Below are 63381 nucleotides of genomic sequence, written 5' to 3'. Positions count from 1 at the left end.
CGCTGAGCCAGCTCTCCAGCCCCTCCCAGAATTCTTAATATAGTCAGCAGTCTTAAATACTCGGATAGACGGGTCTATTCAGGGCCGTAGCTGGGGGGTTGGAGAGACAGGTCGGGTAGAGAGCATGGCTGGTCTTACAGAGGACCTGAGTTTACTTCCCAGTTCTCCATCTGGTGGCTTCACTGCAATCACAGCCGTCATCCCAGCAGCAAGGGCCCCTCCCCTCATGCTCTCACCTCCCCTTGGGCCTCATTTCTTGAGGAGATGGTGACAGACATCCAGTCACCCCACCAAGGGGCTGATGGCAGAGCAGCGTGTGGGTACCACCGCGGTCCAACAAGGTGAACCAATGGCTTGTGGCGGGGTTACTTACAGGAATGTGCACGGGTGAGTGAATGGTCACTTACAGGAGCAGAAATGACACAGCGGCAGCTTCGTCACCAAGCCCACCCCAGCATGTCTGACAGGTCACAAGGCTGGGAACCTGAGCCGAGCACGCAACCTTCCGGGCAGCTCGTGTATTTGTTTATTGTATACACTGTCGCTGTAAGAGGGCCTGGATCCCATTACAGACGTCGCGAGCCGCCCTGCGGTTGCTGGGAGGAATTGAACTCAGGACCCCTGGAGGAGCAGCCAGTGCTTTTAACCGCGGAGCCATCTCTCCTGCCCTGTGACCTACCTTTTAATAAGGTTTCGTCCTCTCCTCTAGCCCAGCACCCAGCGGAGGCGGCGGAAGAGAAAAGTTATTAGGACATGGGGGAAGTGGACCTGTTCGGCAACAGTTCTTTGGGGGCGAGCCTGATCTTTGGCAGCAGCTCGGTCCCGTAGTGAACACCTACTGTGACCCAGCAGCTGCAGAGCAGGCAGACACCACACCCATAATGGCGGCAAAGCGAAGACTAGCGAGGCAGAACAAACCAAACGCACGGTCAGTGCGCCTCTCCGGCCGGCTGTGGGGCCACAGCTACACTCCTCCCTCGTGCCTCCTTTCCCGTGTCTGCTTTAGCATGTGTGCTCCAGGCTAAAGTGTGTAACTAACTTTCCAGAGAAACCCCGAGTTTCCACTTTAGTCCTTCATGTGTGTGTCTTCCCGGAAGGAGGAGCCTCACGGAGCTGCCCGATTCAGGGACTTCTCTGCTCGCTTCCTGAGCTCACAGGAGGCTTCTTCTTCTTCTTCCTCTTCTTCTTCTTCTTTTCCTCGTCCTCCTCGTCCTCCTCGTCCTCCTCCTTCTCTCTGTAGCCCTGGCTGTCCTGGAACTCACTCTGTAAATCAGCCTAGCCTCGAACTCAGAAATCCTCCTGCCTCTGCCTCTTGAGTGCGGGATTACAGGCGTGCGCCACCATCACCCGGGTGACGGGTTCTTACTTCCTTTGCCCTAAGGAGCCTCTCTTCAGACCCCTGCTTCTGTCCCGGGGACTCAGAATCAACTAGACTGGACTGACACCACAGAGCTGTCACTCAAACCCTGACTGACACAACAGCGCTTCCGTAGTTATTGGGGAAGGCGGCTCTAGGCTTTCTCTCTCCCTAGGTGGGGCCGACATAGACCAGGTTGGACCAAATTAAAAATAGATAGAGTCAGGTTTATTAGGCATTGCTCCTGGAAGTCCCGAAGAACCAACAGGGCTGCGGAAGTGCCCCACCCTGGCAAGAGCGGGAAGTTTTATAGACTCTAGGCCAAGGGTGATGAAGCGTCGGCCTTAAGCTGGTCTGTGCCCAAGTATGGTCAAGACCTGAGCACCTAGGCCGGGATTTGGTGGCGGGCGACGTCGAGGAAGCAGGTTTCAAGATCTGCCAAGAATGCAGAACTGCGCTGCGGGAGCTGTTCCTCTGTTCGAAGTTTTTCAGTGGAGGTGGCTTTTGGGGAAGGAGGGCAGACCGGAATTCCCAGCTGTGCAGGGCTGAGCAGGGCTGTCAGCCTAACAAGGTAGGTAAAATAGGAAGTGCGGGCCAAAGAAGGGGCGCTGCACTGGGATCCCAACAAATTTTTTTTTAAATTTACTTTTGGGTCAGGGTCCTCCTCCTCCTCCTAAGACTGGATCTCATGTAGCCCAGGCTGACCTCGAACTCACTATGCAGCATGTATACTGGTTATGAGTTAGATACTAGCCTGGGTCACAAAGTGAGACCGTGTCTCAGAAACCCAAACCTGAAGAGACCCACACAAAATGCCACCCACAAGAGCACCATGGATTTCTGGAGGTCTGCCGCGACTTCCCCTTTTCTGGGCACACTGACAATCTAGATTTTTATTTAGAAAATAAGCAAGAACAACCTGCATACTCAGAAGAAATATTCTGTGCCCTGCTCAGCTTACAAGGCAGGGCAATACGTTTTCCGCATACCAGGACCCGCGATGGCGTCCTGTGTCTTGTGCCCACCCCAGCAGGAAACCAGGCACGTCTGTAACCATTCCGGCTTTTCTGTGCCCGCCCCAGCTCCCGAATAGAATAACGACACAGAGACATGTGTTTATTAATAAATGCTGCGGGCTTATGCTATGCTTCCTCCCCAACTTGCTCCAACCCCCTCCCCCCCAAGACAGGGTTTCTCTGTGTAGCCCTGGCTGCCCTGGAACTCACTATGTAGACCAGGCTGGCCTCGAACTCAGAAATCCACCTGCCTCTGCCTCCCAAGTGCTGGGATTAAAGGCGGGCGCCACCACCGCCTGGCTTAGCTCCAAACTTATATTAACCCACATTACTATTCTCAGTTTCCTATGTCCAACTTCTTCTCAGTCTGGGTGGCAACTCTCTCCCGCTTCTCTCTTCCCCAGAGATCCTCTCTCTCTGCCAGGTGTCCCATCTTACTATCCTGACTCTTGCTATAGGCCGTAGGCTTTTTATTTTAACCCGTCAGAAGGTGCCTTGGGCAAGGAAAGAAGGACGGACATTTCTTTACGTAGTGAACAAAGACATCAGTCCAACAGATGTCACATGTCGTCAGTAAGCCGGCTGAGTTGGTCCACTCCCGGGGACTGAAATTTTGGGATAATGCAATGAAAGAGACAGGAGAAAAGAGGGCTCAGCTGGGCGGTGGCGGCGCACGCCTGTAATCCCAGCACTTGGGAGGCAGAGGCAGGCAGATTTCTGAGTTCAAGTCCAGCCTGGTCTACAGAGTGAGTTCCAGGACAGCCAGGACTACACAGAGAAACCCTGTGTCGAAGAAACCAAAAAAAGAAAAGTGGGAGGGGGGTGTGAAGAAGCCACAGCGCCTGAATTCCTGGAGAGCAAGACTGTAAGGAAGGGAAGAAGGTGGTGGAGAGCAGGAAGAGGCGGAGCCAACGCCTGAGCTGGGCGGGCCATGTGACTTCCTCCGACCAATGGGATGGCAGCGATGGTGTTCAGTTCTGAGCCGGAGGCCCTGTCACCGGTTGGGGTTGGGCTTTCTGAGCCTGAGTGCGGGCTGTCCCCAGTGGTGCGACCCCCCAGTACCCTCTGCACCACAGATGCTGCAGCAAGCCCCACCTGCCGAGCCCCACCTACAGCCCAGGCCGCAGAGCTGCGGTCTGCGCCAATGGCTGTGCTTTCAAGCTGCTAAATTCCAGAGGCATTTCGTTAGCTCGCAGAGGCTGACGGATACAACCGTGGATTCTGGGAAATCTTCATGGCTTCTTCTCCTGAATTCTCCCTCCCGTTACCCCTCCCCTCCCTCCAGCTAAGCTCAAGTTTCTCTTGTTTGCAGTCCTTGAGGCTGAAGAAGAGAGGCAGTGTTCCTGGAGTGGGTGGGCTGTGAAGATGGGGTGTTGGCGGCCAACAGGAGAACGGAAAAGGCTTTGTTTAGCTGGGGACACCTTGGGGACAAATGGCAGGGAGGAGGGGGCTTGACAAGGACCACGTCATCGTGTCCTGGGGTCGGCTCCTGGTAGACATGCTCACGCTCATCTGCACGGTCCATATCTCTGCGGGCTCTGCAGTAGGGTCGGAAGTGGGCGGAGGAGGGAGAGACGGAGGGAGGAGGGAGAGACGGAGGGAGGAGGGAGAGAGCACATCACTGTTAGCTTTTGCTCTGTGATCCCTCCAAATTCCTAGATAGAGGCCCTAACCCTTAGTTTTTAGGCGTGCGTACTTGTGTGTGCCTGCACTGGCATCGTCTCCTCACGCCATGTTGGTTCTCGGAGATCAAACTCAGACCCTCAGGCTTGGTAGCAGGTAAATCTGCCAACCAAGCCCTCTCTGCTGCTTTATTTAGCTGTCTTCTCTCGCCACAGGATGGTTCCTCCCAGCCAGGCTTCACTGGCATCCCTCCCTCATGGCCCTCCCCCTCCCCGTGTTCTCCTCTCCCTCCCCCGTGCTCCCCTCCCTGTGCTCCCCTCTCCCCGTGCTCCCCCTCCCTGGTGCTCCCCATCCCGAATCCTCCTCTCCTCTTCCTTGTGCTCCCCTCCCCGTGCTCCCCATCCCCGATCCTCCTCTCCTCATGCTCCCCTCCCCGTGCCCCCTCTCCCCGTGCTCCCCTCTCCCCGTGCTCCCCCTCCCTGGTGCTCCCCATCCCGAATCCTCCTCTCCTCTTCCTTGTGCTCCCCTCCCCGTGCTCCCCATCCCCGGTCCTCCTCTCCTCATGCTCCCCTCCCCGTGCCCCCCTCTCCCCCCTCTCCCCGTGCTCCACCCATTCCCGATGCCCTCCATCCCCCTTCCTGACTTCCCACCCTTGATACTCATTCCTCTTCATCCCGTTTGCCTCCCTCGCGGGGCCCAGGTGGGACGGGACGAGGCTCTCACGAAGCCCACCGCTGATAGAAGGTGGTTCACACTCCTGTCGTTCTGAGGGCTGGGTGTGGTTATGACCGCCAACCTCCCCATTTTGCAGATGGGCACACTGAGCCCCAATGGGGCTCCACTTCTCCACAGCTCCCGTAAACAGGGGTGTGAACCCCAGCAGCCAAGCACGCACTCATAGCTGCTCTCGTCACTTCGGGCATTGGTGAGTCAGATGGGCGCCGCTGGGGCAAAGGCATCCGTTCTTTCCCAGGGGTCTGTTGGGTTGGTGCTTTATTTTATTTTACTTTACTTTATTTTATTTTACTTTATTTTATTTCATTTTATTTTATTGTCAAGAGTTTGAATTGTTGCTGCCCCCTGGCTGTGTGACCTGGAATTAATGTCTTGACTTGTCTGTGCCTCACCTATAATCTGGGAATAGAACTGAGCTCAGCCCACGGGACAGCGACTCCGGTGGGCGGGAGTGGGTGTCCTCGGGAGGACGGGCGGGAGACACAGGGTCTCCTTAAGTGCCAGGACTAAACAGAAGCGGACAGCTCGGATCAGGGATGGGCCTCCCGGGGTGGCCTATGGCGGTCCTCCTGTCACCTTATCGCCCAGGCGCCCTGCACAAGCCCGGCTCTTCCTCCCCGCACCCCTGTGGGTCCCCACTGTGCCACCAGACAGGAAGCTCGGGCAGGTGGAGCGGATTCAGAGAGCCCGGTGGTCCTCGTGTCTGAGGACTGAGGCCGGTTCATGTCCTCCCGACCTGGGACACTGGACCCCCGCAGCCCACGGACAGGACTGTGGCTTCACTCAGTCACCGAGGGACAACGCCCCAAGTCCTTCCACGTGCAGACGCCGCACCCCTCACGGCTCAGGCCAAGCCAATGGGAAGCGTCTGCCTCTGGATCCCACCCCCGAATGGAGAGAAGACCCCGCCCACAGGGAATTAAGAGCCTGAGTTATTTCCCCAAAGCCTGTCCGGGAGTGTGTGTCTTACGGAGCCCTAAAGCCTTGGGGACAGAGTTCTCTGCGAGGCTGGAGGCCGCTCAGGCCTATGGCACAACTTCCTGCTCGGTGGCCCGCCCCTCCCCCTCCCGTGCCCCCACCTCGGCTTCCAGCCCCCACCCCCGCTGTGCCCCGCCTGCCTGTTGCACCCCCTAGGCCTGGCAGCCTGCATGCGCTGTTCCAGCTTCCCGTCTCCCTCGGAGAGCTGCAAGGCTTTGGCCACTCAGCTAGGTCAGAGGCCTGCGGAGCCCTGCGGATAGCACCCCCTCGTTCACGGCCCGGCACACCCCCACCTCCCCATTTCTGTCCCTTTCTAGACAATCTTTATATAGGTTAGAACCGGCTCAGCTGGCACCTCCTCCAGGTGGCCCTCCCTGACTCCATGGTTCCCTCATCCCAGCCCTGCCTACTCTGGTCTCTGGATGGGGGCGGTCTGTGGGTCTCCTCGACTAGTTCCCCACACGGAGCGCTCCTGGTCACCAGGGTGTGGCCAGCTGCTCTATCCACGAATCCCTGCTTCAGAGACAGACCCTGTCTTCAAAAAGAAAAGCTGGATTCGGGGGTGCACCCTGGTAGGCTGTCGGTGTTCCAATGTGTGACGGAACTGAGTGAGTGACAGAGAGGAATCGGGGAAGGGGAAAAGCAGGGACCGAGCCGAGGACGGCGTGGGTGGACATGGTCAAAGCACACGCAGTGTCACAGTCGCAAGGAACACAGTAAAACTTTTTTGTTTTTGGTTGTCTGAGACAGGGTTTCTCTGTGTAGCTCTGGCTGTCCTGAAACTCACTCTGTAGACCAGACTGGCCTCGAACTCAGAAATCCGCCTGCCTCTGCCTCCAAGTGCTGGGATCAAAGGTGTGCACCACCACCGCCCAGCTAAAACATGTTTTTAATGGAGAGCAGTCAAATGATGCCCAGTGTCAACCTCTGGGTTTATTGTGTTAGAGTTTCCCTGGAGATGATAACTTTCCATTTTGGAGGGTAATGTCTTCTTTATTGTTATTGTTATTATTATTATTATCATCATCATCATCATTAAATTTATTTATTTGAGATATTTTCTCTGTAGCTCTGGCTGATCTGGAGTTGAGTCTGTAGACCAATCTGGCCTTGACCTCAGAGATCCACCTGCCTCTGCCTCCCACAGAGCGCTAGGATTAAAGGTATAGCTACCAACCACCTGCCCTGGAAACCTCTTTAGACACAGGATGTAAAGCAAAGTGTGACAAGAGGAAGTCCTGGGGGAGGGTGGGTGTGAAAGCCTCCATCCTGGAGATGAAGGTCCTTAAGACAGGAAGCCAGCAACTGAAAACAGCTTCGAGAGGAAGTCCCTGGACCGGCTGTAGGGTCTTGGTAAGCACACTCCAGGGGCGGCTGCGGACCAGTTTCTCAGCCAAGCCCTGCGGAGAGGGCGCGCAGGCAAACCTGAGGATTCTGGCCACAGCCCCAGCAAGGCTCGCACGGCTCTGGAAGGCCTTGCTCTTCTCCCCTAAAACTGTTAGATCGCATTCCTAAAACTAGCTACCAAAGTCTGCTCCTATATTTAGCTGCTTCCTCCCCCTGAGGCTGACATCTAGAACTGAAGGCCAGCAGTCAAAGTCTCCCTTTGTCTGCCCTAATTAACATGGCCAATTAAAATTTAACACCTCATCTTAAAGCTAGGTTTCCCCTGTACCTTTATAAATAGTCGTTTTCCCATGGGTCACCTCCGTTTCCTTTCTCCCCAGAGGCGGTCCTTTGTTCCTCTGGGATGTTTCCCTGTCCCCCTCGTTCCCCTCCCATTCTTGGCTGAGAACTTGGCCTTGGGGTGTCCTGTGCGGAAGCTGAGGCACCAGAAAAGGTACTCCTGGTGCTCCATGCTGTGCTCCAGGTCCCCAGCTCTGTGAGCTGTTACTTGTGCTGGCACTGGCTTTGGTGGTGAAGCTGTCTTTGAGCCCCCTCTGTTCCTGTTAGTAACTCCTCATTTATGTAAGTAACCCCAAGAAAACCCCTCCCTTCACCAAGTTGGGCTTTGGTGGTGATAGGGGAGGGTATCGGCTAAGGACCCCAGGACCAAGTCTGTCATATTATACAGTGGGTTAATGAAGGGCTGGGGAGATGGCGGCCTGTGGATAAAGCACTCTGAGCCGTGAGAGGACCAGTGCTGGGACCTTTTGGACGCACTGTACAAGTCAGGCAGAAGGCCTGGGAGGTGACAGGGAGTTGGCGGCGGGCCCTAGAGCACGCTGGCCAGCTAGGCGAGAATCGGGGCTTTGGGTTCACCTGAGAAACCCTGCCTCAGTGAACGAGGTGGGAAGCCATCGATGAAGATCGATCAGGGTCTGGCCTTCATATTTACATAGACACACATGCAGACAGTCATGCAGATATGCACGAGAGAAAATTAAAAAATTAAAAAAAAAGGCTAATAAGCCACAGCCTACCATGTAGAAGAAAACATGGAGTGACATTTTGGCTCTAAAGATCTGGTGTGGCTACAGGAAGTCAGCCGCAGACCCATGTGGATACAAGTGTCCTGGGGACACTTACGGCTCAGTGAGACAGTCACCGGCTCAGAGACCAGCTCTTGGCTATGCACAGGTACACGCCCAGCTGATTTGGGGACAGTCACCAGATAAATAGCTTCTCCCCAGTTCCGCATGGCTTCCCATTCAAGGTCCAGCTCAGCCAGCACTGGCTCTGGGTCCGTGATCGCCACCCACTGCAGGGTCACAGGGTAGTTAAGGTCACTGTAGATTATGCCCTTCAAAGACTCTGGGAAAGTCACCAGTGGGGTCAGACTGGGGTTGTCTGTGGGAACAAAGAGCGAGCCCTCCAGGTAACATCCCAAAGACATTGGCATCTCTTCTGACCCACACAGTTACATGCACATGCATTCATTCATTCACATATTCGTTCACTCATGCATTCATTCACCCTCTGTCATGCATGCATTGTTAGTACAGCCCCACTGGGGCTCACAAGCTCCTGTGCTCCACTGCATGTGGCCATTATAGTGTCAGTAGTCACAGAATTAATTATACTAGTAATAATAATACCAGGCTACTAAGCATTCAGTACATTTAGGCACAATTATATTAAGCTATTTCTCTAATAACTGAGGAAACTTTTGCTTGATTGCATTGTTTTGTTTTTATACTGAGTCTCACTGTAGAGCTCCGACTGTTCTGGAACTTGCTATGTGGACCAGGCTGCCTTCAAACAGACAGAGATCTGCCTGCCTCTGCCTCCTGAGTGCTGGGATTAAAGGCCACATTCACCAAACATAACTGTTTTGTTTTAAGATTTCTTTATTATACTTCTTAAAAACGTAATGCTATTTTATGTGTGTTTGTGAGGGGTTGGAGGAATCATAAAGATGTCCGAAGACAATGTGTGGGAGCCGGTTCCCTCCTCCTACCACGTGGTCCTGAGGACCGAACTCAGCCCACAGGACTTGGAGACAAGTGCTTTTTACTCACTGACACACTGGGGAATCCTGGCAGGGGCTCTACCACTGAACCACACCCCCCAGCCCCTCACTGGGGGATTCTAGGCAGGGGCTCTACCACTGAGCCACGCCCCCAGCCCCTCACTGGGGGATTCTAGGCAGGGGCTCTACCACTGAGCCACGCCCCCAGCCCCTCACTGGGGATTCTAGGCGGGGCTCTACCACTGAGCCACGCCCCCAGCCCCTCACTGGGGATTCTAGGCGGGGCTCTACCACTGAGCCACGCCCCCAGCCCCTCACTGGGGATTCTAGGCAGGGGCTCTAGCACTGAGCCACGCCCCCAGCCCCTCACTGGGGATTCTAGGAGGGGCTCTACCACTGAGCCACGCCCCCAGCCCCTCACTGGGGATTCTAGGCGGGGCTCTACCACTGAGCCACGCCCCCATCCCCTCACTGGGGATTCTAGGCGGGGCTCTACCACTGAGCCACGCCCCCAGCCCCTCACTGGGGATTCTAGGCGGGGCTCTACCACTGAGCCACGCCCCCAGCCCCTCACTGGGGATTCTAGGCGGGGGCTCTAGCACTGAGCCACGCCCCCAGCCCCTCACTGGGGGATTCTAGGCGGGGCTCTACCACTGAGCCACGCCCCCAGCCCCTCACTGGGGGATTCTAGGCGGGGCTCTACCACTGAGCCACGCCCCCAACCCCTCACTGGGGGATTCTAGGCGGGGCTCTACCACTGAGCCCTATTGTAGCCTTACTTCTGCTCTTTAAGACAGATCTCAATGAGTTAGTTTTTCAGGTGGGTGACCCTCCTGGGTCTCCCTCTTGTTGTATATTGCTAAATGAAACCATCTACTAGGTTACAGAAAATACAGGCCCCTCACCAGGTGCTAGCTAGCTCTTAACCTCTAGGACTTGCCACACAAATGTCATTTTTAAAACATAGGGTGTAGCCGGGCAGTGGTGGCACACGCCTGTAATCCCAGCACTCTGATAGGCAGAGGCAGGTTGGTTTCTGAGTTCGAGGCCAGCCTGGTCTACAGAGTGACTTCCAGGACAGCCAGGGCTACACAGAGAAACCTTGTCTCGAAAAAACCAAATAAAAAAAACCAAACCAAGCAACCAAACAAACAAAACATAGGGTGTGTGTTTGAGGCAGAATCCCATGTGTCCAAGGTTAGCCTCAAACACACAATATAGCCTGGGACTTTGATCTTCCTGCTTTGGCTTCCTAAGTGCTGAGGTTGCTGGCCTGTGTCACCATTCCCACTGTTTGGATTACTTTTTTTTTCCCTGTCACATTGACTCAAGCTAAAGTTTTTGGGAAAGTGGGAACCTCCATTTAGAAAATACCTCTAGGAGACTGGCTCATAGGCAAGTCCATGGGATCACCTCTTTCTTTTTGTCCTTGATACAGGGTTTCTCAGCGTAACCATGGCTACTCTGGAACTCTCTCTGTAGACCAGGCTGGCCTTGAACTCAGATACACCTGCCTCTGCCTCCCAAGTCCCAGACACCATTGCCTGGTGTCCTTTTCTTGATTACTGATTGAAATGAAAGGTTCCAGCTCCTAGGAGCAGCGCTGCCTCTGAGAGGGAAAGCAGGTGAGCATGGAGAACAGCTCAGTAAACACTGACCCTCCACGGTCTCTGCCTCAGGTCCGGCCTCCACGTTCCTGCCCTGACTTCCGTCTGTCATGAACAGTTACCTGCATAAAGCTTCTCTTCCCTCCCTAAGTTGCCTGGTGATTAGGTTTCATCACAGCAGTAGAAACCCTAACTGCAAGACCTGACTTTAAACTTCCATTCTTTATAAATTATCCAGTTTCAGCTAGTCTCTGACAGGAAGAGAAAGCAGTCTAACACAGGGGTGACTGACAACACCCGAGAGATGTCCCGTTGGCCCTGAGGGGAGTCTGATTTCTGAGCACTGGGGCCCTCTCCATGGGCCCCACTCACGCTTGACTTGACTGTATTCTGTCAGACTTCTGTGGGACTTGACAGCGTCCGGAACCTCGGTGTGACCCTCTGGGCTTTGAGCTGAGACATCCCTGAGGACCAAGCTATCTTCAGTGTGCGGCACCTCTCGGCTAGTGCGAGGACATCCCGGGAGGCCCTCAGGAGAGGACGCGGCTGGTGGCTGGACTTTAGACTCTCGGGACCAAGAAGTGCTGAGATCTCCCTCAAGGGCTCCAGGGACGGACAGGCGGGTGCCAGCTCCTTCCATTTGGGGCACGTTGGAGGAGGCAGGAAGGAGGAGGGACAGCGAGGGACAAGTGGCACACAGGCGGCACACTGCCTGCAAGCGAGCCAATGTTACAGATGCTGGAGAAGGTGTTAGCATGAAGGAAGTGTTTGAAGCCCTGGCCCCCACAGGGGGGCGCTGTTCGGGAGAGGTCACAGAACCTCTAGGAGAGTGATTTTCAACCTGTGGGTCGTGACCCTCTGGGTCGAACGACTCCTTCGCAGGGATCACAGATATCCTGCATATCAGATATTTACATTATTATTCATCACAGTAGTAGCAAAGCTACAGTTATGGCATATATAAAGCTATTCTGGTTGGGGTCACCACAACATGAGGAACTACATTAAAGGGCTGTAGTTTTAGGAGGGTTGAGAACAATTGATCTATGATATAGAGTCTTACAGGCGGAAGTGCATCACAGGGGCGGGCTTACAGGCGGAAGTGCATCACGGGGGCGGGCCTTCAGCGTTTATAGCATGGCCTTACTTCTTCTAGTCCTCCCCTTCTTGTGTGTGATAGGAAATGTGACTAACCAGCTCCTGACCCTAAGTCCATGATTTCCCGGACTGGCTGCCAGCCTTCCCTATGCGATGGATCCCCCATAAGCCCTTGTTGTTCCTAACGTGCTTGTTGGGCTATTTTATCACAGCAACAGAAGAGTATCAATACGAGTGATAGAAAGGCTCGGTGTGGTGGCTACAGCTGGGATCCATCCCTTGGTGGCTAGAGACAACCACAGGAGTTCAAAGGCAACCGCATACCAGACTGAGGGCAAGCCTGGGCTACATGAGGCCCCATCCCAAACAAAAGGGCATTGGTTCTTTTTGTTGATATTGTTGTTTTATAGATAGGGCTTCACTGTGTAGTCCAGGCTATCCAGGTTGACTTGAAGCTCACTTGTGGCAATCTTCCCGACAGCCTTGTGTGTGTGTGTGTGTGTGTGCGTGTGTGTGTGTGCGCGCGCGCGCTCATCAAGGCCAGAAGAGAGTATCGGATACCCTAGGTCTGGTTTTACGGGTGTTGGGTCTCAGGCAGTGAAAGGGTTAACTCAGGAACTTTAGAAAGGTCAGAGGCTAAGTTACATTCCTCAGACCACATGGGGAGGGGGAGACCGACCTAAGGGTGGGGACGCATTCTGAAGGACTGACTGTTGTCCACTTACCTCACCATCTAACAACCAATTTGTCTGAATGCAACACTGCTCTGCCAATCACCCTGTGCTCAATGGCGGTGGCCGTGAGGAGGGCATAAAGGCCCGGGCGGCACGAGGGTCGAGGTCACTCTCTCTCAGATGCATGCTAGTTTTTTAAAAACAAAACTTCCTCATGCGTTTTTCATTGATTTCCATCTCCGTGTGGTCCACTCAGGGGTCGGTAAGATAAGACCGGTCGAGTCGTACACTTGGTGCATTGGCCGGGGAACTGACCTCCTGTGGGGACACCGTGGGGTAGCGGATCGGATCGGATCGGAGGTCTTGAGCACGGTAACACTGTGGCTTGTTTCCTGTCTGTCTTGCTGTCTGTCACGCTGATTGTCTGAATCTGTAAGCATGTCTGAACTTTTGGTTTGTTTGCAAGCATCTGATAGGCTGCAGGCTCCGAGAGCCTACAGTGTAGGTGCTGTGAGCTCTACCTGCAGACGAGCCAAAGGTCGAGACCCAGGGGAGGGCCGGGCGAGCTCTGCTCCTTCTGAAAACGGCAGGGCAGTGACAGTGGGAGTAGAGTGGAGCGAGTGGTGCTCAGATCTGGTTTATCCGGTTCCTGCCCCGGGCAGGGGCTCCTGCTATCTGTAACTGGGCTCATCCCTGCTTTCTCTGCGTGAGTTAGTGTCTTGTTCTGTGTCTCTGGACCTGGATGTCCGCCTGTGGCGGGGCCAAGCTGTTTTTCTCTGTTTGTTTATTGGTATTTTGTTCTGTGTTTTTGGACTTAGACTGACGACGTTGTTTGGACGTTAGACGTAGACTTACAGAGCACCAAAATCGGTCGCATGACTCAAGCACTCCAAGTTGAAACAAAGGCGAGACAGAACACTGAGGACCCCTGGTGGGGAAAGTAAGTCTTAACAAGATACTCAAGGCAGCGCCGTGCGGGCATTCTGGGTTTAAGCTGGTACAGATGGATGAGTACATCAACTGTGTTAAGTTAGGATAAAGATCGTTCATTTAATTTGTTTTAAATTGTTTTGATTTTCATAACGGGTGTGATGTTGTGCTTTGTGGTACTATTAGTCCTCTGCGAGAGAGGTCAAAATAAAGGGTTGTTCTGGTTCCTGGCTCAAGGCTAGGCTGATTTGGAAAAAAGGATTTTGTCTTTGTGTTTTTAAAAAAGGGTGATTAGGCTCTGGACATCTTCCAGAGCTATTTAGATTAGAAATGATAGAGGGAGACCTCCAGAGGACTAGATTCCAGAATATCAAACAAAAAATCGATCTTTGTGATACTAAAATTTTGTTTACATACACACACACACACACACACATATATATATAAAACAGAAAATATAGAGCCAGATTGAGCTCCTCATCAAACGTGTCGAGTTTGAGGAGGCCTGATGCTGAATGACCTGATTTAACCCCTGTGGGCCTGGACTTCAGCTGGATCCAGACAAGACGCAGAAATCGGGGACCAACCAACTCCCCCATTCTCCCTACCCTTCCCCCACCGTCTTATTAATATGTCGGTGCCCATACTCAGCTTGAAGAAGTTACAAAGAGTTGTCAATCCAGTTCCCTGGGATTTGGGGCTGGAGAGGGTTGTTATTGTCTTTCTAGGGAATCTAGAAATAGTCAGATTTGAAACAGAGAGGAAATGAGATTGAATTATAGCCATAATTTCATTAGGTAAAATTTCATCTTGTAAAAATCCTTTTAATTGTTACTAAGTTAAAGTCAAAAGTTTTTATTGGGTACAAAATTTATTTTGATTCATTATCAAGGGTTTCACTGGTATAAATTTATTCTTTTGATACTAAATATTTAAAAGTACAGGGTTTAGACCCAGTCAGTCCTTCTTTGTGTTTTTTTTTGTTGTTGTTGTTGTTTTTTTTTTTGTAACAGATCTGAAATGTTTAAGCCTGTGAGTTTAGGGCCAAATAACAAATAAAGGCTCTGAGTTTATTGTTAGGGTATTTTCAAGATTTTAATAAAAACAGCTGAAAGTTCTCAAGACTCAACAGTTCAGAGATGCTTTTGATAGATAGTCTTCAAAGGCGTCGGAAGTCCACAGAATGTGACATTTTATGTTATATATTTTCAGTTAATATTGGTCACTCTCGGATTTCTGACAGGGTTGAAGACTTAGTCTCATAGTCAGTCCAAGCTGTTTAACTTTGAGAAATCTGATAGAGATGGTTTTCAGATGACATAAAATTTATAGCCAAGACACGAGTCAGGTGTTAATTCTTCTAGTCTTCTAAGATAGGACAGGGAACAAGGGCTCTGTTTGATTGACATCTCTAGGTCGATCCTATACTTTATAACTTACAAAATGGTAGTAGTTATGCTCAATTTACACTTAAAGAGAAAGTTTTTTAGGCTCAATTTATACTTAGAAAGTTTTTATTAAACAGAAAAGGCAAAATGCTACAAGATTTCCTGTCCATTCACACTGAGGCAGCGAGAGGCCAGTGATTGGAGGAGAGAGGAGGAGGGGCTAGGGAGAGGGAGGAGGAAGAGAGGACCACAGGAGCGAGCAGAGCAGGAGGAGACCTGAGACCCCCTCCCCTGATACCCAGGTGGCTCCCTCACTAAGGGCATATTTCCACAGAGGCTGATTAATCTCCTTGAGACTGTTTTATTTGTAATATAGGAAGTCAAAAAGAATACGCCCTCAGACTCAGGGGCACCATCAATTGACCGGGCTGCCATGAACAGTGAGCTTCCCCTGACTAGATCTGGCTGGGACTTTAAAATGACAAAAGGTAAGGGGCACCTGAAGGTCCACCACCAGACTCCGTGGGCAGGTCTCACGGGGGCCACATGGCGACCCACAAATTTGACCAAGGTATGTGAGGTTAAACAGGGAGCACAGCCTTTCTGGAGCGGACCACAGAGGCAATGTATATGCTACGACTACTGGGACAATGGTTTTTATAGACCAGGCTAGGAGAGATGTTAGAAAAAAGCTTCAGAGGCCAGAGAGAAAGAGTAAGCCATTCGGAGATTTAGTACAGTTTGCTGAGACATGGAGACAGAGGAGGAGAAGGAGCAGAGAAAAAAAGAAAAAAGAAAAAAAGTCAGAGAAAGAAGCTACAGAGTCCTGGCGGTTAGAAAAAAGACAGAGAAGAGAGAAAAGGAGCAGTGCCCGTACTGTAAGGAGAGAGGCCACTGAGGCACAGTGCGCCCTAACAAATAGAAGCCGGGAGCAGGAAGTCCCAGGCCGTGGGAAAAGTGCCCCAAATTGCAAAGGTTAGCCCTGGGTGAAGACAGTGACTCGGGGAGATGGGGTTCTGACCACCTCCCCCTACCCAGGGTAACTCCGAGAGTGGAAGAGAAATCCACTCAATTCTTGGTGGACACAGGGAGGGGCTCAACACTCGAACCCCCAAGCTGATGGCCCTGTTTCCAAAAGATTTTGGATCCAAGAAGCCACTGACACCGAAATGTATTCATGGACTACCAGAAGAACAGTGGACTTAGGCATGGATGGGTAGCCCATTCATTTAGGGTCACCCCAGACTGGCCCTACCGTCTGTTGGGGCGAAACATGCTCTCCAAAATGGGGGCCCAGATACACGTCCTCTCTGACAGGCTGCAGCTAACTGGTCCAAGAGGAGAGACTGACCCCTGCTGAAAGTCGCTACAGACAGGAGCAGTTTTCTCCATGATGGACAGAGATAAGCAGGCGCTGCTATGGTGGACGGCACAAGTGTCAGCTGGGTAGAAGAATCTTTACCCCCTGGCACGTCAACGCAGAAAGTGGAGCTCGTTGCCCTCACCAGGACCTTGGAACTTGGAACCAGCAAGAAAATTAACACCCACATGGATAGCAGGTATGCCTGTGCCACAGCCCATGTCCACAGGGATATATGCCAAGAGGACTGCTCACATCAGAGGAATCCAACAGGAAATCTCGGACTTCTTAGATGTCCTAATGAAACCAGCAACTGTGAGTATTGCTGTGAGGACGTCAAAAGGGAAGAGACTCAATGGGCAATAACCGGGCAGAGCAAGTGGCTCCGGGAGTGGCTACGCAGGAGCCTATCCCAGTTACGGGCCTGCAGGAGACGCCCACTGGGAAATGGGGCTGAGTTAGGGGATGGCCTCACTGAGAACATGCCGAGGGAGTTTGTACAGCCCCTGACTCGGCCTCACGGAGAACCTCATAAATGGCCAGAAGTTCAGAATTCCACTGTGGAGTTCATCGCTTCCCGAGACTATGCGCTCGGGCCGGCCTCCTTAGCCTGTGGTCTACTTGTTTGTGTCTCATAACGTAGTGGAAGCTGGGTATTTGACAGTTTTATGCCAGTCCTTATTAGAAAACTTAAAGAGCTTCCTGGAGACTCACGAACAAGAATAGGATTCATGACTTTTGACATCAGCACTCAATTTCTATGATTTACAAGAAGGCTTGTCCCAGCCTTGAATGTTGATCGTGTCGGATATAGACGATGCTTGTGTGACCACACCCGATAGTCTGCTTGTGAATCTGTATGAAAGTAAAAAGCTTAGAAAAGACATCACCAAATATGTCATCAATACCAGAGAAACGCACAGGGCCCGAGGACCTGCACTTCAGGCTGCCTTCAAACTAATGCCTCCCACAGGCGGCCGAGTGTCGGTATTTCAGACACAGTTACCTTCCTTAGGGGCAGGACTTCTGCAGTCCAGAAAGATCCGAATCAGAGGTCCAGTACCAAGGTGGTGTGCACCATCTTGGCCCTGCAACTGAGTTTTATTTTTTATTTATTTATTTATTTATTTATTTATTTATTTATTTATTTATTTAGGTTTTTCATGATAGGGTTTCTCTGTGTAGCCCTGGCTGTCCTGGAACTCACTCTGCAAACCAGGCTGGCCTCGAACTCAGAAATCCGCCTGCCTCTGCCTCCCAGAGTGCTGGGATTACAGGTGTGCGCCACCACTGCCCAGCCAGCCCTTGCCATTTTAACCTGGCCCCTCTTGAGATAATCTTTGATGCCCCAACTCTTTGGTGTCCACTGGGCCCTCCCAGGAGGTGTCCCACAACATGAGATTTGGCTCAAACTGCCTTAAATGCTCCAGGCATGCCAGGGACTCCTCACTGCTTCCAGACTGGTGACTGGATCTGTGTAAGACAGCTTCAGGGAACAGTCGCTGGGACCCTGATGGAAGGGACCCTTCCTGGCGTTGCTAGCCACACCCACAGGCCTCAAGGTGGACAGCACGGTGGCCTGGGTGTAGGCTTCCCATGTGAAACCCGCAGATGCCCCGCTCTCCAGACCCCTGCTGGACGGTACAGAATAAACAATCTGCTCAAGCTCACTTGACCTTGATCTTGACTGCCTGGCGGTACCCTTGGATTCTGGGAACAGGCATGCGCATGCAGGAGGGCCTTGGGAAATGACCCACATTGCCAGCATTTGGAAGGACGTGAACAGCCAAGGACTGGAGGGAGGCAGAGGCCCTCTTGGGTCAGGCCCCGTGGAAGGAAGGGCCCCTTCTTATCTTGGCGGAGAGACTTAGGGATGGTGGGAGATGGTGCTGAAGATCCAGAGAGGCCGTAGGCACCGCCCCTGCCCCCCAGGAAGATCCAGAGAGGCCGTAGGCACCGCCCCCCACCTCCCCAGGAAGATCCAGAGAGGCCGTAGGCACCGCCCCTGCCCCCCAGGAAGATCCTTGAGCACAGCCGCTCTCCCTTAGCTGCAGCAGGCACGGGCAAGCACTCGGGCCTGCCTGTCTCTCCTCTCCTTCCTCTGTTCATGCCCAGAGAGCAGCTCTGAAGGGGATGAAGCCCGACCAGAGAGAACAGGAGGGATGTGAGAGGGTCTCCATCCCCCTCACAGTGCAAGCCCTGCCCTGGGGGCAGGAAAGCTTCAAGTCGGAGGGAGCTTATTTATTATTATTATTATTATTATTATTATTATTATTATTTATGTTTTGCTGGTAACTACACAACCCTGGCTGGCCTAGAACTTGCCATCTAGACCAGGCTGGTCTCCAGATTTCCGTGAGCCGCCTGCCTTTGCCTGCTGCGTGCTGGGATGACAGTTGGGCACCACCGCGCCCTCCTCAGGTGGCTTTAGAACGGACAGAACAGAACGGACCTTTTTGTTGTTTCTTTTTGAGATCAGGTCTCAGTATGGAGCCCAGACTGGATCCAAACTTGTCATCTCCCTCCACTTCAGCCTTCCAAGGGCTGGCATCACAGGTCTGGGCCACAACCCCTGGCTCAGAACTTTGAACCAGGAGGGGCAGTTCGTTAGGAGACGCCCTCTCTGTGGTCTACTGTGCTTCAAAGCTCCACTCTCTCCTCCAGGCTGTGTGACCTGGGGAAGCTATGTAACCTCTCTGAGCTGCAGTACCCTGCCCCGCCCCCTCCCCCCTCCCATGAACTGCAGACCCGCTGTGTGGAGGTAAATGTTACTGTCTGAAAGCAGGTAGGTCTGACTGGCAGATAGAGATAAGTTTAGTCCCAGCGACCATGCACTGTGATGGTGAAAGGGTAGAAAATAATACAGCCTAACTCTAATGACCCCAAGAAATCAGGAGTTTAAAATGCTATCTTGCTTTGTTAGAAACTAGGTAAAAGGTCACGTTCCAGAGCCTGCCCTTTGTTTAGACCTAGCAGAAAGGCCTTGAATAGGTGATCCTGGCCCCTTAAGGTAACTGGAAATGAGCTAAGCTTATCTTGCTTCTGTAAACTGCTTACGCCATTACCCCTACGCAGGAGTTCACGCAGCTGTAGACATTCAAGAAAATAGGAAACTAATTGGTCCTGAGCGCGGGTTCCGATAATTTAAACTGATTGGCTTAAAAACTATGGAGTGGTACGAGTCAATTGGCTCTCATTTCACGGGCTCTCTATGCTAAGAAATGATTGGTTTGTGATTCAGGGGCTTTGTTGTAAACTTATAAAAGCTGTTGCAATTCGGCACTCGTGGTCCTCAGTCCTCTAACCCTGCGTGGTGCACGGCTGTGGAACCCAGAATTCTGGAATAAAGAAATCCTCATGCTATTGCATTGAGACCGTTTCTCATGAGAGATTTGGGTGTCGCCTTCTGGGGTGTGGGGTGCTGGGGCACCCTCGGTTTTTTGGGGGGGTCTTACAATGGCTGAAGTTCTCTTGTGATTTTTGTATTAGTGTGTGTGTGTGTGTGTGATGTGAGGGACACAGACGTCAGAAAGCAACTGTGTGAATCTGCTCTCTCCTTCATCTTTACATGGGTTTTGGGGGGATCAAACTCGGGTGCCAGACTTTCATGGCCATTGAGCTATCTCACCGCCTACCCCTAAATCCCCATTACTTTTGTTTTTGAGACAAGCTCTCAGGTAGCCCAGGGCAGCCTTGAGCTCACAGTGTAACCGGGGATGACCTGAACTGAGCCTCCTGCCTCCTCCCTGGTGCTGGGATTCCTGTGTGTACCACCACACCCTGTACAGAGCCACATCGGGTGTCTGGACGGCTGGTAGGAACGTGACATTGGTCAAGGTGAACTTAGAGGGGGATTCCAGGGCAGTCACGATCCTGCTCCACCTAGGGTGGAGTGCTCAGTGTGAAGGTGAAGTTCACTGTTCCTCCAGGTCTACGAATTCCTGAATTAAGCAGGTGACCCGCCCAGTTGCCTGAGCCTTGGAGCCAACAAACAGCCAAACCACTTCCCCAACACACTCCGGAGTGGGGGCGGGGGACGCGCCCCAAACCCATAAATTGTCCCCATTAAAACTTTGGGCCTCGATCAGCAATTGGGTTGTCCTGTCCTCTGCTCTTTTCGCCGCCCCCCATGTATCCCCAGCTTCTCTTCCAGGGACCCAGTTCGCAGTACCTGTGGCAGTTACAATACCCGGTTTCTCTGGGGATGGAAGCCAGGGCCTCCTAAGCTAGGCGAGCACTGGAGTGACTGAGACAGGTTTTCAGGACCCTGGTGTATGAATGTTCTTATTGCTAATTTGTTTGAGACAAGGTCTTGCTGTGTAGTCCTGACTAGTGTGGCCTTCAGTGAGTAGCACAGAATGGCCTCCAATTCGCAGCAATCCTCCTGTTGTAGTCTTCCAGGCTCTGAGATAATGCTGGGCTGTGATAATTTCATTAGGGTCTGGGTGCTGCTCAGGCAGAAAGGGACAGGGCCCTGGAATTCTAATTCTGATCTTTGCCAGTCCCGAGTGATTAGCAGGGGAAGGTCCCTCTCTGATTTTCTAGTTCTTCATGGTAAAAAGAACTCGAACCTCCTCTGAGGCAGGAAGGGTGTGACTGAGGGCAGCAGGTAGAGCCAGGCAGTGGTGGTGGCGGAGGCGGTGGTGGCGGCGGCCACACCTGAGGCCCCAGCGGTGAGAGAGGAGGAGCTACAGCAGGGGGAGGACCTCAGGAAATTCTGAGCTGTGCAGCCCAGTGGGCCTACCTAGCAAGACTATTTTAAAAAGATCCTTCTCCACAACAAAAAATGTTGCTGGCGGATTTGGGGAGCTCATAAGCAGGAGTTCTGTGTTCTGAGCTATGTGGGCTCTATGAGGGTGTCGCTTCTTTGTCTCTAGCCTGCGGTGAAGCCACGTTCTCTTGTGCACCTGTTAGCAGAAGCTTCTCCCAGGCAGATAAGAGTCCTGAAGACAGTTCATGTGGTCTCGTGCACTCGGACCTCTCAGGGGATGCTGGGGAGGAGAACCTCGAGGACCCGCAGGGTCTTTTATGGGGCCCCAGCCACACTCCTCCTCTGCAGACCGGGTCTCTGCCCTTGCCCCACTCCTGCTAAGAGTCCTGCCTCAGCCTCTTCCTCCAGCACCCCTATTAGTGGTGGGAGGGAAGCAGGCCAATCTGTTTTTCAGCGAGAATCCTAGGGTCTCTGCACTCCATAACCAGCTCAGACTGAATGCTGGGGAAGAAGGGTGTGGTCCCACCCCTCACCCTCCTCAGAGGGGACTGAGGCCAAAGTAGATGCCAACTCCATAGGAGGCATCTACTCCTTTTTTTTTTTTAAATTCGATATATTCTTTATTTACATTTCAAATGATATCTCCTTTTCTGGATACCCCCCTCCCGGAAAGTCCCATAAGTCCTCTTCCCTCCCCCTGTTTCCCCATCCACCCCTTCCCACTTCCCTGTCCTGGTATTCCCCTACACTGCTGCACTGAGCCTTTCCAGGACCAGAGGCCACTACTTCCTTCTTCTTGGGCATCATTTGATATGTTAATTGTTTCTTGGGTATTCCAAGCTTCTGGGCTAATATCCGCTTATCAGTGAGTGCATTCCATGTGTGTTCTTTTGTGATTGGGTTACCTCACTTATGATGATATTTTCCAGTTCCACCCATTTGCCTAAGAATTTCATGAATTTATTGTTTTTAATAGCTGAATAGTATTCCATTGTGTAAATATACCACATTTTCTGTATCCATTCCTCTGTTGAGGGACATCTAGGTTCTTTCCAGCTTCTGGCTATTATAAATAGGGCTGCTATGAATATAGTGGAGCATGTGTCCTTATTACCTGCTGGGAAATCGTCTGGGTATATGCCCAGGAGTATAGCAGGGTCCTCCTGTAGTACCATGCCCAGCTTTCTGAGGAACAACTAGACAGATTTCCAGAGTGGTTGTACCAGTTTGCAACCCCACCAGCAGTGGAGGAGTGTTCCTCTTTCTCCACATCCTGGCCAGCACCTGTTTTCTCCTGAGTTTTTTGTTTTTGTTGTTGTTTTTTTGTATTTGATTTTTTTTTTTTTTTTTTTGAGACAGGGTTTCTCTGTGTAGCCCTGGCTGTCCTGGAACTCACTCTGTAGACCAGGCTGGACTTGAACTCAGAAATCTGCCTGCCTCTGCCTCCCAAGTGCTGGGATTACAGGTGTGCGCCACCACCGCCCGGCTCTCCTGAGTTTTTCATCTTAGCCATTCTGACTGGTGTGAGGTGAAATCTCAGAGTTGTTTTGATTTGCATTTCCCTAATGACTAATGATGTTCAACATTTCTTAAGGTGCTTCTCAGTCATTTGAAATTCTTCAGGTGAAAATTCTTTGTTTAGCTCTGTACCCCATTTTTAATAGGGCTACTTGGCTCTCTTGAGTCTACCCTCTTGAAGTCTTTGTATATATTGGACATTAGCCCTCTGTGGGATTGGGGCCTACTCCTTAACTGCACTGCCAAGTTCTCTATCAGTCAGCTCTGAGCCCAGCTCTTCTCTGGAAAAGGATCTTCAGAGAGACATGGCCCCAGGGCCAGAACATTCCAGGCACTTGGTTAGGTGATGGGAGAATGGCCATGGCTGCTAAAATTGAGCTATTTTGTTTGGGATTGTCTTTAGTGGTGTGTGTGTGTGTGTGTGTGTGTGTGTGTGTGTGTGTGTCATGTCTGGGATCAAAGACTCTCAGTTGGGGACTTGCCTCCATTAGATTGGCCTGTGGGCATATCTATAGGACATTTGCTTTCTCTCCTTCACCCTTCCTTCCGGTTTTTTTTTTTCCCCCTGAGACAGGGTTCCTCTGTGTAGCCCTGGCTGGCCTGGAACTCAGAAATCTGCCTGCCTCTGCCTCCAGAGTGCTGGGACTACAGGTGCCCACCACGACTGATGGGTTCATAAAAAGAGAGAATGGAGGGTTTAGAGAATGGTACACGGTGGTGTGGGGAAGGGGGTGCCCAGGCGGGCCGTGCCCAGGCACCTCTTCCCCCTGAAGGACCACACACACAGACATGGTATAGAGTAGAGTTTATTCAGGGCAGAGGATGGGAGTTAGTGGGGTAGTGGAGGCAGAGAAGGGGGGGGGGAGAGAGAGAGAGAGAGAGAGAGAGAGAGAGAGTAGAGAAGTGGAGGCCGCTGTGACCACGTGGAGAGAGGGGGGAGGGGAGGAAAGCCCAAGGGGCAGAGAGATGAGAGAGAGAGAGAGAGAGAGAGAGAGAGAGAGAGAGAGAGAGAGAGAGAGAGAGAGAGAGAGAGAGAGAGGAGGGGCATGCAGCCCCTTTTATAGTGGGCCAGGTCTATGGGGCACGGCATACCTGGCTGTTGCCAGGTAATTATGGGGTGGAGCTTAGACAGAACACCAACAGTGACCACCTGGCCCTGCATTTTCTTGATTGATGGCTGATGGAGGAGGACCAGCCCACCTGGCAGGTGCCACCCCGGACGGGAGGACCTGGAGTATGTCAGGAACCAGGCTGTAAGGAGCAAGCTAGGGAGCAGCACCCTCCAAGGCTCCTGCTTCAGTTTCTCCCTCAGGCCCTGTCTTGAGTTCTGGTCCCGACTTCCCTCGGTGAAGGACCACGCCCTGAGACTCCTAGGCTGAAACTCACTCCTGCCCACTCAAGTTGCTTTTGGTGTTTTGTCACTGCAACAGAAATCCTAACTAAGACATGGGGTATCACCACATAGCCCTGGCCTGTCTGGAATTTGCTCTGTAGACCAGGCTGGCCTCACACTCACAGAGACCCTCCTGCCTCTGCCTCCCCAGTGCCGGGACTAAAGGCCTTCGCCACCACGGCGGGCCCATGGGCCTGCTGCTCTTGAACAGGCTCTCGTATGGCCTAAGGCAGCTTCACCTTCACACGGGCAGCCGAGGCTGGCCTCGAGGGCCTGACCATCCCGCCTCCATGTCTAAAGGGATGGAATCCAGACTGTTTGTTAGTGAATAAGAGAATCAAGAAGTGGTTGTGTCACACAGGAGGCCAGGATTTAACTCAAATCCCTGTGACTCACAGCCTCTTGCTTTTTTTCCCAGACACAGGTCCCACGGGGGTGGGGAGGGTGGGGTGGGGGGGTGCAAAGGTCACCCTGGACTCTAATAATAGCCAATATCAGATGACTTGGTTATTTATTGTCATTCACTACCCGGCAGGCTCAGTGATTTCTCTGTAGCTGGGTGTGCTGTGCAGGTTGGTTTTGTTTAATCAACTCGACCCAACTCGACTGTGGAGATCTGCCCCGCCCTTCCACGCCCCAGCATAGCTGTAGCCATATTGCTCCATGCCCACAGCTACCTCATATTGTTCCTGTGAAATGCCTGCCCGTCCCTGACACAGAAAATAGGTTGAGTCAGAGCAGGGGCGTGCTGGCCACATATCCCATATGTTCTGTGTTATGAGGGTTGTTCATCTTCAAAAGTTCCACAACTAGAAGCTTCACTTAGGACCCATCAATTACATAGGAACTGTTATGCCTAAAATGGCCTGAGCCAGGGCCAACCATCTGGCAGGGCTTCTGTCACCTGCTTATGAGCTAACTGTGGCTTTAGCTTTTATGAGCTGGCCCTGAGAAATGCCCAGTGCACAGCTCTCAGCCCCCAAGCCTGAAGGCCCTGGGCGATCAGCCCTGTGTGTTCAGTAAACCATCCCTGTCTGAGTGAGATGGATGTTGTGTGGTGTCCCAACAGGGCCATCTAGGAAGAGGGGAGTTCAGCAGAGGGAAAAAAAAAAAAGCAGCCACTGGGCGGTGGTGGCGCACACCTTTAATCCCAGCTCTTGGGGGGCAGAGGCAGGTGGATTTTTGAGTTCAAGGCCAGCCTGGTCTACAGAGTGAGTTCCAGGACAGCCAGGGCTACACAGAGAAACCTTGTCTTGAAAAGTCGATTGGGGAAAAACAAAGAAAAGAAAAGAAAGAGAAACCTCTGGGGTGTTTTTTTGATTGGTGATTGACAGGGTGTAGGTTGTGTCACTTCTGGGCAGTTAGTCCTGGAATTTTTAGATTTTGGTTTTTGGTTTTGAGACACGGTCTCACTATGTCACCTCGGCTGTCCTGGGACTCACTGTGCAGACCAGGCTGGCCTCGAACTCATAGACATCTGCCTCCTAAGTGCTGGGATTAAAGGTGCGCAAATAACCTTTTTTTGTTTGTTTGTTTTTCAAGAGAGGGTTTCTCTGTGTAGCTCTGGCTGTCCTGGAACTCACTCTGTAGACCAGGCTGGCCTTGAACTCAGAAATCCGCCTGCCTCTGCCTCCCGAGTGCTGGGATTACAGGCGTGTGCCACCTTTGCCTGGGTAATTAACCTTTACAAAAATAGAGTTTCATGCAGTGGTGCACACCTTTAATCTCAGCACGGGAAGGCAGAGGCAAGTGGACCTCTGCACACTTAACTTTGGAAAATGTGTTAGACCCAAACTTCACTTGTGGATCCTACCTGCCCAAGGACCAGGTAACTTTCTGGAATCCTGGGAGTTGTAGTTCATGGAAAATAACAAAACCACATGGGGAAATATGGTGGCCATTATGTTTTGTTCTTGAAAGGGCTCACAATAGGTATTTCACTACTACTCACCAGGAAGCCAGGGCTGGTCCTGGCCAAAGCCCACCCTGGTCAGGATTAATTCATACTTGCTTCAAATTTGGCTCAAATGTGTGGGACTCGTTTTTCTCTTGAGAATCTCGGGATTAACATGGACTATGAAACATCACCACGTGGACACACGGGGATCTTTCGGTGTATTTGGTTTCTCCACAGCTAAGAAAAGCTGAATTGTATAACAAACATTTGCTCCTAGGTCAGAGAGCCGGCTCCACAGGGAAAATGCTGCCGAGCTACTCTGCTAACCTGAGCTCAGTCCTGGAGACCCTTGTAGGGGGAGGCAGAGCACTTACTCTTCAAAGTTGTCCTCTCATGCCCAAACTCTGCATCACACACACACACACACACACACACACATGCACACGCACACGCATGCGTGTGCACACACATGCAGGCACTCATGCATGCACACATACACACACATGCACGTACACGCACGCACACACACACACATTCATGCACACACACAAACACACATACACACGCACACTCATGCATGCATGCACACACACAAACACACATACACGCACGCACTCATGCACACACACACTCATGCATGCACGCACACTCATGCATGCACGCACACACACAAACACACATGCACTCATGCATGCACACACACACACACACACACGCACACACACACATACGCACGCATATACACATGCGTTCATGCACACACACAAACACACACACGCACTCATGCACGTACGCATGCGCACACACACACACACGCATACACACACGCATTCATGCACACACAAACACACACACACGCACTCATGCACGCACACACACACGCACGCACACACAGACATACGCATGCACACACAGACATACGCATGCACGCACGCACACACGCACAGTCTTATGCACACATCTGGAAACACAAGTACATGTTGTACTTGCACAGAAGAAGGAAAAGGAAAAAAATATTTGTTTTAGTTAGGAGCGCTTGTGCTCACCGATGGTCCGGCACTTGGGCGGCACACACACAGTATGTTGACACTTACGTGGGTGCTGGGGATCTGAAATCAGGTCTCCGCCCCCTGCGCTGCAAGGCCAGCCTGGGCTACAAAGTGAATTCCAGGCCAAACTAGGTCCCAAACAAATGAAGAAGCCCAGCTCCTGGGGAGGCTAGAGGGCCACAAATCACAGGCAGTTGGTCAGTTTAATGAGATCCTGTCTGAAATAGAAAAATAAATAAAAGGTTGGAGCAGAGGTAGTGAGTGACTCACGCCTGCAATCTCAGCATTCTGCGGGCAGGAGAACCACTGTAAGCCCAAGGGTAATCTGGCTCAGATGGAGGCTTGAGTGCCAGCCAGAGCGACATAACAAGATCTTGTGTCATGAAAACAAACACTTGGTGGTTGCTTTCCAGAGCACTCGCCTGGAGGGTGCCAGTCTCTGGCTTCGTTCCTGTTCTGGATTATTTTTTAACTCTTCAACCATCAGGGTTGGCAGATATAGCAGCTAGGTTGGGAAATCGACTCTTCCGGAGGGTACTGTCAATTACCCTCTCTAGCAAAGGAAAACATCTCACGTGAGTGACTCCTAAGCTGGATACACAACATTCTCAACGTTTGTGTTCAGTGACTGGAACAAACCGGGAGGTGGTGGTGGTGGTGGTGGTGGTGTGAGGAAGAGTTGTAAATCGCAATGGCGCCACCTACTGTTCAAGAGTGGAATCGCATCTCATGAACGTGTTCCACGTCCGAGTAGCATTTTGTCGATTTAAGAATATCATTACATCATATATCCTTTATCATTTCTCCACCCAACACCTCCTCGCTTTAAAAACATATTTTTAAAATTTTTATCCGTTTATTGTATGGGTGTTTTGTCTGCATGTATGTCCGTACACCTCGTGCATGCGGGGTTCGAGGACAGGAAAAGCATCAGGTCTCTTGGGTTGCGAGCCAGCATGAGAGCACTGGGAATCGGACTGTGCTCCTCTGGAGGAGGAATCAGTGCTCTTAAGCACTCAGTCATCTCTCCAGCTCCTACTGGGTGTTTTCTAAACTGCCATGCATGTATGCATGCACACTTCCTTTCTGCCATGCCACACACACACACACACACACACATACACATGCACACGCGTGCACACACACGCACGTGCACACACACACAAGCATGCACATTTCATTCACAAGAGACTGAAGAGAGATTCGGGAGTAATTTGAACTACCCACAATTTCCACTTTATTGTGTCTTCACGTCTGAAGATTTGTTTTGTTATGATCTTGAGATTTCTTTGTGTAGCCCTGCTGTCCTTAAACTAGCTCTGTAGACCAAGCTGGTCTCGAACTCACAGAGATCCGCCTGCCTCTGCCTCCCGAGTTCTGGGATTAAAGATGAGCGCCACCATCACAGGCTATGAAGAATATTTTTTGCCAGACCCAGAATTCTTTTCTTTTTCATGTGAATGCATGTGTGGGGCACACGGGTGTGAGGCACCTCACGTGGGTGCAGGCAGATGTGTGTCTGTGAGGGTGTGGAGGCCTGAGGCTGACTGACATCATGAATTGTTCCTGATGGTTCTCCACCTTATTCATTGAGGCAGAGTCTCTCCATTAAACCCAGGTGCCAATCAGGTAGTAGCCAGCCAGCTTGTTCTGGGGATCCCTGCCTCTGCCTTCTGAGACTTGGATTTGGTGGCTCACAACCGTCTGTAATGCCTTCTTCTGGTATGTCTGTCTGAAGATAGCTACTCATGAAGTATCCTACTCATATACATACGATAAATAAATAAATACTTCAAAACAGTTGCCATGAAAAAGCATCCCTTGCTATCCACAGGGTCAAGCTGTCCTAAGATGACACCATCCCAGAGGATCCCTAATCTGAAGCATGTGACCAGGACACCCAGAGACCACTAGATAAATCTAAAGGCAGATGACACACCCATCAAAAGGAGGTGTCCCAAGAGGAGACATCTGGTAACTTGGGGAGACATCAGGACTTTGACTCATCAAGCTGAGACTTTGAGGAAAACAAGGATCACTGACACTGTTCCGTTTACTGACTGCATTGCATGCCAACCCTTACTAGAGCAGAATACAAATGTCTTTTGTCAAAGAGGACGAAGGACGTGCCTCTGATAGGAGACAATATGATATTGCTTTGTCATGCTAAGGATTGCTCATAAAGGCTTATGCAGAATAGGTTATATTGTATCTATTTTGCTCAGAGCAAAAAAATGTCAACAGAAATTCAATAGATCCCTTGTTCTGGCCTTTATTATACTTTTTTTTTTCTGTACTGACTCTTGTGGCTTTAGGATTATTCTGGCTCCTCTACATATGACTGTAATACAACGCCGATGCAACAGAGAAGATGCTCTCTTCACTGTGTGTCTGCATGACCCTCCACATGATTAAAATAGCTCAAACAAAAGGGGGACTGCAGGCAGAAATCCAGTGGAGTCATTGTATCTAGGGTAAGAGTCAGAATGAAACAGTTGTTTCCCAGGAGTACCTAGCTGTTGAAGGAAACCTTGTAGAACGCAGGGGTGGTCTTCAGTGATGTGTAGACTTCTTTCTCAGAGGGGCTTTGTGGCCTTTGCAGTTGAGTCCCACGCGATCAGTGGAAGGCAGAAGCGGTCGCTATCAGCTCATCCAGAGACCTGACAGAAGCAGCTCCGTGTGGGAAGGGTTTGCTGTGGCGGACAGTTGGAGCGTACAACTCATGGTGGCTGGAGCGCATTGTGGCAGAAGTGTGAGTGGCTGGTCACACCGCATCCACAGTCAGAGAGAGCAGAGAGAAGCCGGCTCTGCAGACTTAGCTGGCTTGCTTCTGTTAGCCCGCCTGCCGCCATCACCTGCTGCCACCTGCAGGTGGCCTGGTGTATAAACAGACACCCCAGCCCCTCCCCCCCTCCAGTGAGATGGAAGCCATGGGAGACATCTCAGCAGGCGTTTCCATAAACATAACATAACAGCTCTAAGTGTTAACGAGTCACAGAAGCGGGGAGTAAGGAGCTGGCTGGGGCAGTCCAGATGGGAGATGGCGCCATGCTGGTGGAGATGTTCAGTTGTCAGATGCAGGTCTCGGCATTGTAAGCATGATACTGGTTCTTTGGTAAATATCCTCCTTCCCTCCCTCCCTCTCTCCCTCCCTCTTCCCTCCCTTCCCTCCCTCTTCCCTCCCTCCCTCCCTCTTTCCCAGCCTCCTAGTCACTCTATAGACAGCCTTACAAATGGTAGCCTGCAGCCACCTGACAGGGAAGCCTCTGTCTTAGGGTTTCTATTGCTGTGACAAAACACCATGACCAAAAACCAAGTTGGGGAGGAAAGTGTTTTGTAACTTAGAGTTTTTAAATCCTATTTTTATAGGGGTTCTAACCTCCCTTCTAGCCCACCACCCACCAGAGGTGGTGGGAAAGAAAGGTTATTAGGATTTGGGGGAAGTGAACATGTTATGAATTGTTCTTTGGTGCAAATCCAATCTGCTTTGTCCGGAAATCAGCAGTTTAGTTCATAGGAGTTGGCAGCGGATGTTTGATCCACTTGCAAACACTTCATGAATAATATATCGACAGTCCAGTTAGGTAGTGTCAGGAGAGCAAACAGGAACCAGCAGTGGCGGCACGACCCGGCAGGGACAGCCAGGCCTCGGGCGAGTCGGCAGGAGCGACCGAGACTACTAGGGACAACCTGACCGAAAGCAATGCACCGCCTCCCTCAGACTGGCCTATGACGGATGTGGGAGGACCCAGCGAACTATGGGCGGTGCCAACCCTTAGGAAGTCCTGTAACAGAGCAGATAGTGTTAGCAATCAGGCACCTCCGCGGCCAGCCTGACGGGCCTGTGTCAGACAGCAGGACCCATCATCACTAGTCGCCAGGAGACAACACATCCCACTGTTGCCTCGTGTTTCCTGTCCTCCTCGGGCACATACGCCACATTCCCGAGGAAACACCCAGTTACTCCTTCTCCCCCTGCCTTTATCTCTCCCTACCCCATAAGCAGCCTCTTTATCCCCTGCCCTTTCCCTGAATAAACCGTCTATGTGAGACCTGTGGCACAGTGTGACTTTATGGGCCCTGCTGCTTAGATCCCACAAGCGGAGCAACGTTGTCTTAGGGTTCTTGTTGCTGTGGAGAGACACCTTATAATGGAAACCATTTAATTTGGGGTGTCTTATGGCTTCAGACTGAGAAACAAGACCAACTCCATCTTGGGTTCAGGCTCCGTCTTAGAGAACCCAACCTAAGGCTGAACTCAAGTTAACCAACGAATCTGCACCTATCGCTCGTCCGTCTGCCCAGCAAGCCTGCACCTCGTGCTAGTTTCCAAGTCACTCCCTAACAACCAGCAATCAGGAGGAAAGCAGAACTTAAGTTTACGGTTTGGCTCCCAGCACCAGCCAATCATTTTAATGGGCAACAATCAGCTCCTTGGCGGTCTTTTGGGGTTCGTGAAGTTTGGTTCGTTCTTGTCACAGCGGGAAGCATAGCGCGCACAAGCAGCGGCGGTGCTGACACGGTGCCCGTGGCTTCTGTATCTGTATCTGAAGGCCGCAGGAAGAGACGGAGACACACTAGGCATAGCTTGAGCATCTGAGACCTTAAAGCCCTCCCCCGTGATGACACACTTCCTCGAACGAGGCCTCACGGAGTCCAACAAGGCCACACTTGCTGCTGGTACCACCCCGCAGGGGCCAAGCACTCAGACACGAGTCTATTGGGGCCATTCCTAGTCTAAGCACCACAGACACTCACGAGGAAGAAGCCAGTCGGTACTGCTCCTCCATGGCCTCCGCCTCAGTCTCTGCCTCCATGTCTCCTCCTTCCCTCAGTGGACTATGACACACGAGTCCGACAGACCCAAGCTGCCTTTGATCTTGATCTTTATGGCAGCAACAGACTCCTGAGTGACGGTGAGTGGTATCTTGAGGATTAACTGATACAGGAGGGTCCAGCCCTCTCCCTTCCCAGGCACATGGTCGGGGCTGAATAAGGAAACTAGCTAAGCATGACCCTAAGAGGAGGCCAGAGAGCAGCCACCAGAACACATCCCTCCGTAGTGCCTGCCTTGATTTCTCCCAGTGAATGAACTATGACCTGGAAGTGTAAGGTAAGCAAATTCTTTTCTCCCCTAAGGTTTTTTTTTTTTTTTTTGGTTTTTTCGAGACAGGGTTTCTCTGTGTAGCCCTGGCTGTCCTGGAGCTCACTCTGTAGACCAGGCTGGCCTCGAACTCAGAAATCCACCTGCCTCTGCCTCCCAGAGTGCTGGGATTACAGGCGTGCGCCACCACCGCCCGGCGGCCTAAGTTATTTTTTGTCATGGTGCTTGTCATAGTAGCAGAAGGAAACTATGACAATATTTGAACTCTTTTTCTTCTCACTGTGACCAAATTCTAAATGAAACGCAACTTTGTAGAGTGCTATGGTGGTCCATGCCTTTAATCCCCATACTCAAGAGGCAGAGGCAGGCAGGGCTCTGAGTTCAAGGCCAGTCTGGTCTACAGAGCAAATTCCAGGACATCCAGGACAATGCACAGAGACCTTGTTTTGAAAACCAAACCAACCAAACAAAAGAAGCAACTTGGGCCGGGGATACAGCTCAGCTGGTGGCTCCGCCCACTTTCCCTGCACCAGCCATTGGTGGGCTGCGCATGCCTGCAATCCCAGCACCTGCGAGATGCTTACAGAAGGGTGGGGGTTCCTCCTGAGCCATCCTCCGCCAGAGGTGAATATGAGGTCAGAGGTCAGAACGGCTGCACAACAGCGTGCTTCCTTCCCTCCCTCCCTCCCTCCCTCCCTCCCTCCCTCCCTCCCTCCCTCCCTCCCTTACTCCCTCCCTCCCTCCCTCCCTTCCCTTCCCCTCTCTCTCTTTCTTTCTCTCTCTCTCTTTTCTTTTTCTTTTCTTGTTTTTTTTCGAGACAGGGTTTTTCTGTGTAGCCCTGGCTGTCCTGGAACTCACTCTGTAGACCAGGCTGGCCTCGAACTCAGAAATCCGCCTGCCTCTGCCTCCCAAGTGCTGGGATTACAGGCGTGCGCCACCACCGCCCGGCTCTCTCTCTTTTCTTAAGGCAAGTTGACAGGAGAGAAGTTTATTTCTGGTTACCGCCCAGAAGATGCAGTCCCTCGTGGCAGGAAGATGCACGCGGAGTGGAGCTGGGATGTTGAGGATGGCCCTGGTGGTACTTGTATTTTGATGTTAGTTCCACTTTCCCAGGAGGGGCTGTCTGGACCGAGGAATGAGTCAATACTCAGGTGCAGTCTTGTGACCTCCCCCTCCCCCAGTGAATAAAGGGACCAATCACTGGGCGAGTAGGCTGGACTTCTGGGTTGGATGGGGGAAGAGAGGTAGAGCAGAGAGTCAAGGGCTTTTTGGATGGGGGCGTGGGGGGACGAGGGGGGTGCGGATAGCGAGAGGGCAAGATATAGCTCCGATGTAGATAAGATGTGTCTCCCCGCTTATATGGTGAATCTGCCAGCATTCACCACCGGGGGATTTAGATTTAATGTTTAGGTTTACAAGATTAGCTTTTAGTTGCTGTGCCCAACAATTGAGTTACCGTTGTTTCTGAACTAAGTTTGTGTGGCATTTTCTTTCGTGTGGCGATTTGACTGGGTTCAACAGAGAAAGGCATGGCGGCAAAGCGTGGGCACCACAGAGGCCGTGGGGGTTTTGAAGCACGGACCGGGGAGGTAGTGACCCGCCAGTGGGAACTTAGCGAGCTGGGTGGAGAGATTTTGGAGCTCTGAGTCAGAGAGTCAGAGATGAGAACTGGCCAGTGAGCCCGCCAGGGCTGAGAGTAGGTGGGAGAAACGCGGGAACGTGGAGTTCTCTTTAATATTTCTCACAACAGTGGGAGCTTGCCGAATGGCTTCTCCTGGCATCTCTGAGGGCCAAGGAGCAGAGCTTGCTCGAAACACAGAAACCTTACCCTGTGGTCCCATGTCGACTAGCTATGTATGCACCACGGCTGGAAGGTCCCAGGACCTTCCGAAACAGTGCTACCATGTGGGAACTGAGTGCCCAAAGATAGACGCCTGTGGGGAACACGTCACAGATGGTAACACCCGGTAAGGATTCTACCACCGAGTTAAATCCCCAACCTCCCGCTAATAATAATTAGTACTAATAATAACTAGTAATAATAACAATTGTTATTTTAGTTTTGTGTGTGCTTATTTATGTGAGTATACACAACGTGTCTGTACAGACGTGTGTGAGTAAAGGAGTCGGTGTGTGACGTCACACACAGTGTGTGTGAGATGGTCCTAGGACAACCTCAAGTGTCTTATCCTTGCTTTCACGTCATTGGAAGTGAGGTCTCTCCTTCTTTGCTGCTGTGTACACCAGGCTGGCTTGCCCTTGAGTTCCAGCAAGTCTCCTAGCTCAGCCTCGTCTCTTAGCTAGGATTGCTGGGATTGCGGAAGCTCTCACGTCTGGCTTTACACCAGGGCAGGAGATCTCAGTTCAGGTCATCATCCTGCATGCAAACCCTTCGCCAGCCAAGCGTCTCCCCAGCTCCTGGTGTCTCCAATGGCTTATTTTATTTTATGTGTACGGGTATTCTCCTTGCATGGGTGTCTGTGCGCCGCCACCACAGTGCCTGCAGAAGTCAGAGGCAGATCCAGGAACCGAAGCTGCAGATGGTTGTGAGCCACCATGTAGGAGCTGGGAATTGAACCTACGTCCTCTGAAAAAGCAGTCAGTGCTCTTGATCACTGAGCCATCTCTCCAGCTTTTAGTTTTTATTTCTGAGACAAACAATAGAAAGAAAAGTCCCACTATGTAACCCACGCTGGTCTCCAACTGCTGACCCTCCCGCCTCGCAAGTGCTGGGGTAACAGGTGTGTACCACCTGACTCATGTTTTCTTTTCTTTCACACCAAAGACTCTCTTATGCTCCTTCCCATATCCTTCGAGGGCTCCGCTTCCGGGAAGGCTACTTGTCCTCTCGTCACCTGGCCCCAGCCTTCTTTTCTGACCAGGATCCACCCCCATGCATGCTCACCCATTTAGTTAACATTTCGTGACTGCCCGTGGCCAGCTTGGCAGCCGGCCTAGCTTCCCTCAGCTCAGAGTAGCTGCTTTCGTTGTCTGTGTTAGCCTTGCCTGAGGCCTGACGGGCTTAGTTCCTGGTCCTTGACGGTCCAGGGACAGAGAAGGACGACAGAACCTGGGGATGGGGATGGGATGGGAGAGGGCAGAGATGGGGACAAAGTTCCTTCCCTGCTCCCAGCACAGCTGTCCTCATGCTCTGGCAGCTGTCCACACTGTGCGCTGTGGGACAGGCTGTGTGTGGCAGCCGGGAGAGGGACTTCCTGTCACACTGAGGCCAGGCACCAGGACTCATGGGGAGTGTTGGCTTCCAGGGCTGCTCACGGACCGTGATCCTTCTCTCAGGTGAATCTGTTCTGCAGACAGACTGCTGGGTGGTTGGGTGGCTGGAGTTTGTGTGTGTGTGTGTGTGTGTGTGTGTGTGTGTCTGTCTGTCTGTCTGTCTATGTCTGTGTGTAAAAGAGATACACAGAAAGAGAGACAAGGCCGAAATAAACCAGACAACAAAGACGTTAAGAGAAAGAAACAAAAATGAAAAAAAAAAGACCTGAGAGAAATTATCTTTATGTCTTGAAGAAATGATAAGGGAGAGAGGGAACGATAGTGAGGGGGGGAAAGGGAAGAAGAAGGAGGAGGAGGAGGAGGAAGAGGAGGAGGAGAAGAAGAAAGAGAGAGAGAGAGACAAAGAAAGAGAGGATAGGGAGGGAGAGTAAAGGAGGAGAGAGGAGAGAGAAGGGGAGGGAGGGAGGAGGAGAGAGAGGAGGAGAGAGAGGGAGAAACAGAGGGCAGGGCAGGGAAGGAGACAGAGACAGAGATAGTGGAGTCTGTACCAGAGACAAAACCAGGGAGAGACTGAGATAGCTGAGGGGGCAGGGGAGACAAAACACGAAGAGGCAGCGAGAAAACCGAGGAAAGAGAAGGGAAAGAGAAGATGAGGCAGGGGTGGGGGAGAAAGGACCCTGATGGACAGCTGAGGGGGCGTGAGTGGGCGGGACCGTGCCGTCGCAGGGGTCCACACATCACTGTGGGGCGGGTGTGAAATCCACATCTAATGATGAAAGGGGCCCTGGCGCTAAGAGCGCCTGCGCAGCTCTGAAGACCTGAGTTCTGGTCCCAGCAACAAGCCAGACAAGGGCTCCCGCAAGCCTGTGACCCCAGCAGTGTGGGGAAAAGACGGAAGGAAGGGTTCTTTGTGGTGCTTTGGCTGCCAAAAAAGTGACCTCCAGATTCAGGGAGAGACCTTGCTTAGAAGAAATAAGGGAGGGGGGGGGGAAGAGATGGTGGTGACCTTTGGCCTCTATGCATGCACAGGCATGGGCACCCACATGTATGTGTGTGCATACACCACGCACACACATACGTATTCGCTTGCACACGCTTGTTGGGGGTTACTAGAGTATTTTAATAAGGCAAAGCGCTTGAAGGTGAAGGGCTATTTTTGTGATTTTTGCAATGTGTTCTCCCCAGAGATAAGGGCTCAGCTCAGCCTTGCTGTGTGACCCCCGAGTCTGATGTGCCCCTCTCTGGGTTAGAGCTTCATGGCTGATGTGAAGGCTGGACAGACTCCAGGTCCTCCTGAGAGGCCGTTATTGGTTGTGTGCACAGATGTCACTGTGAAGTTTGCTTCCTTCCAGTGGGGCCAAAGTCAGGACAACAGGAGGAAGCAGGGAGACAGGCTGGGACTTTCTCTGGAGGAGGTTCTTTCCCGTCAGGCAGGTCGGTGACAAGGTCCACTTTCGGTTCGTTCATCCCTGTGGCTTCCTTCAGTCCTTGGGAGGCTTAGGTGAGACAGGATCTGTCCTAACTCCCATTGACAAGAGGGGCAACTGAGACTCAGAGAGAGAGAGGGCGTCACTAGGCCGACGAGGTAATGAAGCAGGGATGGGAACCCTCTGGACCTGTGACCCTGCCCTGTAAGTGCATTGGAGTCAGAGTGGTACAGACATGAAAAGGCCAGTACATCAGCTAAGTGCTAAGGAGGGGTTGCTGCGTCTGTGTCTTTAAGAATCAAACCTAGGGTGTTGTGCGTGCTAAGAAAATGTTCCACTATCATGGTCCCAGCCCCTCCCTGGGGGATTCTAGGCAGGGTCTCTCCCACTGAGCCACGCCCCCAGACCCTCCCTGGGGGATTCTAGGCAGGGGCTCTACCACTGAGCCACGCCCCCAGCCCCTCACTGGGTGTGTTTATATATTTGTTTTTGGAAACACAGTGTTTCACTGTGTCCCTAGCTGTCCTGGAACTCGTTTTGAAGACCAGGCTGGCCTTGAACTCACAGAGATCCACTTGTCTTTGTCTCCTGAGAGCTGGGATTAAGACACGCGACATCATGCTAGGCTTCGCTTTTGTTGCTGTTTATTTCAATTTTTTGTTTTCAGACAGAGGCTCACTGTGGGTGTCAGGCTGGTTTCAAACACGCGATCCTCCTGCCTCTGACTCCTGAGTCCTGGGATTGATTGCAGGCCAGCACTGCGTGTGTGACCTTCTCCACGGTGAAGGCTATAGTCAGCCACACCGTCCCACTCCTGACTCCTCACCGTCTCTCCTCTCTCTCCTTCCAGCCTTCCTCCTGAGCACACGGGGCCCCCCAGCTGCTGCCCACGTCCCCCGCCATGCTGACCCGCTTAGTCGCTCCCAGATGGAGAAAGGTATGGTGTCTTTGGGGCCACTGGCCAGATGCCCCTGATTCATGACAGATGGAGTGATTTGTGAGCACAGAGATCACTGTCCGCGTGTCTGTCTTCACAGAGGGTGGTAGCGAGGGTTTCCGTTGCCTTGATAAAACTAGCTAGCACGATTAACCCGGTTAACTTGACGCACGAACGCGTCACTACTCCACTAGAACTTTCCCTTTTTATTCGTCCCCAAGAGGGCATATTAATTGTTAGTCTGGCGGTGTAAAGCTCAATGTCGCACTTCTGGCTCCAGAGGGCTTGGCACCGCACGCACAGCACGTCTCCTGGGCTCAGGCCGGCTCCACCCTGTGGCTGTCGCTGTACTTGGCAGTCATCCCATGGGACTCCGGCCCCGCCCTGCTGCGCGGTCGCCTCAAGTGTTCTCTACAGTGTCATCACACCTGGCCGGGTGACTCTGACCGAGGTCAGCTGCCGGGGACAGATGCAGCCTCAGACCCCTCCGGACAACAGACCCGCTATTCTGAGCTAAGGAGACGCATCCCTGAAGATGTGACCTCACTGCTGCTGCTCTCTTCTTAATCGCGGCAGCGCCCCCAGCTCCTGCTGAGCAGCCTCCATTGTCCCAGCAAAGCAAAGTCTCTTGTTTGTGGTTCTTGATTCAAAACGTGGAGTGACGCTGATAGACCCTTCCCTGTGAGACGTCACCAGTCACCAGCCAGGCTTACAGTCCTCACTGTTCTCATAATCAGCTAAGTTCCGCAAGTGGTCATTAAGCTCTGAGCACTCAATGGCGTTTCTATCCCAAAGTTCCAGAGAATTCCCACAATTCTTTACCAAAACAGGGTCAGGTTTGTCACAGCAATATCCTGAGACCTGGGGCTGGAGAGATGGCTCAGTGGTTAAGAGCACTGACTGCTCTGCTAGAGGTCCTGAGTTCAATTCCCAGCACCCACACGGTGGCTCACAACCATCTGTAATGGGATCCGATGTCCTCTGCTGGTGTGTCTGAAGATAGCTACAGTGTACTCATATACATAAGATAAATAAATCTTTACAAACACATCCCAAGACCTCCACTGGCACTAATTCCTGTCTTAGTTAGGGTTTTTATTGCTGTGGTAGAACACCATGACTAAGCAGCAGTAGTAGGTCTTGGTCATTATTCTTTTTTTAAAAAAACATTGCTCAGATCTCATTACAAATGGTTGCTCTCTTTAGCCCAAAGATTTATTATGTAAGTACACTGTAGCTGTCTTCAGACACTCCAGAAGCAGGCATCAAATCTCATTACAGATGATTGTGAGCCACCATGTGGGTGCTGGGATTTGAACTCAGGACCTTCAGAAGAACAGTTAGAGCTCTTAACCGCTGAGCCATCTCTCCAGACCTCCTTGGCCACTATTCTATCACTGTGAAGAGACACCATGACTAACTTTTTTTGTTTTCTTTTTGTTTTTGCTTTTTTGTTTTTTGTTTTGGTTTTCCAAGACTGGGTTTCTCTGTGTAGCTCTGGCTCTCCTGGAACTCATTCTGTAGACCAGGCTGGCCTTGAACTCCAAAATCTGCCTGCCTCTGCCTCTCAAATGCTGGGATTAAAGGCGTGCACCACCACTAATGCACAGGGACTAACTCTTATATTAAAAAAAAGATTTGTTTATTTGTTTGTTTGATTTTGAGACAGGGTTTCTCTGTGTAGCTCTGGCTGTCCTGGACTTGTTTTGCAGACCATGCTAGTATCACACTCACGACTCTGCTGCCTCTGTCTTCTGAGTGCTGGGATCAAAGGCGTGCACCACTACATCCAGCTACAACAAAGCATTTCCTTGGAGCTTGCTTATATGCACGTGCCCAGCTCCAGAAGAGGGCCTCAGAGCCCTGAGCGCTAGAGTTCCTTGTGCTTGCGAGCTGCCCAGGGTGGGTGCTGGGAATTGAACCCAGGTCCTCTGCAAGGGCAGCAGGCTCTCCTGACCACTGAGCCATCCCTTCAGCCTCAGTTACTTTCCTTGTGACCATAAAACAATTGGAGGGAGGAAGGATTTATTTTAGCTCATGATGTAGGGAGCTCCAGCCCAAGAAAGTCAGAAGGGTATAAGGTGGGAGTGTCGGGAGGCAGCTGCTTCTCACACCTTCGTAGAGCAGAGACAATTCTGGAACGGAAGCCAAGCTATAGCCTTTAAGATTACCGTAGCCCAGGGATTCACCTCCACTTGCCCAATCCCACAGCCGCTCAGCTAGCGCCAATGGCTGAGGTCGGCCGGCATCCATGGGCGATATCCCGATGCTCCCACTACGCCCCACACCCTCTGTGCCACTTACTCAGCCCCATTTGATGGTGCATGGAGATCTGAAGAAGGATGCGAAAGTTTACAGCAGGGTGGGGAGATGGGTCAGCACCAGGAGCGCTTGCTATTCTTGCAGAGGACATGAATTCAGTTCCTAGCGCCTGCACCGCTGCTGTTAGCTTCTCCTCCAAGGTAATCCAGTGCCCTCTCCTGGCCTCCATAGGTATTGCACACATATGTGCTTATATTCACACGAGAAAAATAACTTTTAAATAAAAATTTACATATACTTCAAGCACACGGGGTTTACATGTGTAGCACTGAGCTCAGTCCATCTCCAGAATGTCTTTTTGGTCATTCTGGTCCTTTCCAGTGTCATCAGATCCGTGTGGCTTTCTTGTTCTGTGTCTCTGTGTGCTGCCATGACTTCTTCATCTCGCTCTCTGCAGCTGCACTGGGTCCCACCCTCACAGTCAGTCAGAGTCTCGTCACGGAGCAGAGGGACACGGCAGTCTTCTACTGTAACACCAACGCTGATGATGTCACCGTCCACTGGGTCTACAACAACTCTCCACTCGCGGTGAATGAGCGCATGGTGCTGTCTGCAGATAACAAGACCCTCACCATCCTTGTTGTCCAGCGTGAGGACTGGGGGTCTTACCTGTGTGAAGTACAGCGTGACTTTTCTGAGGGTCAGAAAAGTGACATTGCCTCGCTGACGGTGAACTGTGAGTCTTCCAGGTTCATTTACCCGTTGCGGACACCCGCTTCCCTGGCACTGCATTGTCTCAGAGAGGCCCAGAGAGGATTTATGGAATGAAAGTGAAGTCGAGGATTACAGTTCTTGTCTAGCACAAATGAGCCCTGGGTTTGATCCCAAGCAAACCCTACAGCAAAGAAAACAAATGTAGGCTTCAAACAGGAAGGATTACATCCAAACATTAGGGTTCCATCTGAAATAGCCACTGTAGTGAATTAAAACCTGACTTTTAAAACAGTATGACATCTATAATAAGCCCACCTCATCAGACCCCGCCTCCATCAGACCGCACCTCCATCAGATCCCCACCTCCATCAGAGCCCGCCTCTATCAGACCCCCACCTCCATCAGACCCCGCCTCCATCAGACCACACCTCCATCAGACCACACCTCTATCAGACCCCACCTCCATCAGACCCCCACCTCCATCAGACCCCCACCTCCATCAGACCCCGCCTCCATCAGACCCCACCTCCATCAGACCCCGCCCCCATCAGACCCCACCTCCATGAGACCCCCACCTCCATCAGACCCCCACCTCCATCAGACCCCACCTCCATCAGACCGCACCTCCATGAGACCCCCACCTCCATCAGACCCCACCTCCATGAGACCCCCACCTCCATCAGACCCCACCTCCATGAGACCCCACCTCCATCAGACCCCCACCTCCATCAGACCCCACCTCCATCAGACCCCCACCTCCATCAGACCCCCACCTCCATCAGACCCCCACCTCCATCAGACCCCACCTCCACCAGACCCCACCTCCATCAGATCCTTACTGCCCTTTTAACTAAATGGAGAAGAAAGCAGCACGTAGAGCATGTCCCCATAAGCGATCTGCCCCTGATCCTAAGGCCTCTGCCATGCTTGTTCCCACCCTCTCAGATGGTCCTGACCCTGTGTCAATCAAGCTGGACTCAGAAGTAGTCACTGGGGACGTGGTTGAGGTGATGGAAGGCCAGGCTGTGAACTTCCGGGTGGAGACACAGAGTTACCCTCCCCCTGCCTATGCCTGGTATGTCCCAAGTGACTCCCTCCAGCCCTCCACCACAGAAGCATTCTCCATCCAGACTGTGTCCAGGGAACATGAGGGCTTGTACAGGTGTCTGGTGTCCAACGCTGTCACCAACTTGTCCCGCCTAGGTGTTGTCGAAGTCCAAGTGCTTGGTGAGTGTTATTTCCTGGTTTCTCTTCTGCTTCTTTAAGGGATCCGGAGCTGAGGTTTTACAAGGGGCCAGAGACTTAGTCTGGGATTTTAGGGGAACTCTTTGATTACCTGGGTGGGTCTGGAGTCATGATGGTGTTTTGAAGAGACAGTGAGTGGTAATTGTTATACTCTCAAGGAAAAGCTGAGGCCCCAGTCCCACCTCAGGTTTTGAGGAGGAACCAGAGGTCAGTTTCCCATGTGAGAGGTGTCAGGGCGTGGTTCTTATCACAGGGAAGGGCATAATGCCAGCTTGGCACATATTTAAGACCTTCTCACCTCTCTGTGGGTGCTCATTTTCGATTCTTTGAATAGGAAGGAGTCGTGTATCTATAGGTAAACTAACACAGCCCATACTCCATATACACCAGAAGACTGATTATAAATATGGGCCACTCTCACACATACAATAGGTACATATGACTTATATACAACACATACACATAGCAACACAACACACATACATAACAGGCATATGACAGTCATAGAAGATACAAATACATGAAACACACACATACTCAATACAAAATACAGAGCAAACATATCAAAGACAGACACTGAGCCATCTCACCACCCAAATTAAAACAAATATAACAAACAAACAAAAACCCAAATAACTTCAAGGCTACATAGTGAGTTCAAGGCCAGTGTGTGTAACTTAGTGAGGCCCTGTCCCAGAATACCACGGAGTTCAGTGCTCCTTGGTAGATTGCCTGTTTACAATCCTCCAGTGAGGGGGTTGGGGGCATGGCTCAGTGGTAGAGCCCCTGCCTAGAATCCTACAGTGAGGGGCTGGGGGCGTGGCTCAGTGGTAGAGCCCTGCCTAGAATCCCCCAGTGAGGGGCTGGGGGCGTGGCTCAGTGGAAAAGCACTTGTTTAGAATTTAGGAGTCTCTAGGACAAGTCCCTGATAGTACAAACAAACAAACAAAAATATATAGACCCAGGCAACATACATATATGTAACATACATATTGCAGTCTCCAGTAAAACATGTAAGGAACACTTAATATGTACCATAACATATGCAATATCACAGATATGGAATACACACTCAGAAACAAGATGTGTGTGTGTGTGTGTAAACACAGAGTGCGTGTGCATTCTGTTCATACAATTCACAGACATAACACACACACACAACACAACATATAAAGCAGGCACAAAATCAACAGTCCCCATAAACACACCCCAATCCCACAAACTCTTCTCCCACACAAAACACATAACATTCTTATGCTATTGTCACACATACCTACTCATCCACAAAAGCCACCTGTGTTCTCCACACAAGCTCCGTGGTCCAGTCCCCAACACACACATGCTCACATACACCCCTGGAGAACTCAGGGTTGTTTTTGCTTTTGTTGGTTTGACACTTGGGTTCACTATTTAGCCTAGCGGACCTGTAACTTGCTATGTAGACCACGTTGGCCTTGAACTCACAGAGCTGCGCCTACCTCCCAAGTGCTAGGCTTAAGGGCTTGTGACATCTCTGGCAGTGTAGGAATCTTAGCAATCTTTCCTTGATCCTGACCCTGTATCCACGTGTGTTTCCAGAAACATTGACTGCGCCGTCTATCGAGCTCCCAACCTCGGCCCTCGTGGAGAACGCCACCTCCGTGAATCTGACCTGCAAAACCAGCCACCAGAGGGTTGGTGTTCATTGGTTTCTGAAGGGTCAGCTTCTCAGGCCTAGTGAGCGCCTGACACTGTCATCCCAAAACAGAACCCTGACCATCCATGGCCTTCAGAGAGATGACACTGGGCCCTATGAGTGTGAGGTGTGGAACTGGGGTAGCCAGGCGCGCAGCGTCCCTCTGAAGCTCACCATCAACTGTGAGTGGCCGGGTCTGGCTCGGTGCCTCTTTTCTCCCTCCCTCCCTCTGTTCCCTATCCAGGCCTCTTTCAGGAGTCAGTTCTTTCTGGAGGCAGTGGTACACACTTATAATCCCAGCACATGGGAGGCTGAGACAGGAGGATTGCAAATTTGAGGTCAGCAGTGATCTGAAAAGGCAAACACATAAAAGCAACAACAAAGAGAGAAAGAGAAGAAAGGAAAAGAGAGGAAAAGAGAAAGCCGCACTCTTTAATTGGTGAGCGCATCACCCAGTGCTTCTCACCCTGTAGGTCTCCAGGCCTTTGGCAGCCCTCTGTCTCCTGCCCTCCTCCTGTAAATTTTTGTGAACATTTACAATATGTTTCATAATTACCATTACCACAATTACCATTAGGAAGTAGCAACGAAATGATTTTATGGAGGTGGTAGTGGTAGTGGGGTCACCACAACGTGAGGAACTGTAAGGGTTGCAGCATTGGGAAAGTTGATGACTACTGAACTTCAAGCCCTTTTGCATGCAAGGCATGGATCTGGGGGCTGGGCAGAGCTGTCTCAGCCATTACTCAACATGTAGTGTAGCAGATGGACCCTAAAGAGGTAAACAAGGGCCAGCATGATGGCTCACTGTAAAGGTGCTTGCCCCAAAGCCTGACGACTTGAGTTCAATCCTCAGGACCCACAGGGTGGAAGGAGGGAACTGTCTCCTGCAAGTCATCCTTCACGTGCACGTCATGCCACACTCATGTTCCTCGCCACAGACAAGAGGTATATATAGTCTGATGAACTAGATAAGGGGAACTGTGCTAGCCCCCCCCCCACACACGTGAACACGTGTCTACCCACAATTTCAAACAAAAGTCAAAGCTGGGAGTCGTGGCACATGCCTACCCAGCACTCTGTAAGCTGAGGCAGGTGGATCTCCCTGAGTTCCAGGACAGTCAGGGCTACACAAAGAAACCTTGTAAACAAACAAACAAGCCCAAAATAACAGAACCCAGCAAAGTCTGTGCTTTCCCTGTGAAAGCTGGAATTTCTTTAGTTCAAATTAAGGAGGAAAGCTAAGCCACTTGCTGTTGTATGTTGTATGTGGCTACAATCCCAGTATTCAAGACATGGAGGCTGGAGGATCCCGACGTTCTTGGCTAAAGAGTGAGTTTGAGAACAGCCTTTGCTATTTGAGTCTGCCGCAAAACAAGTTAAAGCCCACAAGAAACCAAAAGACTGCCAGGGAGTGGTGGTACAACCCTAACCCCAGTGCTCACCAGACAGGCAGGCAGAGCTCCCTGAGTTCAAGGCCAGCCTGGTCTACAGAGTGAGTTCCAGGACTGCTAGGGCTACACAGGGAAACCCTGTCTCAAAAAAAAAAATTCAAAAAAAAAAAAAGAAAGAAACAAAAAGAAATCCAAAAGTACCAAAATAACAATGACGACAACAGCAAAAACCCCCAAAGCAAAACACAAGCAAAAGAAACAAGAAAAGCAGAAAAGAAAAAAAAAATTGGTAATTTTGCATTGGAGACTCATGATGTGTGACTTTGCAGATGGCCCCGACCAAGTGGACATCACCCAGGGGTCAGCATCTGGAGTGGTCAGCACCATTGAGGTAACGCTCAACTCCAGCCTGACGCTGCACTGCTGGGCGGACTCCGAACCAGGTGCCAGGTATCACTGGATCCATGAGCACTCCTCTGAAGTGCTTGCTGGGGAGCAGCTGAGCATTGAGGCACTGAGGCAGGAGCATCAGGGCACTTACAGCTGCACAAGCTCCAATGATGTCACCGGCCTGTCCCGATCCGCCTCTGTCCTGGTCATGGTGGTGGGTGAGTCGCTCTATGTTCCTTCCCTCTGGAATCCACCTGATTTTCCCCACGTGTCTCTAGCCACCTGCCTCTCGTCTGTCATGGCCTGAAGTGTGGTGGTGACTTGCTAGGTTTCCAGTCCAGAGTCACAGAACCCCAACACCCCATGCTCAGGCAGCCTGTACTTTCTACTGTGTGTTCCGGTGACTTCTTTGTTGATCGGAGTCTGCCCGGCACTGCAGGGTCAGGCTGGAGTTGAGCATCACCTCAGTGGTGCCGACCACTCCAGATGTTATTTAGATCTTATCCTTTTTACCTGTAGATGGGTTTATGCTGTTACTTAAAATGTTCTTGAATTATATGGATGTGTGTCTGTGTGGGTACGTGCACATGAATGCACGTGCCCTCAGCAGCCAGAAGACGGTGTCAGACCGCCTGATGCTGGAGATAGAGGCAGCTGTGAGCTGCCAGACCTGGGTCCTGGGAAACTGAGGTTGGGACCTCTTCAAAAGCAGTATGAGCCCTTAACCACTGAGCCACTCCCACAGTCTCATGATACTATGTTTTTGTGACAGGTTCTCTTTGTGTAGCCCAGGATGGCCCTACACCTTTCTTTTCTTTTCTTTTCTTTTCTTTTCTTTTCTTTTCTTTTCCCTTCCCTTCCCTTCCCTTCCCTTCCCTTCCCTTCCCTTCCCTTCCCTTCCCTTCCCTTCCTTTCCTTTCCTTTCCTTTCCTTTCCTTTCCCCTTCCTTCCTTCCTTCCTTCCTTAGTTCCATCACTTCCTTCCTTCCTTCCTTTTTTAAGGCAATGCTGATTAAGGGCATATGCCACCACCCCAGGCCTATGGCTCCAAACTTTTGATCTTCCTGTCTCAGCCTCCTGAATACTGAAAAGCCAGCCATGCATCACTAGCCCTGCCTACGATGGCTGCATTCTAGAATTGCTTAGAGAGTGGATCTTGGATATAACCTGAGAAAAAAGGAGAGCATCCACAGTTAATAAACAGTAAAGTCATACAATATGTCTGGTAGAGAAACCTGGCCTGAGTTCTTTAATTGTGTGTGTCTCTCTCTCTGTGTGTGTGTGTCTGTGTGTGTGTGTCAGTGTGTGTGTGTGTTTGTGTGTGTGTGTGTGTAGGTTCATGAGTGTGCAGACAGATGCGTGTGTCCATGTGCAGAGGTCAGAGGTCAACCTCAGGTGTTGTTCTGCAGGCATCATCCACCTTATTTATTTATTTTTTTGAGACAGGGTCTTTCATTGTGTAGCTGATTTGAGCCCCAGAGCCACCTGGCTCTGCCTCCCTGGCTCTGAGGTTGTAAGTACACGCCACCAGGATTTTTGTAATATGGGTTCTGAGGATTAAACCCAGGTCCTTGTGCTGGGGAGGCAAGCAGTTTTCTAACCAAACCAACTTCGCAGCTTGTTCAGATCTTTTAAAAAATTAATTAAATTATTTTATGTGTCTTGGTGTCTTAATTACTGTTCTGTTGCTACGAAGTGACACCATGACCAAAGCAACTCTTATAGAAAAAGAAAGCATTCAATTGAGGGCTTGCTTACAGTTTTGGAGGGTCAGTCCATTGTCATCATGGTGGAGAGCGTGGCAGTAGGCAGGCACGGTGCTGCACAAGTCCAGCGGGTCTGCAGGACTGGGCCTACCCCCAGGGACACCCCTCCCCTAACAAGGCCACACCTTCTCCAGTAAGACCGACCTCTTCCCAGGGAGCACCACTAACTGGGGCCCACGCAGTGAAGTGCGTGAGCCTATGGTGGTCATTCTGACTTGAGCCACCACAATGGGTATTTGCTTACATATATGCATGTGTGCCACATGAATGCGTGGTACCCGTGGAGGTCAGAAAAGCAGTGGATCCCCTGGAACTGGATTCACAGACAGTTGTGAGCCACCATGTGGGATCTGGGAATTGAACTCAGGTCCTCTGGAAGAGCAGCAGCCTGTAATCTTAACCACTGAGCCATCTCTCTAGCCTCTTGTTTTGAGATCTTAACAGGAAAACCTAGTGTCACTGATTATCCGTTCAAATCCCGGCTCCAGCTCTTATTAGTGGGTCATTGGGAGAAATGTATTCAATTACTCAGGGCCTCTGAATAACTGTCTTTTTTTCTTTTTCTTTTTTATTGGATATTTTCTTTATTTACATTTCAAATGTTCTTCCTTTCCTGGTTTACACCCCCCATCTCCCAGAAAGCCCCTATCCGATGCTCCACCCCTGCTTCTATGAGGGTGCTCCCCACCCACTCACTCACTTCTGCCTCCCCACCCTGGCATTCTCCTACACTGGGGCACTGAGCCTTCACAGGTCCAAGGGCCTTACCTCCCACTGATGTCTAATAAAGCCGTCCTCTGCTACATATGCAGCAGGAGCCATGCGTCTCTCCATGTGTATTCCTGGGTTGGTGGTTTAGTCCTTGGGATCTCTGGGGAGGGGTAGGTCTGATTGGTTGTTATTGGTTTACCTATGGGGTTGCAAACCCCTTCATCTCCTTCAGTCCTTTCTCTGACTCCTCCATTGGGGCCCCCGTGCTCGGTCCAATGGTTGGCTACAAGCATCCATATCTGTATTTGTCATGCTCTAGAAGAGCCTCTCTGGAGACAGCTATGTCGGCAAGTACTTCTTGGCGCCCAAAATAATGACAGTGTATGAGATGGATCCCCAGATGGGACAGTCTCTGGATGGCCTTTTCTTCAGTCTCTGCTCTGCACTTTGTCTCTGTATTTTCTCTTATGAGTATTTTGTTCCCCCTTCTAAGAAGCATCCACAATTCTGGTCTTCCTTCTTTTTGAGCTTCATGTGGTCTGTGAATTGCATCTTGGGTATTTGGAGCTTTTGAGCTAATATCCACTCATCAGGGAGTGCATACCATGTGTGTTTTTTTGTGTCACTGGGTTACCTCACTCAGGGTGATATTTTCTAGTTCCATCCATTTGCTTAAAAATTTCATGAATTCATTGTTTTTAATAGCCAAGTAGTGCTTCATTGTGTAAATGGACCACATTTTCTGTATCCATTCCTCTGTTGAAGGACATCTGGGTTCTTTCCAGCTTCTGGCTATTATAAATAAGGCTGCTATGAACATAGTGGAGCATGTGTCCTTATTACATGTAGGAGCATCTTCTGGGTATATCTGGGTCCTCAGGTAGTACTATGTCTAATTTTCTGAGGAAATGCCAAACTGATTTCTAGAGTGGTTGTACCAGATTTCAATCCCACCAGCAGTCTCCACTGTTCCTCTTTCTCCACATCCTCTCCAGCACCAGCTGTCACCTGAGTTTTTCATCATAGCCATTCTGACTGGTGTGAGGTAGAATCTCAGGGTTGTTTTCATTTGTATTTCCCTGATGACTAAGGATGTTGAACATTTCTTTAGGTGCTTTTCAGCCATTAGAGATTTTCAGTTGAGAATTCTTTGTTTAACTCTGTACCACATTATTAATAGGGTTATTTGGTTCTCTGAAGATTTGAGTTCTTTGTATATATTGGATATTAGCTGTCTATTGTATGTATGTTTGGTAAAGATATTTTCTCAATCTGTAGGTTGCCATTTTGTCCTATTGACAGTATCCATTGCCTTACAGAAGCTTTTCAATTTTATAAGATTCCATTTGTCTAAGGTATCTTAGAGCTTGAGCCATTTTTGTTCTATTCAGGAAATTTTTGCCCGTGCCCATGTGCTCAAGGCTCTTCCCCAGTTTCTTTTCTATTAGTTTCAGTGTGTCTGGTTTTAGGTGGAGGCCCTTGATCCACTTGGACTTGAGCTTTGTACACGGGCATAAGAATGAATCAATTTGGACACACCTAGGATCACAGGTGAGGCCACAACATCTGATCCAGTGCCCAGTATAACTGTGACCCCAGGATCCAGGTACACAGGAACTCCCACACAGCCAGAGACAGGGGTTCCTCCCAGTTTCCATGGTTTGCACTGGTGCCCAGAGCAGACCCCAGGTCACTGGCTCCATACCCACCCCTGCAACACCCAGAGGCAGCTTGACTCCCAGGAGCTCTGACACACCCAGAATCTCAGGAGCTTGGTTACACTAGGATCTCTCAGGATCCCAGAGGCAGCTTGACTCTCAGGAGCTCTGACACACCCAGGATCTCAAATCACAGGATCCCAGAATCACAGATCACAGACACAACTGGACTCTGAGGAGTTCTGACACAACCAGGATTACAGGAGGAACAGGCTCTAGTCAGAGACAGCAAGGGCAGGTAGCACTAGAGATAACCAGATGGCGAGAGGCAAACACAAGACCCCAAGCAACAGAAACCAAGGCTACTTGACAACATCAGAACCCAGTTCTCCTACCACACCAAGTCCTGGCTACCCCATCACACCAGAAAAGCAAGATTCAGATCTAAAATCATATCCCATGAAGATGATAGAGGAATTTAAGAAGGACATAAATAACTCACTTAAAGAAATATAGGAGAATACAGGTAAACAAGTAGAAGTCCTTTAAGAGGAAACAAATCTCTCTCTCTCTCTCTCTCTCTCTCTCTCTCTCTCTCTCTCTCTCTCTCTCAAAGATTTATTTATTATATGTAAGTACACTGTAGCTGTTCTCAGACATCTTTTCTTCTCTCTCTAGCCCCACTGTCTCCGGCCCAAAGATTTATTTATTTATTATATGTAAGTACACTAGCTGTTTTCAGACACCCCAGAAGAAGGCATCAGGTCTTATTAAGAATGGTTGTGAGCCACCATATGGTTGCTGGGATTTGAACTCAGGACCTCTGGAAGAGCAGTCAGTGCTCTTAACCACTGAGCCATTTCTCCAGCTCCACAAATGAATCTCTTAAAGAAATACAGGAAAACACAATCAAACAGGTGAAGGAATTGAACAAAACCCTCTAGGATCTAAAAATGGAAATAGAAACATTAAAGAAAACACAAAGGGAGACAGCCTTGGAGATGGAAAACCTCGGAAAGAGATCAGGAGTCATAAATGCAAGCTTTACCATCAGAATACAAAAGATAGAAGAGGGAATCTCAGTCGTAACAGATACCCTAGAAGACATTGACATAATAGTCAAAGAAAATAGAAAAAGCATATAGCTCCTAATTCAAAACATTCAAGAAATCCAGGACACAATGAAAAGAATAATAGGTATAGAAGAAAGTGAAGATTTCCAACTCAAAGTGCCAGCAAACATCTTCAACAAAATTATAGGAGAAAACTTCCCTAACCTAAAGAAAGAGATGCACACAGATGAGAAGCCTACAGAACTCCAAACAGGTGGGACCAGAAAAGAAATTCTTCCCATCACATAATAATCCAAACAACAAATGAACAGAACAAAGAAATAATACTGAAAGCAGTAAAGGACAAGATCAAGTAACACATAAAGACATACCTACCAAAATTACGCTAGACTTTATTCGATATTAGAAGGGCTACACCTGCTTGTTTCTTGGGACCATTTGCTTGGAAAATTGTTTTCCAGCCTTTTACCCTGAGGTAGTGTCTGTCTTTGTGCCTGAGGTGAGTTTCCTGTATGCATCAAAATGTTGGGTCCTGTTTATGTATCCAGTCTGTTAGTTTATGTCTTTTTATTGGAGAATTGAGTCCACTGATATTAAGGAGAAGTGATTGTTTCTTCCTGTTATTTTTGTTATTAGAGATAGAGTTATGTTTGTGTGGCTCTCTTCTTTTTGGTTTGTTAAAAGAAGATTAATTTCTTGCTTTTTCTAGGATGTAGTTTCCCTCCTTTTGTTGGTGTTTTCTATCCATTATCATTTGAAGGGCTGGATTTGTGGAAAGATATTGTGTAAATTTGTTTTTGTCATGGAATATCTTGGTTTCTCCATCTATGGTAATTGAGAGTTTTGCTGGGTATAGTAGCCTGGGTTGGCATTTGTGTTCCCTTAGGGTCTGCATGACATCTGTCTGCCCAGGCTCTTTTGGCTTTCATAGTCTCTGGCAAGAAGTGTGGTGTAATTCTGCCCATCTGCCTTTATATGTTACTTGACCTTTTTCCTTTACTGCTTTTAATATTCTTTCTTTGTTTTGTGCATTGGTGTTTTGATTATTATATGATGGGAGGACTTTCCTTTCTGGTCCAGTCTGTTTGGAGTTTTGTAGGCTTCTTGCATGTTCATGGGCATCTCTTTCTTTAGGTTAGGGAAGTTTTCTCCTATTTTGTTGAAGATATTTACTGGCCATTTAAGTTGGGAATCTTTGCTCTCTTCTATACCTATTATCCTTAGGTTTGGTCTTCTCACTGTGTCCTGGATTTCCTGGATGTTTTGGGTTAGGAGATTTTTTTATTTTCTTTGACTTCTGCATCGATCTATGGTATCTTCTCTATTTGAGACTCTCTCTTCTATCTCTTGTGTTCTGTTGCTGATGCTTGCACCTATGACTCCTGATCTCTTTCCTAGGTTTTCTGCTTTTAGGGTTGTCTCCCTTTGTGATTTCTTTATTGTTTTTATTTCCATTTTTAGATCCTGGATGATTTTGTTTAATTCCTCCACAATATTTTGTTGTGTTTTCCTATAATTCTTTAAGTGATTTTGTGTTTCCTCTTTAAGGGTTTCTCTTTGTTTACCTTTGTTCTCCTATATTTCTTTAAGGGAGTTATTTATGCCCTTCTTAAATTCCTCTATCATATTCATGAGATATGATTTTAGATCTGAATCTTGCTTTGCAGGTGTGATAGGGTAGCCAAGACTTGGTGTGGTGGGAGAACTGAGTTCTGATGTTGTCAAGTAGCCTTGGTTTCTGTTTCTGTTGCTTGGGGTCTTGTGTTTGCCTCTCGCCATCTGGTTATCTCTAGTGCTACCTGCCCTTGCTGCCTCTGACTGGAGCCTTTCCTCCTGTAATCCTGGTTGTGTCAGAACTCCTCAGAGTCCAGCTGCCTCTGTGATCCTGTGATCTGAGATTCTGGGTGTGTCAAAGCTCCTGGGAGTCAAACTGCCTCTGGGATCCTGAGATCCTGGTGTGACTGAGCTCCTGGGAGTCAAGATTCCTCTGGGTGTTGCAGGGGTGGGTGGTGAGCCAGATCTCTGGGTCTGCTCTGGGCACAGGTGCAAGCTGGAAGTAATGTGTGTGTCTGGCTGGGCAGGGGTTTGTGTTTCCCTGGTTCCCCTGGGGGTCCCAGTTACATGGGGTGTTGTGAAAGATTTTGTGGTCTCAGTTGTGATATTGAATGTGTCAGAACTCCAGTGCTTCCTGGTGTGCTCAATATGCTGGGAATTGATTTTCCTCTGTGATCCTGTGATCCTGTGTTCCTGTGATTCTGGGAGTGTCAGAGAACCTGAGATCCTGTGATCCTGGGCGGTTTAGAGCACCTGAGAGTCGGGCTCCCTCTGGGTATTTTAAGAGTGGGTGTAGAGCCAGCACCCCAGGCCTGCTCCAGGTGCAGAATCAGACTGGAAGGAACCCATGCCACTGGCTGGGTTGGGGTTCTTGTGTCCCTGGATCCTGGGTTACCCAGTTACTCTGCATGTTAGGACAGATGTTGTTGCCTCTCCTGTCATTCTGGGTGTTTCAGAGCACCTGGGAGTCAGGCTCCCTCTGGATGTTGTAGGAGTGTGTACAGAGCCAGCACCCCAGATCTGCTCTGAGTGCAGTTCAAACTGTGATCCTGGGTATGTTAGAGCTCCTGGGAGTCGAGAGTCCTCTGGGTGTTATGGGACTAGGCTCAGAACCAGAGCCCAAGGTCTGCTCAGGGCACAGGCTCAGACTGGAAGGATCCCGTGCCACTGGCTGGGTAGGGGTTCATGTGTCCCTGGATCCAGGGGGGTCCCAGTTACTCTTAGTGTTGGGGCAGATATTGTGGCTGAATAATTGTCTATGAAGGTATTTATACATGTTGTTATAGTTATTGAAGATTGATGAGCATTTATAAAATTTATTGACTTGCGCTTGGCACAGTGTGTTTGCTAAACTAAATTTTGTATAAGGTTGTGCCACATGCCTGAACCATGTGTTCTACTACTGAGCCACATCTTTGATCCTCAAAGGGATTCTAGGCATGGCATCCACCACTGAGCCACGCCCCTAGCCCCTCACTGTGGGATTCTAGGCAGAGGCTCTACCACTGAGCCACGCCCCCAGCCCCTCATTGGAGGATTCTAGGCAGGGGCTCTACCACTGAGCCATGCCCCCAGCCCCTCACTGGGGGATTCTAGGCAGGGGCTCTACCACTGAGCCATGCCCCCAGCCCCTCACTGGGGGATTCTAGGCAGGGCTCTATCACTGAGCCACGCCCCCAGCCCCTCACTGGGGGATTCTAGACAGGTAATCTACTGCTGAGCAAACTTTTTGGTGCCCTGAGACAGTCAGTTATGGGATGAGTTTATTACTATCTCCACCACACAGGAGAGATGAGCACTGTTTTTGGTTGCCCTCCAAGCCAAAGATTCCACACAGCTTCCCAAATGCCCTAGTTCAGTGTTTGGAACGAGTGTCTGCTAGACCATTTGATAATTGGAGAAACTGAGGCTCAGAGAAGCCAGTTGGTGAGCTTGATTGCTCCTCATGCAAATTTAAATGAGGCCATGAGCAAAGACTGAGAGTGCTTAGCATCTCCTAGACACCATTTCCTTCATCATCTTAGCATCTCCTAGACAACCATTTCCTTCATCATCTTAGCATCTCCTAGACAACCATTTCCTCCATCATCTTCCTAACACCATCATCATTGCCATTGTATCTATCATGTATGTTGAATGTTCTAGTAATGTCATGCCTGATCCCATTGATCTCCTCACAGATCTACAGAGTTAGTATATTGATTACTAACCATTGTCTCATTGCTGCAACAGAATTCTGGGCAAAAGCACCTCAAGGGGCAGGAGAGCTGGCTCAGAAGTTAAGAGCTCTGGCTTCTGTAATGGAGGACTTGAGTTTGCTTCCCTGTACCCACATCGGGAGGTTCGCAACTGCCTGCAACTCCAGCTCCACGGAGATTCAATTCATGTGTGCGCATACATGCACATAAACTTTTGTTTTAAAATGTATTTACTTATTTTAGGTATGCGAGTACACTGTCGCTGTCTTCAGACAGCTCCAGAAGAGGGCATTGGATCCCATTACAGATGGTTGTGAGCCACCATGTGGTTGCTGGGAATTGAACTCAGGACTTCCATAAGAGCTGTCAGTGCTCTTAACCGCTGAGCCATCTCTCCAGCACCCCTCCTTTTGCACATACATTTTTTAATGTAATAAAAACTAAACTTAAAAAATAATGGAGACAGTTATGGAGACAGTTTAGGGATATAACCCCAGTTACTTGGGAGGCAAAGGCCTCATATTTTAAGATACTTCTGGGCTATCGAGTGCCTGCCTGGAGTCTAGTGATCTGGGGGCATGAATCAGCAGCAATGCGTTTGAAATAGAGCTCTCTCTCTCTCTCTCTCTTTCTTTCTCTCTATCACACACACACACACACACACACACACACACACACACACACACACACGCGCGCGCGCGCGCGCGCACACACACGGAGACAGGCAGACAGAAAGACACACTGGCAGACAGAGAGCCCACACACACACTCACTCATACACACACACACACACACACACACACACACACACGGAGACAGGCAGACAGAAAGACACACTGGCAGACAGAGAGCCCAGAAAGATCTATCTTAATACTCCACAAACCAGTGCCACTTTCTCAAATCCTGAGCTGAGAGCCATCATCCCTCTGTGAAAGGCTTAGACAGAGATGGATGGGCAAGCGTCAGGCGTTGTGCAGTCAGCTGCTCCGCATCAGGCATGACTAGGTGCAGTCTCTGCTCATCCCTGCGGCAGCCTCTGTAGTGGGCATCATTTTCCTCGTTGTCAATAAGAAAATTCAGTTCTGGAGTGAATGTATCTGCTCAGAGTCACACTGCCCTAGAGAGTCAAGGGGCTTTATCTGAGGGAAATCTGAGTTTCTGTTATCAAAATCCTTTTCTTCACTCCATGCCTTGACCCATGCAAATAAGCAGTTCTTCCAAACACATATTTGCATACGGATCAATTCTTGGTCCATCAACTGAAGACATAGTTGATGCACAGAGAAGTTGATTAGTGTGCCCAGTGTCACACAGTTGGGAGACTCGAACACAAGCCAATGTACCCTGGGGAGGATACTGATCACACTATCAATTGCTGAGTCCCAATGGCTGGAACTCTGGAATTGGGGCTGGGGATAGGAAGAAAGTGTTCCCCGCTTAGTTTTGTTTTTGTTCTCTTGGCCGAGGTCTCCAGTCATCCTCTGTGTCTCCTGGAGCCATCGCTGGTATCGTTATCGGGATCCTGGTTGCCATTGCTTTGGCGATAGGACTGGGTTACTTCCTCTACAGCACAAAGGACAGATGGTAAGAAGTCTGGAAGGGCGGGCGGGGGCACGGAGGCATGGCTGCTGTCCGCGGTGCTGAACGCTGTCTCTGCACCCTGGGAATTCAGGGCATTTTGGGTCATTGCCCAAGAGCAGACAGGTAAGAGGATGGCAGGGTGGGGGGAGGGAGGCAGGCGGGGGTAAGGAACATGTGACAGCACCTATGGAAACCGGCCAGAACCCGCCCCATGAGATTATGAGGGACATGTGTTTCAGGACCCGCAGGAGATCAGCCAGTGATACAACGAGCTCTAGTACCATGCCACCCACCTCTGTGATGCAGAGCACCCCGGAGTCCAGACACAGTAAGCGACTCCACAGTTTGTGCTCTTGTGAGGGGCGGGGTGGGAGCTGCTATGGGAAGCCTAGGACTCTCCTCCTGGCTTAGCCCCAGGTCACTGTCAGGTCCCAGGGACGCTTTGTCCTCTCTGAGATGCACCACTGTCCCCATTAACCTTGCTCTGTCTCTGTCTCTCTTCCTTATCTCTCTCCCTCCCTCTCCCTCGCTCTTCTCCCCCCCCCCACTTGTTTCTTTCTCTTCTTTCTCCACCCAGTCCCATACCCAGCCTGGTGAATTCTAGACATGTTCTGAGCCCATTTTTTTCAGGTGTGTGTGTGTGTGTGTGCGCGCGCGCGCGCGCACGTACGTGCACACACATACACACAAGAGTGAAGAAGGTTCTAGAAGAGTCTAGAAAAGGGCATCAACTCCCCCGGAGCTAGAACCAACTGACATGAGTGCTGGGCACCAAATTCTTGTCCTCTGAAAGAGCATCAGCAAGTGCTTTTAATCTATGTTTTTTTTCTTTTACTTTTTTTCAAGACATTGTTTCTCTGTGTATCCCTGGCTGTCCTGGAACTCACTCTGTAGACCAGTCTGGCCTTGAACACAGAGAGATCCTCCTGCCTCTGCCTCCCCAGTGCTGGGATTAAAGACGTGTGCTACTATGACTGCCTACTTTTTCATTTTAAAAATTTTTACTTTTTACAGGATGGTGGTGGCACACACCTTTAATCTCAGCACTCAGGAGGCAGAGGCATGTAGATCTTTGTGAGCTTGAGGCCAGCCTGGGCTACAGAGCAAGTTTCAGGACAGCCAGGGATACACAGAGAAACCCTGTCTCAAAAAACCTAAAATAAATACATAAATACACCAATCAGTCAACAAATACATAAATATAAAATAAAAATTTTACTTTTCATCTTGAGACAGGGTCTTTCAGGATGTCCATGTAGCCTTGAACTTGGTGTGGTAGCCCAGAAAGCATTTAAACTGTAGCCTTCCCGCCTCGGTCTCCAGCGCAGCTAGGACTACAGGCCATTAGCCACATGCCTGGGTCCCAGCTCCATTTTACAGAGGACAGACAGTTTCACGAAGGAGAAGGAGTGAGGCCCTGGCAGGTCACCCACAGCTCATGACCGCGCCATGGCTCCTCCGCATCACTAAATGCTCTGTCTCACCGGAGACAGAGCACGGAGACACGATGGGAAGAAAGTCCCGAGGACGAGGGAAAGTTCTGGAAACGCAGCACCCTGTCCTTATGTCTCAACCTAACTTTTGCTCTGGGGTGTGGTTTGCTTTCTCTAGACAAACCAAAGACTGTGCACGACAGCACGCAGAATCCCGAAGGGGAGGCCGGAGGCAGAAAGGTGGGTGAGCTCCTAGGATACTGCCACTACTCCCGTACTTTATGTCTGGACCTTCGCCAGTCCAGCAGGGTGTTCCTATCTCTTAGGGTGAGAGGCTGCCATAGCCATTCCTCCCCCTTTCTATCCATCCTTTCTCACTCTGTTCTATATATCTCTCTCTGTGTGTGTGTGTGTGTGTGTGTGTGTGTGTGTATTGCTAGGGATTGAACCCAGCCTTAAGCATGCTAGACTAGCTTTTACCACTGAGCCACGCCCCCAGCTCCTCATTGTGGGATTCTAGGCGGGGCTCTACCACTGAGCCACACCCCCAGCTCCTCACTGGGGGTTCTAGGCGGGGCTCTACCACTGAGCCACGCCCCCAGCTCCTCACTGGGGGATTCTGGGCAGGGGCTCTACCACTGAGCCACACCCCCAGCTCCTCACTGGGGGATTCTAGGCGGGGCTCTACCACTGAGCCACGCCCCCAGCCCCTCACTGGGGGATTCTGGGCAGGGGCTCTACCACTGAGCCTTGCCCCCAGCTCCTCACTGTGGGATTCTGGGCAGGGGCTCTACCACTGAGCCACACCCCCAGCTCCTCACTGGGGGATTCTAGGCGGGGCTCTACCACTGAGCCACGCCCCCAGCTCCTCACTGGGGGATTCTAGGCAGGGCTCTACCCCTGAGCCACGCCCCCAGCTCCTCCCTGGGGGATTCTGGGCAGGGGCTCTACTACTAAGTCATGTACCCCATGTACACCCACAGCCTCTATGACTCTTCCCCATCCATTTTTTCCCCAGATACTGCCACCGCCACGTGTCTCCCCAGAGCAGTTCTATGAGGTAGGTTGGACCTGCTGCATCTAGTTAAAGAAACTGTGTAGGAAATGTGACCAGAGCATTTTATGATCATCAAGGCTGAGAGTTGATTCCGTCTAAACCTTTCTCACTGCAGGGCAATTCCAGGGATGGGGAGGTCATGGCCCAAGGCCACACAAGGATCCGTATCTCATTCAAGGATCTTGGCTGCTGTGTTGCTCCTTCTAGCAGGCTTTGGGCTGGATTGCAGTGAAGTGGCACTGGCCAGGAGAATGATATGAGAGAGAGAGAGAGAGCGAGAGAGAGCGAGCAGTGAGTTGGGAGTTGTAGTTGCTCCTCACTGGGGGTTCTTTGTAGAACCCTGAGCTGGGTGTACCATTTTTTTTTTCACACAGGTTCTGTCTTGCATGTAGCTCTGGCTGTCCTGGAACTCACTATGTAGACCAGGCTGGCCTCAAACTCACAGAGATTCACCTGCTCTGGCCTCCCGAGTGCTGAAATTAAAGGCGTGAACTGCCTGGCTTCTCTGTGCTTTTGAGGAGTATGGGTTGACATCCTCTGCTCCATCTTGACTATGGGTCTCACCTGACTTCTTTACTCACTTGCAGAAGAAACCTCCTTCAGCAGCTACTGAGGGCCCCAGGAAGCCATTGCCTCAAATCCAGAAGCAACGATTGGTCCCCCCGGGACCAGACAGAAATGAAGAGTTAAATTATGAGGTATTCTGATGCTGCATATTCTGATGTCAGGCCATGTCTGGTCTACTGCCTGGCTTCTCTGTGCCTTCGAGGAGTATGGGTTGACATCCTCTGCTCCATCTTGACTATGGGTCTCACCTGACTTCTTTACTCACTTTCAGAAGAAACCTCCTTCAGCAGCTACTGAGGGCCCCAGGAAGCCATTGCCTCAAATCCAGAAGGAACAATTGGTCCCCCCGGGACCAGACAGAAATGAAGAGTTAAATTATGAGGTATTCTGATGCTGCATATTCTGATGTCAGGCCATCTCTGGTAGATAGACCTGTACCTTTTGTCCTCTGCTGAGGAGTCTGTAGGACATATGCCCAACAGAGCTCCTCTTTAAGAACCTTCTCAATTGTAAGGACTGAGAAGACAGTGCAGTCCTAACCCCGCATAAGAGCTGAATATGATGGCATGCTCTGTAATCCCCATGCAGAACCATGCAGAACCACAGGCTCTAGGCCAGGGAGTCTGTCTCAAAAACAAAACAGGGTAATAACAATAACGCCGAAGCAAGACAAAGCACTCAAGGGGGACAGTTCCTGAGGAACAACATCTGAGGTGAATGCTAGTTTCCATGCATATGCACCTACACATGCACAAACATGCACATATACCTATGGAGGTACAAATGTGTGCAATGCACACATGCATTCACATGTACACATGTGCACAGCTCTCACAAGATCCTTTTCAACTCTGTTTAATTTCCTTTGTTATCTAGTTCTTTTCCAAACCTGTCTGTTCACCCCATTTACTCCATTCTGCTTCTGTTGAATCTCTCTCCCTCCCTCTCCACCTCCCGCAATCTCCCTCTCTTTCCCTCTCTCCTCTTTCCTTTTCTATGGTCTCAACATGTAGTTCACCCTGGCCTTGAACTCATAATCCTTTGGTCTCAGTCTACCCAGTGCTAGATAGATAGCACTGGTATACCCACTACACCATTTCTGTCTTTCCATTTCACTTTATCCAAGATATTTTATTTTCCATCCCACTTAGTTTTTTATGTGAATGCGTATACACGTGTGCATGTGTGCACATGTACATGTGTGTGTGCATGCGTGCATGTGTGTGTGCGTGCTTGTGTGTGTGTGTGCTTCTGCTCAGTTGCTCCCGGTTACATCTCTTCCCCTTCCATTCTTCTCTTTCTGTTCTCACTCACTCCACTTTTTCATTTCCTTGATCTTGCTTCACTTGCTAGGTCTCAGTCTGTAGCCCAGGCTATTCTGCAACTCTCTAGATCTATCAGGCTGGTCTAGAACTCATGGAAGTCCTGCCTTGACCTTCCAAGCACTAGGGTTGCAGGCATGCATCGCCATGGGCACACAAGCTTCAGTATGTCAAAGTCCAAGTTCTCTAGGAGAGACCCAGACTGGCTCATGCTATTGTGTGTCTTTTGTTCAGTTTGGCAAGCTCTGCAGTCAGCCGTGCCTCTCACAAATGGAACTTCTTTGTTGCTGTTGTTTGAGACAGGGTTTCTCTGTGTAGCCCTGGCTATCCTGTAACTCACTCTGTAGACTAGGCTGGCCTCAAATTCAGAGATGCACCTTCTTCTGCCTCCCAAGTGCTGAGATTAAAGGCACCGTCACTGCCAAAAATGGAACTCTGAAATTGATCCCCATCAGGTTAAGGAGGGGAGCCATGGAAGTTTCCTTCGTCTGAGGGGAAAGCTCTTTCTGGAATTCTCCCATAGGAGGCTTTCTCCCATCCACCTGGAGAGAACGTGGAGCCTTGTGCTACTTGTTGTTGTAAGGAAGGCTGTCAGAGTGAGAGCTTGGACTTCCCAGGCTCTCTAGCATGGGGAGAGAGTCTATGTAGCCTGCCCAGGACCTGCTGTACTCTGGAGGAAGGAGAGGAGCGACCCAGGCAGAGGGCGTGGGGTGGGTGTGTCAAGTTGAAGGATGTCCAGGCCGTGCTGCGGTGCTTTCTGTGTCAGTTCTCCCCAGTGGAATCACCACTGATTGTGCAGCTCGGGATAACACACACTCATCATCTCCCAGTCTCTGTGGGTCAGGAGGTCAGCATCATCCACATAAGCCTCCTGCAAGGCTGGAATGGAGGTGCTGGTGACCCCTGAGGTTTCAAGTGGGGCTTCACTAGGGGAGGACCCATTTTCAAGCCTATGTGGCCCCGGTTTCTTACTGACTGTCAAGTAGAACCTTTTTCTATGGGTCCCTCTCTGCAACTCTCTCTCTCTCTCTCTCTCTCTCTCTCTCTCTCTCTCTCTCTCTCTCTCTCCCCATTGTTCTCATTGTTGTTGTTGTTGTTGTTTGAGACAGGGCCTCTCTGTGTAGCCCTGGCTATCCTGGAACTCACTCTGTAGACTAGGCTGGTCTCAAATGCAGAGATCCACTTGCCTCTGCCTCCTGAATGCTGGGGTTAAAGGTGTGCACTACCACCACCCAGCTTTCTTGTTTCTTTCAAAGCCAAATAGAAGCAAACATCTATGGGATAGATTGTAGTATCTTTGCAATCACCGACATCTGGGGTCTTTGCCCTGTTCATTAGATGCAAAATCCAGGTCTTTTCACCAGGGCTGGACCTATATAATGGTGCTAACATCAGGAGGTGACGCAATGTGGGGCAGTTACCTAGACAGAATCTGTCTGTCACAGTGGGCAGGGTCCTAGGCCATTCCTAGAGATACTAGTATGACTGTCGTGCAATGAAAAGGGAGGGATATCTGAGGGTAGGGATAAAAAGCCCCAGGCTCTCTGGGCTGCAGACGGTACGTCCCGCAGGCCAGAGTGTACACTTCATACACTCTGGAACTCACTTTCTCCCTTTGTTTAACAGACACTGCTGAAGCCAAACCATAGTCTTTACTGCAAGATCAACCCGTCAGCGTCAGCCTGAGGGAGGGCAAGCTTCTTTTCCCAGAAGGTTTAGAGATGCCATCCTGGGTCGCATACTCCACGACCTTCATACCTGCACTTTAGAATCCCGCCATTCCCCGCCACCTTTGTGGACTTCGTGATGTCCTGGCTGGCTCAGACTCTGGACAAACAGCTTCCAGCAAATCTTAGCTTCTGATACACACTTCATTTATAGCAGCAGAGCTGGTCTGGGGGAGGTGGCTCAGTCATCAAGATCTCTTGCATCTTTTCCGAGTGACACAGGTTCAGTTACCAGGACCCTTGTATGGAGACTCACCTACTCTAACTCCAGCTTCCAAGGATCCAGTACCTTCCTCTGGCCTCTGCAGAGACACGAATATGTACAGACTGAAAAATAAAGCAAATCTTTTTGTTTGTTTTTGTTTTGAGACAGTGTTTCATTATGTAGCCCTGGCTGGCCTGGAACTTGCTATGTCAATCAGGATGGCCCTGAACTCACAGAGATCCCCCTGCCTTTGCTGGGGTTAAAGGCATATGCCATCACGCCCAGCTCAGTGTGATGAGAGACTCCGTGGTCAAGCAGCTTGCCTGACAGGCATTGAATCTGGGTCCGATCCCTAGCAGCACACATACAAGATGCAACAAAGGGGGCATAGAGGCTTCTCAGTGTTTAAGATGCACACTGCTCTTCAAGAGAACCCAAGTTAAGCTCCCAGGGATCAGGTCAGTGCCTCACAACATAAAAAACAAAACAAAACAAAACAAAACAAAACAAAACAAAACAAAACAAAAGAAACTTTCCTAAAAAGAAAAAGCAATAGCAGGCCATGTAATGGAGAGATGGCTCAGCAGTTAAGAGCTCTGGCTGGTCTTCCAGAACCTGAGTTCATCTTCCAGCACCCACATGGAAGCTCACAACTATCGGTGACTCCAGCTCCAGTGAATCTGGCACCCTCACACCAGCATACAGGTACATAAAAATAAAAACAAACTATTTAAAAAACAATGGGAACAGGTAATCCCCCCTTCTTTATCGTGTGTCTTGGATTTCCATTGCTGTAATAAAACACTACAACAACAAACAACTCGAGAAGGAAAGGATTCATTTCAGCTTACAGTTTGGAGTCCGGCATCCAGAGAAGTCAGGATACCTGTGTGTGAGAGAGAAAGATGTGGTGGGGAGACCGGACAAGACAGGTTCTCCCCATGCTGGAAGGAGACTGTTCCACTTTCACTGGTGCTGTGTTTTATAAAATGTGCCATGATGCAGCGGGAGGGGTGCCTTAGTGGGCCCATGCTGATACATCTGCCTGAGGTTATCAGCCATACCACAGGCATAAGAGGAAGATAATTTGGGTCCTGGGAAGGAGTGTGGGGAAGGGAGTAGAGGCAGAGAAAGAAAGGGAACAGAGAAGGACAGAAAGAGAGAGAAAGGAAGAGAGAAAGAGGGGGAGAGGCTGGCCAGGGACACATGGGAATGAGAGGGAGAGAGTAGGTAGACAGAGGAAAGATGGAGGGGGAGAGGAATGTGGGGAGAAGGGGGGAGAGGGAAGGGAGGGGAGAGACAGGAGGAGAGGGAGGGGTAGGGGTAGGGAGAGAGGGAGGAGCAGAGGGAGGGGGAGGGGAGGGGGAGGAGCAGAGGGAGGGGTAGGGGTAGGGGTAGGGAG

General features: G+C 50.4%; 2 protein-coding genes across 2 annotated transcripts; one reads left to right on the top strand and one right to left on the bottom strand.

Moving 5' to 3' along the window:
- Positions 1-5071: 5071 nt before the first annotated feature.
- Positions 5072-11383, bottom strand: Igsf23 (immunoglobulin superfamily member 23). Its single transcript, XM_052166467.1, is given in 6 exon segments — positions 5072-5286; positions 7047-7204; positions 8206-8277; positions 8280-8379; positions 8381-8499; positions 11206-11383. Coding segments are annotated over 6 exon segments (750 nt in total). The 5' UTR covers positions 11369-11383; the 3' UTR covers positions 5072-5148.
- A 3981-nt stretch (positions 11384-15364) lies between these two features.
- On the top strand, positions 15365-59116 carry Ceacam20 (CEA cell adhesion molecule 20). Its single transcript, XM_052166376.1, has 13 exons — positions 15365-15389; positions 31582-31662; positions 37362-37448; positions 40168-40446; positions 41370-41651; positions 43248-43526; positions 45068-45346; positions 55554-55671; positions 55908-55996; positions 57280-57341; positions 58120-58161; positions 58746-58856; positions 58997-59116. The coding sequence occupies exons 1-13, from the start codon at positions 15365-15367 to the stop codon at positions 59114-59116; spliced, it is 1854 nt and encodes a 617-aa protein (XP_052022336.1).
- Positions 59117-63381: the final 4265 nt, after the last annotated feature.

The sequence above is a fragment of the Apodemus sylvaticus genome, chromosome 1, assembly GCF_947179515.1.
Source record: "Apodemus sylvaticus chromosome 1, mApoSyl1.1, whole genome shotgun sequence".
NCBI lineage: Eukaryota > Metazoa > Chordata > Mammalia > Rodentia > Muridae > Apodemus > Apodemus sylvaticus.
This window is presented reverse-complemented; position numbering and strand designations above follow the sequence as displayed.

Excerpts from the sequence above, each read along its gene's own strand:
- Ceacam20 (XM_052166376.1), top strand. The coding sequence starts at position 15,365 with ATGGCGACCCACAAATTTGACCAAG. Across the intron at positions 40,447-41,369 it reads TGCCTCGCTGACGGTGAACT|ATGGTCCTGACCCTGTGTCA; the intron begins GTGAGTCTTCCA and ends CCACCCTCTCAG. Across the intron at positions 41,652-43,247 it reads TGTCGAAGTCCAAGTGCTTG|AAACATTGACTGCGCCGTCT; the intron begins GTGAGTGTTATT and ends GTGTGTTTCCAG.